Here is a 72,089-nt window from a genome sequence, read left to right on the forward strand (position 1 = left end):
CAGTGCTCGGTCAAACTCTTCACGCAGTATCGTATCTCAAACTTCATCTTCATCTACGTCCTATACCATTTCCGTAATATTGTCCTCAAGTACACCGCCCTTGTATAGATCTTCTATACACCCCTTCTACCATTCTGCCTTTTTTTCTTTGCTTAGAACTGACTTTCCATCCTCTTAATATTCATACAGGTAGTTCTCTTTTTTTCCAAGGGTCTCTTTTATTTTCCTGTAGGCTGTATCTGTCTTACCTCTAGTGATATACGCCTCTACATTCTTACATTTTGACCTCTAGCCATCCTTGCTTAGCCATGTTGCACTTCCTGTCGATGTCATTTTTGAGACGTTTGTATTCCCTTTTGCCTGCTTCGGTTACTGCTTTTTCATATTTTCTCCTTTCATCAAATAAATTCAATATCTCTTCTGTTACCCAAGGACTTCTATTAGCCCTCGTCTTTTCACCTACCTGATCGTCTGCTGCCTTCACTATTTCGTATTTCAAAGCTACACATTCTTCTTCCACTGCATTTATTTCTCATGCTCTTTGCAATAGTTCCCGAATGCTCTCAATGCAACTCTCTACAACCTCTGGTTTTTTCAGTTTATCCGGGTCTCCTTAAATTCCTGCCTTTTTGCAATTTCTTCAGTTTTAATCTACATTTCATAACCAATAGATTGTAGTCAGAGTCCACGTCTGCCCCTGGAAATGTCTTAAAATTTAAAACCTGGTTCCTAAATATCTGTCTTTCCATTGTGTAATCTATCTGAAAGCTTCCAGTGTCTCCAGGCCTCTTTCACGTATACAACCTTCTTTCATGATTCTTAAACCAAGTGTTAGCTATGTTTAAATTATACTCTGTGCCAAATTCTACCAGACGGCTTCTTCTTTCATTCCTTACTCCCATTCCATATTCACCTACTGCCTGTCCTTCTCTTCATTTTCCTACAACTGGATTCTAGTCTCCCACGACTATTCAATTTTCGTCTGCCTTCACTATCTGAATAATTTATTTTAACTCCTCGTACGTTCCTTCAATTTCTTCTTCATCTGCGGAGCTAGTTCACATGTATTCTTGTACTACTGTAGTAGATGTGGGCTTAGTTTCTATCTTGGCAACAATAACGTGTTCACTACGCTGTTCGCAGTACCTTACCCGCGCTTCTATTTTTTTAAATTGATTATTAAAGCTACTCCTGCATTACTCCTATTTCATTTTGTAATTATAACACTGTATTCACCTAACCAGATGTCTTCTTCGTCCTCACAACGATCTTCACTAATTCCCACTATATCTAACTTTAATGCATCCACTTCCCTTTTTAAGTTTTCTAACCTACCTGCCCGATTAAGGGATCTGACATTCCACACTCCGATGCGCAGAACGCCAGTTTTTTTTTTCTCCTGATGACGACGTCCTCTTGAGTAGTCCACACCCGGAGATCCGAATTAGGGACTATTTTGCCCTTGGGAAAAATTACGGCTGTAGTTACCCCTTGCTTTCAGCTGTTCGCAGTTCCAGCACAGCATGGCCGTTTTGGTTAATGTTACAATACCAGGTCAGTCAATCATCCAGACTGTTGCTCCTGCAACTACTGAAAAGACTACTGCCCTTCTTCATGAACCACAAGTTTTGTCTGGCCTCTCAACAACTCCCCCTCCGCTGTGGTTGCACCTACGGTACTGCTATCTGTATCGCTGAGGCACACAAGCCTCCCCACCACCGTCAAGATCCATGGTTCTTGGGTTTCATACTATCCAGAGTTTTTCTGAACTTTGGAATAAGTCTGTGAATTTCAACAATAATTTCGCCAAAATGTTTGTGAAACTCGTTGTTACTGAAATGCGTATGTTCCTTTACGAATAAAAGAGGCAAGAAAATGTGAAAAAGAGAGTACTCGAGCCATCGCTTGCTGACTAATGGTTTGAGATACAGTAAATAAACTTATCTTTTAATAAACACCTGTTCTTTCATTTGAAATTATCGTATTAGTTCTCAATATGTTTTCGTACACCTATTGTTAACGGTTTTAAAGATAAAGTCTTTGGATCAACTGGCAGCAGTTGTGAAGTCTCCCAGTCGATTGCCAGAATTTGTATTTTTGGTACGTTCGCCATTATTATCCGACAAATTACAAATTTCTTTTCTCTGTACTAGGGAAGCGCTATTTAAAAATTAATAACCACTGTAACCTGCACCACAAAGTTTTACTTTCCTGTGGGTGCCTTTGGAACTCTTTCTTTGAGGTCTGTTCAAGATGCTAGGTAGCTTATTATATTCATAACGTATCTCTAGAGGGAAGTGTCATTAGTAATAATACAAGTAGTTAATATTTATTAAATTTACGTTAATATTTTCATTGCAACATCAAGCGAAAGCGTTAAAATCAGTGGAGATAACAATTACAACGAAATCTGTGCTCTCGAAGGAACTACCAGCGATCCGTCACGCCAAACGGTTTTCGCCGTTCTAGTGCCTGAGAGAATGGGTGGTCGGAAGCTGAATATCTTGATGCACCACGGCCCGTAGCGATTCGTAACAAAAGGTGTGGAACAGGATCCATTTTGATTGTCCCACCATCGAATAAGTGCTGTCAGCGTGGTTCCAGCAAGTGTGCTGGTGAAGCACCAACTGAACGTATGTCGACCCGTCTTTTGTGATCAAGGTTATTGTAAGTACTAGCTACTGTCGATAATTTGCTTCCTGTCATCCGCATGTAAGCACCGTGTTATGTAAGCACCTTTTCAATTCTAATGTGTAAGACATTCCTGAATAAAGTGCTGCAAACTGTAACATCTCAATTCTTGTTGCTCCCTTCGTTCACTGAAGCTACCTGGTGTAGAAGTATGAAACCGGAATTTGGTTGCAATAATAACACGTCTGTTGTTTGAAACTAATAAACAATATTTTATTCAAAATAATCTCCATTGCTGTTTACACATCTCCCCCACCTCTCCTTCAGGCTATGAATGAAACGCCCAAAATGAAAAAAAAAAAGTTCTTCTTTTGAAGCGAACCAGTCAGAGAGCCATATTCGTACATTTTCATACGAACTGAAGCGTTGTTCAGCGAGAGCTTATCCCAGCGATGCAAATAGTTAATAATCGGATGTCTGGAGAATAAGCGGCATTCCCTAGTATTTCCCAACTGAACGCCTCGATTGTTTTCGTGACCCGTTCTGCTGCGTGTGATCATGGAGCAATATGACTTTGTATTTCTCCATATTTCGGTCGTTTTTCACCTATCTCGATATGTCGGTTATTTGCTGTTGGTAACGAACAGTGTTAACAGCTTCACCAGGTTTTAGTAGCTTATAATAGATGACACCCCCTGATCCTACCAAACATGGAGGTCTTCTTTTCAAAGCGATCTGATCTTGCAGTGGACGTCGATGGATTGCCTGGATTCACCCATGATTTACGACGCCTGTGATTCTCAAAATATATTCATCATCTGTCACTATTCGATGGAGAAACGACTTTCTTTTCTATCTGGTGAACATTATTTCACAAGTGGTCTTTCGATTTGCTTGCTGTCTTTCATTCAGTTCATGCCGAACCCCATTTTTCCCACTTGCTGCACCTTTCCCACAGCTTGTGCGTCACATTCAATTGTTCCACGAGTTCTTGTTTTTGAACCACTTGGAACACTGTGCTTTCCCAAGAGCATGTTCCCCGAAACCTTCGACAAGCATTAGATGCAATTCTGCAGCAGTTTTCTTCAAATGATAACAGGAAACCAATGCTGTCCGAAAATCGTAATTGGTAGGCACAAAACTCGACATGTTTACGGGTTTGAAACAGATACCGATGTATGGAACTTGAGTTACTTTGTGTTGACATTCGTCGGCAGCCGTTTCAGTAAGCAGATGGCGCTGTAGATGCGGTCTCACTGGCCCTACGCTGACGGCTAGCGCCATCTATAGGGAAATTCCGATTTCATACTTTTGCACCTGATACGACAAAATGGATGGGGAAAAGAATGTGTCGGCGTGAAAATTTTAAAACATTAAGGGAAATAAACACAATGCAGCTTTTAAAATCAGTATTCCTCATGTCGCAGTAAGAAACGTGCATATTGTTGCTACTGGCTGTGACGCACGAAGATAACTGCTTTCTTCTTACGTCTAATTGACAAAGTTGGTAGCGTTGTGTCTCCTAGCCCGTTATGCTCTGAACCTGGCAGCAAAGCTTTGCAGTTAAGCGTAACGAATAGACAAGGGATCTCGCAAATTCTGTCTCCGACTGTACATCACATCTACCGATTTCCACCCTGTTCGGACAATTCCTGTGGGTAGCGACGCGTTTTTGGTCTTAGCGTGTGTTTTCCTAAAAAGCGTCATGTATAAATCTAATATGTACTATCTATTTAATAGTGCGCTTTGATCCTGTACTATTGATTTAATGATTTCGACTTTCCATGAATTCCGTCACGCTTGTTTCATCCTGTAAACAAGGTGAAGTCAGTGGCACTTCATCCAATGAGTAAGCAGCACGGATCTGCAGGAACAAAAGACGGTAATGGTTTCAAAGTGTTTACTAAGAAGACAGCCCTCACCAGAAGAGAACGCCGCTATTGCTACCAATAAGGCTGGCCGTCGTGGCCGAGAGGTTCTAGGCGCTTGAGTCTGGAACCGCGCTGCTGCAGCGGTCGCAGGTTCGAATCCTGCCTCGGGTGTTGATGTGTGTGATGTCCTTAAGTTAGTTAGGTTTAAGTAGGTCTAAGTCTAGGGGCTGATGACCTCAGATGTTAAGTCCCATGGTGCTCAGAGCCATTTGAACCATTTTTGAACTACCAGTAAACAAGACTAAGTCAGCTTTTGGAGAAACTTTATGTGAAAATGAAATGGTTAAGGCCAAAATAACGATTGTGTATGGACTGAACGTTTTTCCTCGATGCTTCTATCGCCTTCTAGGCTCGTCTGCAGAAGGATGACCAAGTAAATGGGCAGTCTCCTTTATTAAGAAACCCATCCAAAAATTCCCTTTAGCTACGGTGATGAATAGAAACCACTTGGATGTAATATGAATTGATTAACGGGGAACTGAAACCATGTCTGGCCGACTGTGAGTCCCGTGTTTCCTCAAAGCCCAAGCCATTTGCTTCGATGAGTGCAAATGGATATCACTGATTGAACTGATTGTCCGTATCCATGAAACAATAGTTTAATAGTCTACATTAATGTCAACTGTTGATCGTTTATTTGCCTTAATAATCACCTCAAGGAAACCCTGAAAGTTATTTCATTATGTGAATCTGTCGTAATTGCTTCTCTTCAAATCAGTCACATAAAAGACATTTTAAATTACAGGGCATGATGCTCTCTGTGTGTTGCCTCAATAATATATGAATATTCCACATCTTACGAATGTTGAACGTTTCTATCACCATAAAAGTGTATTGACATTTTTACGACAGGGTAAAACTTAAATAAATATGTTTTGAAAATAATTTTTCCTTGAGCAAACACAATTTTATTAATTTTTATCGAAGTCAGTTAACTTTATTTTCCTTATAGTAATAGGTAAAAAATGCATGATAACATATGAAATTAGCGGGATTATGACTATTATGTCCATGACATAATAAAGTATAGGCTCTTTTGGAAGAAATAGTAAATGTCTTAGGACATACTACTACAGACAATACGCATATAACATGTGTCTTACGTAATTACGATATTGCAGTGTCTGTGATATTCCGTTTACGATGAAAAGTTCCTTTGAACATGTAAACATGCATTGCAATATCGTATTTATGTGCCGATACCGTGCAAGATGTTAAGTCCCATAGTGCTTAGAGCCATTTGAACCATTTTTGATGCGGCCATTTAAATGATAAATATTACGTATTTGCAAATGTAATGTTATAACAAACTGTAAATTATGCGTTTATCAAAATATTTACCAGATGGTCATCCAGCACACCTCTTGGTGTATCAATATTACAATTTTTATCGCTTTTTGTGACTGTAACTAATTTCGATCTGGAACTAAGTGCATTTTAGATACATACATGTATTTTACACTGGTACAAGGTAACTGTATGTCTTATAATATGTGCTTTAGGTCTGTATTTTCCTTGCAAGCAATGACTCAGCCACTCAAACAAAGAACAACTGTATCTGGGCAAATCTAAGATATAACAAGCAGCTAATACACGTAAGATACATAAGTGTACTGCACTAGTTGCAGATGGTTACGTATGTCTTTTGGTGTGCGACGGACGGTACTTATTGATTCCACATGGTTTCTGTGGTTTCTACCTGGTGTTCTTCATGCCAGTGGGAATGCGTGATATCTTTGACTTATGGCGGAACGTGTATCGTCTCTTTGGTTACCAAGTAGCCATCCAACCGAACGTTTTGATACATTTACGTTTAGAAGGAAGTCCTACAGAGGACAACCCACATTTAAATGAGCCCTGTCTTTGGGTAGTGACTGGTTTTCTATTTTGTCGCTTTTTATAACGTATGTTTTTCGTCATAGCATAAAAATATTCTTTGGTCTTTCCTCAAGGACCAAACTCCTAATAACTATACGTCTAATAAATGTTTTTCGCACAATGTTATAAAGTGTCAATGCTATTGGTTGCCAATGGCGTTATGTCAGGGACAATGGGCGGGGCTTCCGCTATTTAACTACCGGCAGCAGAGTCGTATGTAGCAGTGTTTTCTGGCCTGCACTGTGGTACCTGGCCAACCCCAACGGCTCCCACTATCATGAAAGGTGTATCAGCTGCTCATTCTTGCTACATCATTTTATTTCAGTCTCTATTTCTGTTGGAAATGAAGCGTTACGTTTTATTCCTCTTCACAGAATCTAAAATCTGAAGACGATCTCTTAGAAGTTCGACATTGTTCATCTAAACACATAAATAAACAAGTTAAATACGGTCATGATTGTGTGTACTGAAAGAAACTCACAGAAGACGTTACAAAAGCAAAAGATGAAGTTCAAAGTTGATTACCGTCACTGCAACCTCCAACTTCAATTAACGCTTAGTTCGCTTGGTCACACCATGTGTAACACTTCTGACGTCGTATTCACAACCCGAACGAACAATTCGTCTGTTATGTTGACCTTTGCTTTATAAATTTTCCTATACAACCAACCATACTGACAAAAATATATGTATTTTAATATGATATCTGTGAATCTTGGTGGCTAATAAAAGTGACCATTTCTCCAATTTATCGTCCGGGAAATGTTATCTTTAGATGATGTTTCACTTCACAACTAGAATGCCTAGGGGCTCGCCATGTTGGAAGAGGAAACCTTTTGCTATAATTCTGAATGATCACTTTCAAGAACACGTAGTTAAGAAGTCCCTGTAAGTTGATGAGATAACGTATTGGTCTCTATATAACACTGCACATTTACAAAACTTATGTTTGTAAATGACTGTACATCTGTAACCTCTGAGCCTTTCGCTGTGACATGCTTCAAAAAACAGAGATGATTTTTTGGTATGTAAGTAACTGATAAAAATTTAACACATCTTATATGGAATGCTTTATTCGTATTAGCCCATCCTGCCACCTAGGGAATATTTATTAGTCCTCCTGAAACAATCTGTGATCATCATCGTCAGTCGCCAAAGGGAACGCCTTGTGATGTAGTCATTCTCTGTCTCCCTCGTCACCAGTACCATTTGGTGCAGTTACCAGCCTTCACTCCAGTTGAAACAATCTTCAGTCAGCCATTTTTCATGTAATAGTCATTTATAATACGTTTCCTACTGTGAATTAGTATAGGAGACTTGTCTTCTACTATTTTTTATTGTTGTATAATATATGTGTACTGGGAGAAGCGTTTCATAGGGTCTCACTTTTTTCCCGATTATTATACTTGCGTTTAACATTAGCAACCTGTTTCACCCTCTTTCCATAATTTCCACCACACACTAGAACTGGAATGTCTGCATGTAGAAAATTCGATATGCGCTCATGCCAGTAGCGATCAGAATAGTTGTTCTTCCTTGGCTTTGTAGAGTCTTGGGAACGTCCTGTTGAATCTTCTTTCTCACGTGGCTTGTAGCCTGATGTGGCTGGGGGCAATAGACGTCCTACCTTTATAGACGTCCTACCTTTTTCCAACATTTGCGATTGGTCCTGAAGAGTAAGCCCTAGAGGCGATGAAAATTTGCTATTGAACCCTGGTCTAAATTTTGTCCAGTAATCTCATGTAGGTCGAGAACAAAGGCCCTTTCGTAGCGCCCTAATGAGGGGTTCTAGAAGGTTTTCAGAAGGAACTGCCCGTGATCACGGTGCGGTGAGTGCATTATACTCTTCAAATTAAGCATACCATAATTAACATTTATGGTCAGGATTCTTTAAACATTTTGCTTTTTTATGCAGGAAGTTATAGTGTTATTCCTAAATCGAGAACCTACAGAGGTAATGCTCCCTGGGATTGTGTTCAGTGCATATTTATTTAGAATCCTTGTTTACTTATCGTGAACTGTGAGTGCGATTTCTGTGTCAAATTATCGTCCTTGTAATTAATGACTGCTGTTCTCCTGAGTGAAACGAATACCAGGATATATACACAAATTTGCGTATGCCAGATCTTGTTTAGTAAACTATAGAGGGACATTTTATTTAGGAATTTAAGAAATTGATACTGTTACTAATTATTGTTCCGATATGGATAGGTACACTCGTTTTCAATCAAAAAGTCGAATCAATATGTACCACTTGTACTCAAGTTTCGAAGCCAGTGGATGTACCATTTATTTCATGCCACATCTGGAGCCACAAACCGACAGTCGTCGCGTCAGCTGCCCTGAAGGGGCAGATATAGGCCGAGATTTATGACTTCGCGCCATTAGGTACAGAAACAAGTGAATCGACTTCTGCTGTGCCTGTGTTCGACCATACTAATTTTCCAACCCTAATGCTCCAACATTTTCAAACTCAGACTACAAAATTTGAAAAGGGGAACTATAGTTATCTCTAATCTAAGACAGATCATTGAAGCACAGGGTACTGATATGGGTGAAAATTATAGATAAGCAGAACGCCTAGTTACGTGTACTCATTGCAGAAAGCGAGGTTACTGTGGGTAAAAAACGACGAGAAACGGCTGAAATTAGGTCTTATCCGGAAATGGTGAACCAGTAGTGCAGAGGTGATAGAACTCCAATAGCAGAGGACATTGAAAACTGGATGATAGTTCCAGAAGTGGAACAAGCATTGTGAAGTAACGCTTTACCAGTTCATCTCACGCAGGTACAAGACGTGAACGATGAAGTTAAGAGTGAGCAAACAGAAATTCTATAGAATGAGTACCAACAATAGTGGGGCGAGCCGCTCTGAAGGAGTAGGTATAGGTCGAGGGTTACGACCTCAGTTCCTAAGGAACAATGCCAAGTGAATGCACTTGAGGTAGTTCAACGGCGAGGTGAGGAAATAGGAAAAGTTGCAGAGAAGTTAGAGGTGCTTGCAATTGGGGTTCAGCAACTTCCAGTTAGTAATATGAGGAATGTGATTCCATCTGTCCCACAGAAGTGACAGCAGTGCAAAAGTTCAGTTCTTGTTGCACTTCAAGCAGAATCAGGCCAAAGTAAACTGGAGTAACAAAGAGGCGTTTTCAGAGCTTCAACGGCTCATGAATCGTAACAGAACTGTACCGAAAAGTAACGCAAATGGCGAAATTAGCAGTGAGGTGTACTGAGTCGTAAGAAGTGCCTGAATTGTATTAATGATTTTGTAGCGGCCATGGCATACCTGCGTACCATAAACTGAATGGATAAATAATCTAAATGGAGATGCGAGCAGGTGATATTTTGTTTTGGTCCAAAAATACAAGCTTTTTTCTGAGCCTTCATCTATGTGGGTAGATCAGTTTGGTGTGGCGCTGCCCTTGTCATAAAGTCCACTAGTAAAGACGATTTTCGTTTGTAGACATTTGGTGGAAGAGGCAACCGCATGCTAATGCCCAATAGTAAAAAATATCCAAACTTCAAACGGATATATTTTCAGAGTTTGGGTCCAAGAGCACACAGGAGCGGGTAAAACTGAGAAGTTTGATGATGTAGGATTATAATGACTCAAACTTTACGATTCCATGTATGTCCTTTAAACAAATGATAAAAGGAAATCAGTACCTTCATGCACCATATGACGTGCCAGAGTTATGTCGAACTAAGCGAATGGGGAAGCGAGAAATCGTTACATCCGGCAGAAACATGAATAATGTCTTACCATGGCCACGATTGTGAAATTCGAGTACTGGTCGAATAAACAAGAAATAATACCCTCCAGATTTCTAATTAGAAAAATGGAGAGGGTAGCAGCAAAAGAAGGTATTGCCTGAATTACCAATTCAAAGCCGGCCGGGGTGGCCGAGCGGTTCTAGGCGCTACAGTCTGGAACCGCGTGACCGCTACGGTCACAGGTTCGAATCCTGCGTCGGGCATGGATGTGTGTGATGTCCGTAGGTTAGTTAGGTTTAAGTAGTTCTAAGTTCTAGGGGACTGATGACGTCAGAAGTTGAGTCCCATAGTGCTCAGAGGCATTTGAACCAATTCAAAAACAGGAATTTGCGGTGCAATGATGGAAAAGACAGTAGAAACGAAAAGGCAAACTGTGAGTGACTTTTTCTTTCTGTCAGTCACAGATGACTGAGCAAACAAAACTATCAGGACAAAGGCGCAAAGGAAATCACAAAGGCTTGCTTCGTGTCTTACACTGAAAAGAAGGTGACAAGATTTAGGTGAGGGCACTTGTCAACAAAGCAAAAATTCTTTTGTAATACATTTTTAACTTATGTGATGGTCATTTTCGGGTCTGTAGAATTACTCACACAAATGTAGTTGAAGTGGGTACACTTTGCACGAAAACATCTTTTGATGTACATCATGTGTCTCATCTTAAGGAGTTTCGACAGTAAACTGTTGAATGAAAATCTGGCGTTTAAGTATGTGGAGTATATCTTATATCTACAGCCAGCTGATGAGTCATTTTCTATCCATCGTTTGTTACTGAGTACATCTTAAGTTACTATTGTTCTACAAAATAATAGCAAATAATATGAATTTTCGTTGTCTTCATGACTGAGATACATTGTGGAGTATTTTATGTTTTTTATTTTGTGTTATAGATAGACTAAGCTCAGAAGAGAAACTTACGCTGAGGTGACAAAACGGATTCCGGGAATGAAATGTGTCTTACGAACTCGAAGAAAGGTTATTGTTGTTTTCGGGTGCCACTCACAAAGAAGTGCCTGACCGTGTGAAAGCAGAGGTGAGCGCCTGCTAAAGCAGAAGAGCAGAGCTGAATGGCTGTCACAGTAGATATAAGTCTCAGGGAAGGAGCAGTTTGAGAACTTGCGACTGTTTTTTATGCTTTTACGTACCCACAAAAATTAAGTAATCATGACTGAGCATGTCATACGACTCTTTCCTGAAAGTGATGTACGAAGATGAGAGATTTGTGTACGATGAATGGTGGTCAGAGGTTGATGGACTTACACCCACCCACATTGTAGGGGAGGATGTCGAGATCAAAACATGGTTTATGCATCAATAAAAGAGTACCCTTAAGATGAGTAAGTCATATCAACATCTCAAGTCACACGTCTGGATCCTAATGTGAGTGAAGTTCTGCATACGGTTACATCAGTATGGTCATGGATAATAAATTCCTATTTTATTAACATTTTTATGTTATGTATCATCAAATTTATAGTTACTGTGTTTAAAATTTCAAATTTACGAGAGTGTCAGGTACAATAGATCAATGGTTAAGAAGAAGTCTATGGGTCGTGTGGAGTGATTTTCAGTAGAGTGAATTTTTGTCTGTATTCAGTATTACAGTTTCTTTTGTTTCTGTTGTGCTTTGTCGTCTGTGAAGCAGTGTAGATCAGCTATGTAGGTATTTGTATACGCAGTAGAGTCAAAAAGATATCGGGTAATTAGCAGCAAACAAGTAACATCTTGGGTTGTCGGGTGTTCTGCCGGATATCAGCGTCGTACTTGCACGATATTTCGGTCACGTGGCTCGTAACCTTCATCAGGTGCGACCTGATGAAGGTTACGAGCCACGTGACCGAAATATCGTGCAAGTACGACGCTGATATCCGGCAGAACACCCGACAACCCAAGATGTCATTAGATCGCCGGGAAAGCCTGAAGAGTTACAGCAAACAAGTAGTTTGCGCACTTGGTAGTGAAATGTATAATAATATCTAGATGTGGTACTTGTGGGAAAAAGACGACCTGATAGTGCGTCGGTGGGGACCATGCCGAATGAAGCAATAAAAATACTTCAGTTGGCTTTTCTTTGCGTTTTTTATGAGTTGCATGAAAGTTGTGCCGTGGTGATGATGTAATAAGATTCTATGGCCTTTACTTGTCCTACGTGAGCGTTCACCAGGACAAATGTAAGATGTTTTCCATGCACAACTAGTGACTAAAAACATCACTGAGAAGTTTCTCTGAAACTATAAGTTCACAATGGGACGATATGGGTTTGCCTTGGTTATGTCGTACCATGAGAGAAAAAAGGAAAAGGATTTTGTATATAGGTTACTGTTAATGTATTTGTCATATGGACATTCTATTCGAATACTTTTTCTTGTATACACGAAGGAATATATGTTGTGTTGTGAGGCATTTTGCCGTGAAGTGGGGAAATGGTACTCAGTCTCTGGTCAGACGGTGGCTGAGAATCCTGGATGGCTTTTGGTATTCACCATTGGAATGACACACGGCCAACAATGTCAGACGACAAGGGAGGCACCCTTGCTTTCCTCCACTGCGACCTCTTTCACTCTCGAGGCACCATGAGGACAGCACTACCTGTCTGCAATAATTACAAATGACGCATCAACTAGCGTGAGTGTGGTAACTGCTACTGTTATATGTCGATATGTCTCATATTATTGTGTAAAAATTTGTTTTTAATGATCAGATCAGTGTACTTCACGTTATGTGCGATGTCCAGTCCATATGTGGACTTAATTTCTACACATGACTTTATTTCTATACATGTACAATTAGCACTGTGGTCTTGTGATCCACATTGCTATTTCCTTACGGAGGCTTTCATGAGTAATGGTCTTTGTAAACTTCCTTTATTCCGTAATAATGGTGGAGCACTACATATCGCTCCAGTATTTGTGCTGCTACGCTGACGTGTGGTAACAATGGGTAGACACAAAGATGTTAATATATGATTTATAATGTAGCCTTTGGAGCATAATGATTGACATACCGTTTAATATGTTTATCCAGTAATAATTTGAAGTAACACATGGGATGGAGCCCTCTCATCTGCTACCATTATAATATTACATGGAATAACAAACAAAATATTTATCTCTGTTGCCATATCATAACAGCAGTTCAGTAGCATTCTCTCTTCTCAGCGTTTATGTAATGAAATCGGGCTGCTTCGTTAGCTGTCATCTGTAATACGTAGCTTATTCTGGGTTAGTCCAGCATATCAGTTGTACTGCTATTTCCTTGTTATCATAGTGTTTTGTTAATGTGACTCAATTTTGTAATTACTGATATAACACCACATACTCTACCAGTCCATGAGCTTTCATGTTTTTTCTTCCTGCGCTTTGAAGTTCTCACTTTGGTTGTAAGACTGTGTATACTGTAATGTAAACTAACCATGTTCTCTGATCCTTGTCATTACAAGTGTATCTTCATGTATACTGCGATATGTATTATAATTCAGATTCCATGGAATGAACGAGGCAAACGTCGTGGTAAGGACTGAGTTACTAACGTTCATTTGTTCTGATAAATGCTGAAATCGAAATACATTTTACATACTTGCAGTTCTTCGTTTCAAAAATGCTCTCGAAATAAGTCATTTTCTGCATGCATTCACAGGTAAGCATGTCCATGCCAGTGCATGTTAATAGTGGGCCAGTACTTATGATGCAACTGTGCATTCACTGACATTAAATGTATTCCACTACGAGTTTTCTGCATTTAAATTTAAATGCCAACAATAGATGGCAAACACAAAGTTGTAAAATATGCAACCGATGCTAGCGTCGAGCAATAAAAAATATAAAATTGTGGAAGGAAGGGAATTTAAGCGAATATGTGGAAGAAATGATATTAAATATGTTCTTTAATATGTATCGTGAAGCAAACTACTGTAGTTCAGTACTTTTCATGACTAGAACAAGATTTGTATTTTATTAGTGCTGTGTGGGGCATTTTCTTGTTTTACCCATGGAATTCATGCTGTGGCGTTCCTGCTGAAATATGGCAGCGTGTTGGGAGGAGCTGAGTAGTCATACAGCCACTGGGGCCCCCGTATGGTGGGGTGCTCCGGGTCCGCTTCGTCCCTCCAGTAGCCGCTGGGCAGGTAGATGTCGCGACTGACTGCGCCCTCCTCCAACACCGGCGCTACCAGAACGTCCTCGCCAAGCAGGAACTCTGTGAAGAGCACAGTCAGTGTGTTACGTGGTATGGAGTGACAGCTACATCTAGCAGAATGTGTGCACAAACCACCACATATGTCATAACATTTAATACTTATCAGTGGAACAAACGTGAATCAGCTTCATTTAGCAGATAACGTTGTACTTTGTGACTCTAACAAAAAAATTTAAACAACAGAGCAAAGAGCTTATTGCAGCAGATTTGATAGCAGATTTGAAAATAGATTACAGTGAGATTAACACAATATTTCAGTTCCAATAGAGTCTTTACAACCACCATAAATCTTTTGTGTGGGGGTGTTCTGCTACAATGCCTATCCTTTACTGGATTAAAATATCCTTCCATTTTCAATTATTCTTTTTTATGCTACCAGGACGTGACAGGTGGTTAACATTCACTAAATTAATACATGTAATTAGCATATCCTGCCCTTATGTCTGAGAACAGAAGAATTTGCAGAAAGTGAATCTTAGCGCTCTGGTCCCACATCAGTAAAATATTTACTTTTAATACAAAAACATTCAGAGCCGAGAGTTCTGAAGTGAGATACAGGACGATACATATACTAAACTACTGCAAGGCACAGGGAAAGGAACGAAAGGACCACGGAGCAGAGTACTGTAGAACTACTGATGACTGAACTGAAAATGGAATTGAGCGTTACGGGACATGCAGCAAGGAGAGCGTATGGTGGACTTAGAAACGATTCTTTGCTAGACTGGAAGAAGTGAGGTAAGAACAAACTGACAACCTAATTAAACAGAGAAGGAGTAAGAGGCGACTTGAAAGTGTGCTATATCTGAAGGCTGTAATGTGAGCAAGAGTCTAGGAGACTGCTTTATTCAGTAGTAAATGTCGACTGGCTGGGGATGATGATAATGATGATGGTGATGATGGGGATTGTATGATTTAAAAGAAGACAAAAGTTGGTGACTCTGGCACACATAATGGCAATACATCATAACAGACCAGATATGCTTAACAGAATATGTAACACCTTCTGGTTTGTATTTAATGCCTATAAATCAGTAGTTACACACGTATTTATCACAATGGTGACACCATGAATGGTACCAGCAGATAACATGCAATTAACAAATTAGGAAGGGACAGCAGTGTAAACAGTTAAACTCCTGTTATAAACCTTGCAGTATCAGTTACAGGAATAAGTAAAATATCAACTTATTGGTAGCATCTGGTTGTCATGCAGAGCTCAAAAGGCCGTATTGAAAGTCCTATATTTAATGGCCTTTCGTATCATCACAATCATCCACTGACATTTGATATTACGGTTGCGACACAATTGTATTCAGTTATCCACTCTCTTCAGAACTTAAACATAGATTACAATCACTCTATCTTCTGAAGCTATTGCTTCAAAAGTGAAGCCCTTTCTTCATCATAATCTATATTTTCGTGCACTACAAGTTGATTTTTGTATAACATTATAGACACTTATGGAAACTTCATCAAACCGGTCAAATTATCTGCAACCTCCAATAACGCTCTATTTACTTGTTTATGCTTTATTGCACTTTTCGTTTGTTTGAAGTTACTATTTTAGATTCTATTTTAGAAATTGTCTCCAGTTTTATTACCACTTCTTATTCGCAGTCATGCAGTAACTTTAGCAGGATATAGATTCCTTGATCTAATCCTGCACAGCCTGCTTCAAGATTATTGCTCAACTTACTTGCCAACATTTTCTATGATACGCATTTTGAAGTTACCGATGTCTCACAGTCTCTGCACAAGGTCGAATACGTTGATACACATAATTTGATTTACGTAAACAACAATTTTATACTTTAAGTTAATTAATCACACACACGTTTTTCCAGATGCAAATTACAAAATGTTTGAAGCAAATGTCCTTTAGTCATCAGTGGGACATCAGCCAGCATGATTGTCCCCGTTGTAGCTTTGTTTTTTACAAAGATATGAACAGTTGTATGACTTTTTAAAGTGGCACCCTGTTTTTTTATTCGTTAATTAATTTCGTCTCCTAAAGACATATTCAAAAACGTATCACAGTGTACCATTCACTGAAACACAACGTTATTAATTACATAACACAACATTGACTTTGAGCCTGGGATCACATACTCTTCCACTTTCTGGAGTTGTCAGAAAACAAATGAAAACCAAGTAAAAACATAACACAAAATTGACTTTGAGTCTACTGTACCATTGACCACGAGTAGAACATTCAAATGTGATCAAAGTGGTGACCCTGGGCACCGAAACACTAGCGCATTCGTCGAATGAAAGAATTATTTACTGCTTCCAGTGTTGCCTGCTGAAGAGAATTATAAGCAAGCACGATACGTTCCTGCATGAGATCTGCAGTTCTTGGAATACTCGATAGACGTCCTCAATGCATCCCCGAAGAGGATTTAAATCAGGCGACCTAGCAGGCCAGGTAACTCTCCTCCTCGACCAATCCATCTGGCAGTATACCTTCGCTTCAGAACACGACGTGCACGCAAGGCGCTATGTGCTGGACATCCATCGTGTTGATAACACATAAGCACTCTGGTTCCTAGCAGCACGTCGCCCAGAAGAGGAGGAAGAATTCCTCTGAAGAACTTGGCATACGCTGGGCCGTTTAGACTTCCATTGATGAAATAAGGGCCAATAATTATTGTACCAAGCATCCCACACCAGACGTTAACTCTCCATTGACGCTGATGTTCCACCTGTCTAAGCCATCGTGAGTTGTCCCTGTACCAATAATGCTGTTCCTTGCATTTACCTGTCCTTTGTTTGAGAAGGAACATTCATCGGTAAATAGAACATTTTAAAAGAAGTTCGGGTTGGCGAGGATTTGCTGCTGTGCCCACTGACAAAACTGTACACGATTATGGAAATCATTCTCATGCAGTTCTTGATGTAGGTGTACATAATAAGGATGGAACCAGTGACGTCTAAGAATACGATGTACACCGGTTTTTGGAATGCCAATCCCGTATTCAAGCTGTCGTGTGCGCACATGTGGATTCATAGCAACGAAAAAGAGAACAGTAACTTCGGCAGCTTCGTCTGTACGCTTGCTACAACAATTGCGTTGTCGAGGGTTGAAACTTCCCATTTCCTGAAGCGTCGCAACAAGACGAGAAAACATTCGTCGATAAGGTGGGTTCTTGTCAGAATATCTCTCTGAACAGTACCGCTGCCTGCGTAGCATTTCGCCTACCTTCAACAAAAACAACAACAATAAAGGAAACGTTATGTCGATGCTGTTTGTAGGAAGGATAGCCTTTATGTATGCCTAGTCTACATAATAGTATTTAAAAGGACCAAACTACTGTACTAAATGTTACCTTACATAAGAAAATAGTATTGCAATTACTGTTCTGCTAACTTACATTCCCCATAGATGAGTAGCATTTCTACCTTCTCTTAGTTGGAGTACATTCTACTCACACAACTCTGCTTCTAACGATCGTTGACGGAATGACGGGTGGGCATTTTACTTATGTTTACATTTATCCTCTGTCAACGTCAGCACGTGGATGTGTTCCATTGCTCTGAGTACCTGCAGTAATCGCTGGGAGTGTCACCGTCAATGCTGTGTTACGTAATTCATAACGTTTTGTTTCAGGGAATGGTACCCTGTGATACATTTTTGAATAGGTCATTAAGAGAGGAAATGAATTACCGAATAAAAAATACAAGGTGACATTTAAGAAAGTCATACCGCTGTTCATATCTTTGTAAAAAACAAAGCTACAACGAAGGCAATCATGCTGATTAATGACCACCTCACGGCTAAAGAACATTTGCTTGAAACATTTTATGGTTTGCGTTTGGACTAACAGTTATTTGGGGTGGTCAAGATAAATGGGACACCCCGTATATAACATAAAGTTGTCAGCATGCACCCTTAGAGAAACAAACGACCACAATATAAGAATATGCATCAGATAAATGATTTTGAGAGTATGTTAAAGGAGGTTGCATTTTATGAACTAGAATGATTATATGTATCACAGTGCATAATAGAATTAATAATTTTGGAAAACAAAGGGATGATAAATGGAAGCAGGATTAGGGGATTCAGAACGTATATGCGATATGCTGACAGGAAAGTTGTACAAAATATAACAGTTGTGATGGTAAAATACTACAATGTGTTCTGCAACAGAGTCTTTGCTTCTTTTAAAAATGTTACTCTAACTTATTTAGCTATTTAATTAGAGAAAATGCTTCTAAGCTCTGTGTTACAAATGTCATTATTAAATCATGTAAAAATAGATGAAGAACAAGAGGCACTGATGAAGACATGGTTAAACTATAATACCAATTGTGTGACTCCATGCAAAACTATGAAAGCATGTATTTTCAGCAAACTAATACCACATCCAGCAACACAACAGGAACTTCCTAAAATGTAGGTAATATAAAATTGTAGAACTCCTATAATAGGCATATAAGGGGATGCTTGAAACATAAATATATATTTAAAACGAAGAAATTATAACATATTTGTGACGTTTTTCATTTAGATTTTTAATTTTTATTTATGTTTTGTTTAGCCTGACTACATTAGGGCTTTAAGAATGTCTATTAAATCAGTCTAGGAACACAAAAACCTTCTGAATTTCAATGCTGCTCTATCATTCAGTTGTATACATCTTATAAACTATTAGGAGAATAGTTATGTCCACTGACACCAATAATAACAGAAAATAATGATGGTAATTTTCATTATTATTATTATTATTATTATCATTATTATCATTAAGAGTATTAAGAATATCAGCAATAATGATTAATTCAACTTGTATGAAGCTGTGTTTAGTATCACGCAAACTGATATGATAATGAAATGGAAGGAGACAAAACGATGGTGATGATAGTTGCTAAGAAATAATAAAAGCTGAATAGTGAGTTTTTTGAGAAAAGGATGGAAAAATGTGGCAGGAGAGCGGGTATTGGCGAGAGTTAGCTGCAGAAAAATATGTAAAAGAGATAGCTGTTGTGACAAAGGTAGACCGTTAACTGACAGCTGAAGTTAATCGGTATACTTTGTGGAAAATCATTCTGTAGTCATGTTTATTATACAGAAAATTATTCTGAGAAGATTACAGTATTATGTAGTGAAATAGAGACGATTTTACTTTGTTGAGAACGAAAATATCTGCAGTGCTGTTGAAATAAGAGCGTTAGAGTTGTAAATAAAGAAGAGGAGAACCATGATTAAGAAGACGATAGAGTAAATACCGGTTATTAAAGTGACTACATTTATTCCTTCCTAGGCAGTAGTGATATTCTTGAAAAAACGAATGTCACAAACGTATTGCACACAATAATTCAACACTGCATGAAGCCATCTTGTGCTAGAAGAAAGAAGCCTTTAATAAACGTAAACGTGGTCCGTAGTAGGCTGTAATGTGATTTATATATAATTGTGCGATTAGCTAATTTCTACAATATGTAATTGTCAAAGACAGCACAAATTTTGGAGTGCTTGACAATGACAAATAGTCAAAATCAGGTAATTACATGATGAAATAAAAATCCCATTGCAGCCTACTACAGACCTTGGTTACATTTATTAAACGTCTGGAGGCTGTGGATCCCCACAAATACAAAATTTTAAGAAAGAGGTCTGGTGTGACATTTGATCGATGGTCTAACAAACGCCGTGACGTACAAACACTGAAAAACTGCAGATGAGTTCAAAGGCAGCATGTAGATGGGAAAAATCAGAGGAAATAACACTGTAGTGGGGACCGAGATTGAAAGAGAGGCTACTTTCATGTAAAAAGGGGTAAAGGGAAGCATTAATCGATACCTGAGTCGACGGTCTGCGCCGTGTCGTCGTTGGGGGAGATCCACCAGATGGGCAGGTTGACCGGCGTGCCGTCCTCCACCGCCTTCTGCATCAACTCCACGATGCGCGGCGCGTACTGCGCGCGCAGCGACAACAGGTCGCGGCAGATCTCCAGCGTCTGCAATCACAGCTCTCATAAGTCACCAGCCCTGCTAAAGGCTGCTCATTGGCAGAATCGACTCTCTTACTTCTCTACGTGGAAAACAATGTGAATGCGATGGAACTATCACTCTAAACTATAGTTTCCACAACTGAAATTGGGCAACGTTTCCTTGATTACTGTGTCACAGCTAATTTCGATTCACAGCGATAGCGCACAGGAAACAGCGACGAAGACCAAAGGCAAGTTTTTCTTCCCAGTTACAATCCCTAAATAGGCCACTACCCAGAAAGAGCTGAAGCAATGAGTCCAAGGCATGGTTGAGTTTGTGGTCACGGAGCAGATTACTTTGAATAGCCGGCCGTACCTAAGGTTGCCTCGTACTGGAGCTAACCGTATTCGAATGAGACTTACGGTCTGAGAGTCATATCCAGAACACTGTATGTCAACAGTCCCATTTCTATTTTATTGTCTTATATGTATTGGAAAATAATGTCTAGCTGACATAATCTGCAGCACCACTTCAAGAAATACTGTCTCCTCATTCCCAGCTGGTGAACAGAGAACCGAGCATTGTGAACTGTCACAATAGGAAAAAGATGTACCTGAAATGTTAGACAACGATATTTACATGTCATACCGTTGACACGATGTTAACATCAACCTACCCTGGTGCTGGGAGACTTAAGTCTACGCGAAACTCACCTAAAGATGTGACCGTAAATTAAGGTTGAGTTATCTCCCATGACCTGTTCAGCTCTTTGTGAGCTTTTTCACCAAAATTACCACTAATCCTTTATTGCGCACAAAGGTTCATTAATTAATGATATTTGCTAAATGTTCATCAGCATGTACTGTCAAATGTGTATTGACAGATTACCAGAAATAGTGTTCGTTAGATACGTTGGCTGATGATTTCTTACTCAGAACCATCACTCTGGCAACCAACATGAAACGTCCTTGATTTTCATAGTTTACACCATTGCTCTTCGTGGGAAGTGTATCACATACAATGTAAGGAGATGTTTAGTTTCACACTTCACCCACGCTATTACAGATCGGTCAACTCGGGTTGCAGTAGATGTTTTCTCATGACAGTAAAATAGGTAAAGTTTTATGTTTCTCTTCGTGAAATATTTTCAATTTTCGTAATATCCTGTCAAGAACAAAAATTAACGCTATATATATTACAAGTTAGTCATACCTTTATTACTAAGCTTTATCTGTTGTTCTCTTATGTTGCCAAAATCATTATTATATTTCTGTTACCATGTTTCAAATAATCATGCTCATCAACCGTTATATTGGCCTCGAATGCCCCACAAATATGGATAGTGCTAGCCAGTGAAAAGGAAACCCACAACGACACTCCTTCTGGAACCTGTCCCTCATTGTGTGCTCAGTGTCCCTTTTCATCATTTCCCTTATTCTTTTAACTCGTATTCATGGAATAATTACTTTTGGAGATATAATCCTGGCTTCCTCATTTTGTAGTAAGGTTTATCAAATTAGAACACTATTTTCTGTAACATGGGACAACTGCGTCTCCTTTCTTGTTGTAAACTTTTTTTTGAAGCAGCCTTTTCATGCCAGACAAAAATGTACTTTCTTATGATACCCGTGAATCATTTCATTCTATACTGGTGGTCCAGCTTTCAACGGAAGTGACTGTTAATGATGACAAGGTATTTCTTGTATGCATGCATTAAACTTCGATTGACACTCGAATTTACATTACACTTACTGATACAACGTTTTAAAAAAACGTGTGTGAAATCTTATTGGACTTAACTGCTAAGGTCATCAGTCCCTAAGCTTACACAATCCTTAATCTAAATTATCCTAAGGAGAAACACACACAACCGTGCCCGAGGGAGGACTCGAACCTCCGCCGAGGTCAGCCGCACAGTCCATGACTACAGCGCCTGAGACCGCTCGGCTAATCCCGCGTGGCCAACGTTTGTCATGATATGATTTTGTAATGTCTCCTTCAAGTAACCAATATTCAAAACACAAGACAACTCCATATATGATGCATTGCAATAACGAACTCACAGTTGATAACCCGTTATCATCAGTATTCCCGTTATCATATGATGGTCAATTAAGCAAATTATCCCAACTTGGTTTTGGTTTCTTAATTATTGACTTTTCTTTGAAACATTTTAATTTTATTATGTTTTAGATAAAATGTATTTAATAATGTGCGTTTGCTTACATTACTCGTAATTTCAGCTACCTGAAAATGTTTCAGAACAATGTTTAGCCACGAATAGTCATAAAAGTTTCATAATTTGGTATTCTATCATCGCATGTTTCCTCAGTTAACGGAACTAACTGCTTACAGTCCCTGTCTCATTACGGTGTGGCCTATACCGACATTGTAAACCCGTGCCGCCGGCCGGAGTGGCCGAGCGGTTCTAGGCGCTACAGTCTGGAACCGCGCGACCGCTACGGTCGCAGGTTCGAATCCTGCCTCGGGTATGGATGTGTGTGCCGTCCTTAGGTTAGTTAGGTTTAAGTAGTTCTAAGGGGACTGATGACCTCAGAAGTTAAGTCCCATAGTGCTCAGAGCCATTTGAAACATTTAAACCCGTGCCTTCCAGTAGCTGCGACTGTAGTAGAGGTGTAGTTAGAAGAGTCTCTAGAATCAGTTATGTCACTATAGAACATCGTCATGCCCCTGAGGGGATCACATCAAAGAACCTCCGCAACAGAGTTAATACCTGTGTCCACAGTTCTACTCCGAATGTATGGAGCTCACCTCTACCCATGTTTCTCCGATTTTCGATCAGGCAAGAGCCTCCACCTGACTCTCAATGTACAATATCCCATACTCAAATTCATTGTAAATGCACTGGATTTTCTTTTGTGTCGGCAATAGTGTCAGTAGTCCATACTGTGTGGTATTCTGGAACACTCAGCCTAGTACTTCTTTTAGTTTAGCTAACCTACACAGCCTAATAACAAAAGTGAGGCACCTAGAAGTCGTGGTCGGATGTCAGCGCAGTTCTACAGGTGCTCACCACCGGCTGTTATGTAAATGGTCATAATTTCAGTATCTGCGCTTAGCCGACAGAGTCCGTTAGTGTTGTTCGTGTTTCGTTGGTTACTTGATTTGGCAAAGTATATAAGTGGCGTAAATAGCGTCAGACGTTTAGTAATCACTACGAAGCACACGGAGATGCAGCGCACTAGTATGAGACAGTGTTACCAACGAATGATAAATTCTGGAAGGAGCGACATTATGGGTCTCTATTTGGCCGGCTGGCTCCTCCAAACACAGCAGAAACATCACAGGTGAACTGTATTCGTAGTCCACGAAAAACATTCAGACCACCCATTAGTTGCTGCTTATTAAATTGTCCAACCAAGTCAATGTCTATTGTTCTCAATGACTTGTACACCTGAGCACTGCCGGCCGAAGTGGCCGTGCGGTTAAAGGCGCTGCAGTCCGGAACCGTAAGACCGCTATGGTCGCAGGTTCGAATCCTGCCTCGGGCATGGATGTTTGTGATGTCCTTAGGTTAGTTAGGTTTAACTAGTTCTAAGTTCTAGGGGACTAATGACCTCAGCAGTTGAGTCCCATAGTGCTCAGAGCCATTTGAACCATTTTTTGAACACCTGAGCACTGCGCCGCCAACGGCGACGGTACCCACGTCGCAAAGGCATTGCAGAGGCTCGTTAATAAACATGCCTTTGCGACGTGGGTATGTCGCCGTTGGAGGCGCAGTGCTCATGTGTATAAGTCATTGATAGCTGAGAGTACAAAACTGCTTGTTAAGGTTCCTTATTGGACTTTGGATCCAGACAAGCAGTTCACTTTGTCTACCAGAAGAAAGAAGAAGCTGAATGCAGACGAGTAGCTGTTCATATAGGCCAAATTAACCACACGCTAAAAGCGTATATAAAAGAATTAAAAAGAAAAAAAAGAACATGGGAGATATATAAGGCGAGGAGATACGGGATTTATGGGGCATTCGAATGTGACTGGAGCCAGAAGAAGGACAGAAAGCGAACGTGAGGGCAGCCATGGTCGTCGTGAAGGTACCAGACAACCACGTCTAATCCACCTGGAGGGACGATCGTCTTATTGTTCACTAAGCACAACGTAACCCCTGGACATTTGCGCCTGCCATCGGAAGGCCAATTATTAACTTCCTGCGATACGCTGTGTCATTGCGCCCTGTTACTTGGAGTCTAGCAGCACACTGAACTACGAAACTACCACCATGTGCGTGGACTGTCACTAACAGCACTGCAGACAGCTGCGTTTGGAGTGGTGTAGCGACTGGGAAGAGTGGAATGCTGACGAATAGCGCCGCGTTGTGTTCAGCCATGGATCACGATTCTGCAGTACCGTAGATGACCATTGCCCGCCGGTATGGGCCAGTGTGGTCCCATTCTTCGAGTGTTTGGAAAGACACAACGGTGTTACTCCCGGCGTGATGCTGTAGAGGCCATCGGATGTAACTTCGGCTCACGGTTTGTAGTAAGTGAGGGAACTCTAACTGCACAGCACTATGTCATGGACACCCTTCGCACTCCAGTGAAATTTCCGATATGACAGTATCATGGGGCCATTTTTTTTCTATACAACACTCGTCCACACATGGAACGTGTCTATATGAATTACGTGCGTGATGTTGAGGTACTCCTGTGATCAACGAGTTACGATATATGATGAATGAGACCAGATCAGGCGTCAATTCCGTCCCAGTATCAGTACACAGGTTACAAAGGACCATTTACACTACTGGCCATTAAAATTGCTACACCACGAAGATGACGTGCTACAGACGCGAAATGTAACTGACAGGAGGCAGATGCTGTGATATGCAAATGATTAGCTTTTCAGAGCATTCACACAAGGTTGGCGACGGTGGCGACACCTACAACGTGCTGACATGAGGAAAGTTTCCAACCGATTTCTCATACACAAACAGCAGTTGACCGGCGTTGCCTGGTGAAACGTTGTTGTGATGCCACGTCTAAGGAGGAGAAATGCGTACTATCACGTTTTCGACTTTGAGAAAGGTCAGGATTGTAGCCTGTCGCGATTGCTGTTTATCCTATCGCGACATTGCTGCCGGCGTTCGTCGAGATCCAATGACTGTTAGCAGAATATGGAATCGGTGGGTTCAGGAGGGTAATACGGAACGCCGTACTGGATCCCATCGGCCTCGTATCACTAGCGGTCAATATGACAGGCATCATATCCGTATGGCTGTAACGGATCGTGCAGCCACGTCTCGATCCCTGAGTCAACAGAGGGGGACGTTTGCAAGACAACAACAGTCTGGACGAACAGTTCGACGACGTTTGCAGCAGCAAGGACTATCAGCTGGGAGACCGTGGCTGCGGTTACCCTTGACGCTGCATCACAGACAGGAGCGCCTGCGATGGTGTACTCAACGACGAACCTGGGTGCACGAATGGCAAAGCGTCATTTTTTCCTATGAATCCAGGTTCTGTTTACAGCATCATGATGGTCGCATCCGTGTTTGCCGAAATCGCGGTGAACGCACATTGGAAGCGTGTATTCGTCATCGCCATACGGGCGTACCACACGACGTGATGGTATGGGGTGCCATTGGTTACGGGTCTCGGTCACATCTTGTTCGCATTGACGGCACTTTGAACAGTGGACGTTACATTTCAGATGTGTTACGAACTGTGGCTCTACCCTTCATTCGATCCCTGTCAAACCGTCCATTTCAGCAGGATAATGCACGACCGCATGTTGCAGGTCCTGTACGGGCCTTTCTGGATACAGAGAATGTTCTGCCCTAGCCAGCACATTCTCCAGATCTCTCACCAATTGAAAACGTCTGGTCAATGGCGGCCGAGCAAATGGCTCGTGACAATACGCCAGTCACTACTCTTGATGAACTGTGGTACCGTGCTGAAGCTGCATGGGCAGCTGTACCTGTACACGCCATCCAAGCTCTGTTTGACTCAATGCCCAGGCCTATCAAGGCCGTTATTACAGCCAGATGTGGTTGTTCTGGGTACTGATTTCTCAGGGTCTATGCGCCCAAATTGCGTGAAAATGTAATCACATGTCAGTTCTAGTATAATGTATTTGTCCAATGAATACCTGTTTAACGTCTGCATTTCTTCTTGGTGTAGTAATTTTAATGGCCAGTAGTGTACGTGCGTGAGGTTGAGCTACTCTTGTGATCAACAAGTCGGCTAAATCTCTCTACGATACATGATGAATGAGACCAGTTCAGGCGTCAATACCGTCCCAGTGCCAGTACCCAGGTTATAAAGGACCATTTACAACAGTTGTAGGTCGGATTGTCTGAGAAGGGGATACAACAGCACTGTGATAGTCTTCCTGTCTGAATCAGGGCATGCATCCAGGCCAGAGGTAGAGCAATTTCATACTGATAAGTGGGCTCATATTGCCAAAATCTGTGTGAAGGTGACTCCATTGACAATCACTTGCAATAATATATCATACGTTTCCTCCTCCCGTTTTGAGTGCTTCAGTTTGTCAGGCAGCGCATGGCTGATAGTAGTAAGACAAGTCTTGCTTCACATGGAGTGCTCTAACTGCATGTGTGCTTCATCCTGCTATGCTGAACACCTGGGTGAAATAGGTTACAGAAGCAGATCAATAAGTGTGGCGTCAGGAATGAACGCACCTCATTGTCGAAATCCCACGGCGTGTAGGAGAACTTGACGGCCGGCATGAAGATCGTGGCCTGCAGCCAGCGAATGTACATCTCTTTGGTCGGAAGAGCGTACGTCGCACCGCCCACCATCTCCGGCATCACGAAGGGGTGGCCCACGATGCTGAGCTCCAGCAGCTTCGGCAGCAGCGTCCCCACACCACCGGCCGTGCCCCACTTGCTGTCCACGACGTCCATCAGGAAGAAGTTGGGCAGGCGCTGGCTCTCCACTCCGCTCTGTATCTCGACCAGGGGACCGAACTGGGAGGCGGCTCTCGCGAACTCGTCGCTGTAGCGCACCGGGTTCCGTTCCACGGGTTGTATGTTGGGCAGCTGAGGCAAGTAATTTGTCTGACCAGCGTCGAATTCGAACGAATCGATTCCTGTCTCATTGCGGAGCGCCTGAAAACAATTCGGAGTTAAACAGTTAGTGTAAATGAAAGAAATGGTGAAACGAAACAGCTGTAGAACAAGTTCATCATCACAATGAATGAAGTAATACATATGATCGGATAAGAGTGGTCAAGTGTGACAGGCAAGTGTCATTAAAGGAAATATTCGACATCCTTACATTAGATCCTACATTAAATTATTGATCAATTCGTTTTGAGTTAGTATGTAATTCCAATTAAAATTATGTAATACGTAACATACCGTTGTGCAACAAATACTGAATAATATACCATGTATTTAAATTCCTGCAGAGGTATGCAGCACTATTAAAGAAAGTGCCGTAAACATCAGTGAGATAGTTGTTGCAAAACAAGCATTCAAGCATTCAAAAACAGATGACCAGGAGCGATTTGCAATAAAGAATCGTAGCAGTTGATTGATTATGCATTGCAGTGTTAAGTTTATCGCTGTAAAACTGTTGACAACTGAAATTATGATGTGTGGACTGGGTACTTAGAATTTAACGTTTCGGACTGCATCATCTGTGTTATTTTCTATGTCAGCTTCCATCAACCTACAATTGTTGAAGGAATTTTCAAGAAGAGGTTAGCCGTCTTCTTAAAATTAATACAAGCCCAGTTCAAGCTCATATACGTATAACTAGACAAACATATGTTTACTTTTGCTACTGCTGAATTCAGTTTATGTTGAAAATGAGAACTAAATTTTATAATATGTACATCAGCTGTCCTTCGCTGTACTGTAACTGGTGTGTCTCATTTCCATATTTCCCATCCTAAACCGCCTTGATGTGAGATTCCGTGTATAGCTAGAGAACTTGTCTAGCTGGAACTGATACTCATTTTACCTCAGAGTGTCGCACAAAAATTATAATTCACGTGCAGGCACGAAGGCACATACAAATAGACCAAAGCAAACGCAGGGATCCGAAACCAGGGGTGGATTTAATTACTATAGACAATGATGACCCCAGTGACTGGGCGCTTGTTCCGATTGGAGAAAAGACGATTGTTTTCTCGCAGAAACTCTGTTTTCTTTTTGAACTGGCATTCGAGAACTTATATGTACCCGATTCATCTGTATGTAATACCTGTGCATCATGCAGGTCATTGGTAACAAATCGAATCCAGTTCGGACAGGAAGACAAGCCGCTTGTTCACTTGACACCAGTTTCTCGCAGTAATTCGTGAACCTTTCACCGTCGGTTGGTTTCGTTAATTACAGGTCGACAATGTACCGCGAATCATCATTACGACAACGAAATTTGTGGAGAACTTGCGAGCGAAGTCATGAAGATACCCAGCCATCCAGTCCGGACTGTAATGTCATCCAATAGAGAGGTCTGCTCCATTGATTCTTCCGAACTGCTGTGGATAAGGGAATTACGTCAAGTGATTTCTAGGCTGCAATATACTTAGGAAAAACTATGAAATTCACAAACATAACAGAAAGAAATATTTCCATTGTCCACCTGTACAGCACTGTGAGCAATAGCTCTCATCAAATAGAATGTCCTTGAGGCCATGGAAGTTTTTCGGTCGTCACAAGTTCCTTCGGAAAGTGAAAAGGGCACATAAACATAAAACAATAACATTCCTGAATTCTACCAGCGGGCTGTGTTCCTGTTTATTGAGCCGACTTGCAGCCATGGTGTAGTTGGCAATTTGCCAGTATTTAGGAACCAAAAGCTCTTGCGTAGCGAGATCTTAACACTCATGTCTCACAGTATTAATAGGGACGACATAAACCATCAGAAGCCAAAGAAGCGGCTGCTTCTATAATATGAAAAATAATCACAATTCTCTAGTAAACAATAGAGTTGTCAGAGACAATAAAATGCTGAAATCGAAATAACAGGTCATGTTTCACATTGGAAAGAAGTTAACCTAATCCTCGATAACAATAGTTACTTGACAGATAGTGTGGGGGTCAAAAGGGCAGCTTTGACTCAGAATGTCCCAAAGATGAAATTTTATATTTGCTGAGCAGATGAACGCATCGATTGAGAGACACACGCCGCCTGGGTGAACTATGCCGTATGTAGAGTCCACAAATGACACAGAACTACACGTTCATCCCTGTGAATATAATTCGTCTCAAAATGTATATTGACTCACGTTATGATGCTGCCGCAGGCTCGCCAGGTCGATTACACGAGCACCCGCGCGCAACAAACTAAAAAGGCATAGGACCATGCTGGTTAAAATAATGTTCATACTCCTACGGAATATGGATCCCTTCTTTGTAGATAACATGTTGGCTTTCTTTCAATTTTGATGTTAAAATTATTTCAATACCGACATACATTTATACAAAGAAAAATCGGAGAGAATGGAATTAATGATACTCAGATTCCTTGCGTACTAAGAGCGGTATCCTGCAGTCTGGTCTCTGATACTGTCATTGAGAGAGAAGTTACTATTTTCATCAGAATATGTTAAAAATCTGAATGCCTCTTTCTTCTCAACGACATGCAAAATGCCCGCCGTTGCATCAGGCCAACTTCATCTTCGTACAGCAGCGGCAGTATTTCCATGGTGGGCACGAGACATTCGACTTCTGCTACTTGCCTCCTTGAGTCTCGTTGCAGTTCTGTTGATCAGTTATTTGGACAGGGGTGAGTGATAACGATCATGATGGAATCCAACAAGCTTAAGCTACGAGAGCTAATAGCGCTGGGGCTGCAAACCATCACCGGAGTCGCCATGTGGTGAGAACATGTCGCAGCCACGCCCTAATCCCCTTCGTCGTTCTCCCGTGGTGTCAGTGCTGCCTCTGATCTCCCTTATTTCGGTCGCAGTCATTCCCCTACAGTGTCACGGGTGAGGAAGTACACTACTGGCCATTAAAATTGCTGCACCACGAAGATGACGCGCTACAGACGCTAAATTTAATCGAGAGGGAGAAGATGATGTGATATGCAAATGATTAGCTTTTCAGAGCATTCACACAAGCTTGGCGCCGGTAGCGACACCTACAACGTGCTGAAGTGAGGAAAGCTTCCAACCGATTTCTCATTTTCTCATACACAAACAGCAGTTGACCGGAGTTGGCTGCTGAAACGCTGTCGTGATGCCTCGTGTAAGGAGGAGAAATGCGTACCATCACGTTTCCGACTTTGAGGAAGGTCGGATTGCAACCTATCACGATTGCGGTTTATCGTATCGCGACATTGCTGCTCGCATTGGTCGAGATCCAATGACTGTTAGCAGAATATGGAATCGGTGCTCAGGAAGGTAATTCGGAACGACGTGCTAGATGCCAATGGCCTCGTATCACTAGCAGTCGAGATGACAGGCATCATATTCTCATGGCTGTAACGGATCGTGCAGCCACGTCTCAATCCCTGAGTCAACAGATGGAGACGTTTGCAAGACAACAACCATCTGCACGAACAGTTCGACGACGTTTGCAGCAGCATGGACTATCTGCTCGAGAACATGGCTGCGGTTACCCTTGACGCTGCATCACAGACAGGAGCGCCTGCGATGGTGTACTCAACGACGAACCTGGGTGCACGAATGGCAAAACGTCATTTTTTCGGATGAATCCAGGTTCTGTTAACAGCATCATGATGGTCGCATCCGTGTTTGGCGACATCGCTGTGAACGTACATTGGAAGCGTGTATTCGTCATCGCCATACTGGCGTATCACCCGGCGTGATGTTATGGGGTGCCATTGGTTACACGTCTCGGTCACCTCTTGTTCGCATTGACGGCACTTTGAACAGTGGACGTTAAATTTCAAATGTGTTACGACCCGTGGCTCTACCCTTTTCGATCCCTGCGAAAACCTACATTTCATCAGGATAATATACGACCGCATGTTGCAGGTCCTGTACGGGCCTCTCTGGATACAGTAAATGTTCGACTGCTGCCCTGCCCAGCACATTCTCCAGATGTCTCATAAATTGAAAACTTCTGGTCAATGGTGGTCGAGCAACTGGCTCGTGACAATACGCCAGTCACTACTCTTGATGAACTGTGGTATCTTGTTGAAGCTGCATGGGCAGCTGTACCTGTACACGCCATCCAAGCTCTGTTTGACTCAATGCCCAGGCGTATCAAGGCCGTTATTACGGCCAGGTTCTAGGTACTGATTTCTCAGGATCTATGCACCCAAAATGCGTGAAAATGTAATCACATGTCAGTTCTAGTATAATATATTTGTCCAATGAATACCCGTTTATCAGCAGCATTTCTTCTTTGTGTAGCAATTTTAATGGCCAGTAGTGCAGAATTTAGTCCCTAGTGACACTGCACGTTGCCCGCCAGTCTCACTAGCTCATGTTTAGTAGCTTTTCAAATTCATGTTTACCTTTATCAGGGTATTTAAAGTCAATTTCTGAATTGACTTCTGTGCTATATCAGTAAGATGCGAAGGTTTTTCTCGGAGATGTGTTAAGTCCTGATTTTCATGGGTATGTGCGAGAGAATAGAAATCATTTTCATCCAGTGATTAAGACACAAAAGAGTTACAGACACCGGCTGCGAGCGGACATTACTCGGAATCAATGGAGAAAGTTGAATATTAATGTCGGACCGGAATTCGAACCTAGGTCTCCTGCCTACTAAGCAAATGCTCTGACCACTCTGCTATCCGGACGTAATGGTCATTGTAACTGCATGGACTGCCCTAGAATGCGTCCTGTCGGATCGAAATTCTGAACTTCATCCACGCGCTACTTCTATAGTACCAGCGCAGTTGCCATGACCAAATGGCTCAGAGGCTATTTGATCCAATAAAGTTCTCATAATAAAAAAATAAAATAAAAAGCGGTCAGAGCATGTGTCTAGCAAGCAGGAGGCCCAGGTTAGAATTCCGGTCCCGCAGAAATTTTCGACTTTCCCCGTTGATTTGAAGCAATGCATGCCCGCAGCCAGTGTTTGTAATTTCTCAGTGCCCTAATTGTTAATACATGAACTTTTAAAGTATATTTTTTTCATTATGTGTTTTAACATCTGTCCAGTCCCCCAGCCTCACAAATATTCAGTTTGCAACCGCTTGTAAGTAGAGACGAATTCCACAGTCTGAGCGATTAAGAGTAAGATCTAAATTACAGCCTGGCACTCCACTTAAACGGGAGGAGTACTACACCAGCAAATCGTAACCGGGCTTCACTGGATGTGATTATCACTCCGCCTGCATTGTAATGTGATGTTTTTACCACGCACACTACGTTGGCAAAACTCCAAAGATGTTTCAGTAAGAATTGAAATCCCACGACTGTATATCGTAATTAGCCTTGCCGGAATTCTAGACAGCGTGATTTGAACTATATAATCGAGCGACTGTTACAAGATTATCTGCTGCGATATAAATAATCGAGTTAGTACTAACATTGATAAATCGGAAGGATACGTAAGTATAACTGACTAACACCTTAACACCTTTCACTTCACACAAGAAATTGCACAAATCATGAAATTCTATACACTTAACGCAGATAAAAGATGATATTATTGAATATCAGTTGACTGATAGTATATGCCATTAATTCGTGTACAATACCACACCCAGGACACACAATAAAAATTATAGAAAAACAACCCATAATAATACCATATCTTGAATATTTTTTGTATACGCTGTTATGCATCCTCAAAATATTGTGCGAAATGCGCACAATTGTAATATTAATCCTCCAGAGCTGATCTACATTTCAAACTATACCATATGTATTCTGAAAGTACACTTTGGAGTACGGTTGGATGGATTTTCTCTGTGAAGCATTTCTTGCAGAAATATCTCCTATCTCGGTTTTAAGATAATACCCATTTTCGATTGAACAGTGACACAATTAGCAGCATATGACAACGAAATTCTTCATCGTGGCTACGCAAATTGGCTTCCAAGAGAACCGAAGACAGGAAAGCTTTCAAATGGTGTCAGAAGGAAAAGAGCTTTTAAAGTGGATCGAATAGAAACAAAAAGCAGATTTTTTTTACGACTATACTCACCCACAGTCGATCCGTCCACCAGGCGGCTGCTTCAGGGTTGGTGAAGTCGACAATGCCAGCGTTATTCTTCCACCACGTGTGAGTGCTTCCCTCGGTATTTGACACAAAGTATCCGGCAGCCAGCGCCTCGGAGTAATACGGCTCACACCCTTCGAGTATAAACGGATGCACCCAGAGTGTTACACGGAATCCCAGTGCATGGAGATCGTCAGTAAGGGCTTTCATGTCTGGAAACTTGTTCGGATCAAACGTAAGACTGCCGTAACATACCTCCCAGTACTCGTCTATTTCGATCTGGCTGTAGTTGAATCCATTGGCGATAATCTCGTTAGCAAGGGCCCTCAGATTCTGATCGCTAACATCAGCGTGGTAACGATTTATTGTTGACCAGATTGGTTCCGTGGCCATGCGTTCATCTGGGGTGGCTGTCGGCTTCCCCAGGTAGGCCTGTACGGCGTACTCATGGGCCTGCCTCGGACCGTCCAGCAAGCACAAGTCATAGTCCATAAGGATGTCTTGTCGATGTTCTGGATAGGGATCCGCATTCTGAGCAACGAAGCACAGTCTGTTCAGTGACTCTTCGGTATTCTGGTCGATGAAAAGGGGGACATCAGTTTGAACGTAGACGAATCTCCCGTCTGAGAAAAGCCAGTATCGCGCAGCAATACCGGCATGGAGGTCCTGGTCAGTAACGTAGGGGTACTGGTCGTATACGGTGTTCTCAATAGGCCACACCTGTCTGGCTGTCTCGATCCCACCGTAGATGTGGCTGGACAGGTGGTGCTGACAACTCCTCAGTACCGAAGTAGAGGCGTTCACCCACTGCCGAACTGTGAAACATCGGGCCGCTGTATCTTTGGGCTGGATCACCACTTTGGAGTGGCCGAAGTCGTAGTGTTCCCCATTGACAAGGCGCTCGTGCACTGGAGCACGCAACCGCTCGCCGCCCTCAGCTACGATATAACCCAATTCGACTTCACGGCCACCTGTAACATAAAGGAAACCGGTTCAGCTTGCAGATAACCATGTCCTCATGTAAAAATGTTCAAATGTGTGTGAAATCTTATGGGACTTAACTGCTAAGGTCATCAGTCCCTAAGCTGACACACTACTTAACCTAAATTATTCTAAGGACAAACACACACACCCATGCCCGAGGGAGGACTCCGCCGGGACCAGCCGCACAGTCCATGACTGCAACGCCTAAGACAGCTCGGCTAATTCCGCGCGGCTGTCCTCATGTACAGCATTGTAGTGAAATTATGATAGCTAGGAAAAATCGAAAGGGCACTTGTTTAGGGTTTATCGGTAAACATAAGCCACCAGTATTGTAATCCCTATGCGAACTAAGTTCCCCACGAACTAACAAACGTGCAACATTTTACTGCAGTGTGCAGAACTACACGCATTATTCGGATAAGTCTTTTAAACATAATTCCCGACGATTACTTAATCGTATCTGCTTCACAAGGTTATAATTCTTATTTTATTGATAACGTTCTCCAGAAAAATAAGAGACGAGAAATTGTTCCCTTTCCGTATGCGGACCATCATAAACTACTCACAACTGACAAAATTTGTATGTTACCCACATTTGAACGATGTTACCAGAAGAATTAAAAACCCACCGTTTCAGACCTGCATTTCATTATTAAAAAAAAGAAATAAAATACTATGCAACGTAACTCAGCGTAAATTGGCGCGACTGGGACGTTCTGAAGCACTGTCATACAGTCAGAGCCGTGGCATATCCATATAAAATGAGTGTGTTTGGATTCATAAGGAACCAACTGCTGAGGTCATCTGTCGCTAGACTTACACACTACTTAAACTAACTTATACTGAGAACAACACACACACCCATACCCGAGGGAGGACGCGAACCTCCAGTAGGAGGGACCGTGTAATCCTTGGCATGGTGCCTCTAACCGCGCGGCCACTCCGCGCGGCTCATCCTTACATTTTTTACAATGTGACATCGTTCTTTCAGGTAACAAAGATGCGGAGATGATACCACTGTGAGCTGCAGAAATGTATAAGCACACAACACACAATGCTAATTTCGTTTCTAATCAACACAATTTCCTTTCTACTTCCTTTTTAAATTTAGTATTATTTACTCATACGAAGGTTATACGTTTATTATGAACACTGGGCCGCCGAATGGAAACCACAGTGGATTCCTGATGAAACTTGCACAGATGTGTTGGACAGTGTCTAGTATTCCCGTCAATCTCGTCACGACGCTCTTTTCAAATCTGAGCCACAGTGAGCACCTAAAGAGGCCTAGATGTGTACAAAGAGATTTCGCCTGATTCCGTGCAGCCCACACAACGCAACTCTCATACATTTCCTTCTTCATGACGACTCTCCACCGCACAATGCAGGAGGAATGAAGGCAGTCTTGCTGCGTTTTCGATGGGGTGTCTTTGATCACCCACCATACAGCCTCGACTTGACATCCTCTGAGTTTCATCTCTGCTCAGATGAACCGCTTGCTACGAACATGGACAACAAACTGCAGACCATCGTATAGAATTTGCTGAAAGAACAGACGTCTGCCTCGTGTGACGGTGATACTGGAAAGTTGGTACAAGGCTACGACAGGACGTCTGAGTCGGAGCGGCGAATATGTAGAGAAGTAGCTAGAAGATGCACCTGACTGTTGCAAATAAAATGTTCTTTAGTTTCAGTGTGGTATCCATTTCGCAACCGATCGGACTTTGACAGCCGAATAGCCCTGACCTTACATGCCTCTTCCTCATATTGTTCGTGTGGTGTCACCAATTTAGGTTTTATGACGCCGACGTGATACTCTACAGACTCCACGCATTCACAAACCCAGATCTTTATTTATCTGCCCGAAAACAGCCCAGATCTTTGTAGGTGGTCGGAAGATTATTTCAACATAATGTCTTTTTAAGTATCTTCCTAATTTCTATGAAATAGCGCCTAAAAATGGAAGGAACACCCTGGATTAGGACAGCTTATTTCCTCCACTTGATCATGTGAGTGGCCATGTTTCTTCCTTCTTAAATCTGTGCTAATTTGATATGTAGAGTATCCATTATCAATGAAAATATATTTTAGATATTCCAGCTCCTTTGTAAGGTGGTCTCTGTCTGACACAAATTCTTCCCGATGTACTAAGTTCGGAGGACGTTCATACACTGAGAAGAGTAATGGCAGCTCGTGCATGAGCTCAAGTAAATCGAATGCCAAAATAAACCATCAACTTTCCGACTGACTAGGTCACTGAAATTTTAGACAACCACCTCTTTGTACTTGCATTATAAACAGGATATTTTTGCGGATTGAAATCATATTTTGTAATAATCGTGCCTGTCCTTCCTCGCCATGGGACCAACTTCATCCTCATATCTTCTTCGTTGATCCATTATGGATCGTGGGATGACGGCTGGCATGAACTTCTTGATGCAATAATTTACCCACAGCCGTATGTATTGTATAAATTTATTTTATTTTATGAACTTCTATGTGATACCAGTTTCGGCATTACATTGCTGCCATGTTCAGGCCCCACTCGTCATAGTCGTAAAATCGCTATACATGGAAGTGTCGCCTGGCCACCAAGAGCTGTTGCAGGACGATTTGATTCAGGGATCCATTTATATGCCTCCTCCCGTGTATAGCGATTTTACGACTATGACGAGTGGGGCCTGAAGATGGATGGCATCAATGTAATGCCGAAACTGGTAGCACACAGAAGTTCATAAAATAAAATAAATTTCTACAATACATACGGCTGTGGGTAAATTATTGCATCAAGAAGCTCATGCTCATATGGCGAACATTCTTTTGGGTTTTGTTCCGCCGAATCGAGTGCCCTTCTTCGAAATCTTCCAAAATGTAACGACAGGAGCCTAGGCAGAGGGGCTCGAAGCCTAAAGTGGGACAGTTACGCAACCAGCGGAAAAATAGTCCTATAAGGAGCACAAAAAAGGCGAATATGTTTCTGTTTATTAAAAGACTCTCACTGAAAATCGGGGTACCAGCTGCCTCATTGTACCTATCTCAGAACCTTTATAAGTGCTCCCAAATGTTTTGACATGGCGACATATTCGCACTCTTTCTGTCATGTAACTCAACTCTCACACCCACTAGCTCCCCAACCTGTAACTCGCTCATATCCACTGGTTCTTCGTCATAAGTCGCTCACTCCCATCCACTCTCACTAGTTAGGTCTCACCCACTCATTCAGACAGACTCATTGTCATTATCTCTTTGTGTCTTTTTGTCACTGTCCAATCTCTTCCCCTGTCTCACAGCCAGAGTCTACTTAGTTCTGTTCTACTAACAATCTCTCTCCTCACACTTCTTAGTCTCCCTATAGCTCTCTCTTACTACCTCATTCATTTCTTCAAACCTTAGCTGTATCTTCCTACAGTCACTATCTTTGTCTTCCTCCTTGTCACTGTCTCTCTTTATCACTGGCTGTCACCCACTTCCACTTTCTGATTCTCTCTATTCCTTTCTCATTGGCACTGTCTCTTTCACTCTTTTCTTACCAGTGTTCTCTCACTGCCAGCTATGTTTCAGTGCCACTGTGTCCCTATCATTCGCCCACACTGTCATTGTATCTTTCGCCCTTTCTATACCAAAACCACTGTCAGCAGTCTTTCAGTATTCATTACTATTCCGTCTCTTTCCCTCTGCCAGTACGTTTCTCTCATTGTGGAAGAGCTCGGATATGTGTCCAAGTTTCCGGGAAAATTTTTGAAGGTGCTTAGGAAGGTAGAATGAAGTAGCTGGTACCTCACTCTTCAGTCAAAGCCTTTTAATGAACAAGAGCATAGTCGCCACTTTCGTGCTCCTACAGATGCATTTTTTCTACTGATTGCTTTCTTTTCTTTGCTACAACGTGGCATGCCACTCAGTAATATTTTGATACTTTACTTATATGAAACTGAAATAACACAGTAATATATAATTTTACAACTCAGGCTGGATATTACGTGCACACATATTTTGCATATGCTTCACTACTGCAACAACATGGGAGTCCGAGAACCCTTTTGGTGATAAGGGAGACACTTGACAGTACATGTTTCCTTCCTATGTCAGTTTCTAAATCACGTCTTCGCCTCACACTGTCTTTTACTTGGGTATTTTACGTGTAGAAGTAGTGTACTTGCTTTACTTTTCATATCAGGAAACCATGTCACAATCTTTCTACCCAGTATGGGGCCACGTCCAAGACATCTTTCTTGTCCAGCCATAAATCGTCGGGGTTGCACCTATAAGGGCAGTTTGGGCAGGCGAGCAGATGCTCCATGTCCTGCACAGAGCCACGGTCACTCTTACCATCCGTGGTTACAAAACCCCACCAAAGGAGTGCAACTTTAAAGCTCTATATCCTTGAAACGGATAATGCTATCAAGAACATTTGCAAGACTGTTCTATATCGGAATCTTAAGAGTATAATATAAAAGTCAAAAACTATTTACTTTGTATAGCTGTCTTGGAATCTACGTCTCGGTTATAGTACTCAAAAATTATGTTTCTTCGGTGTTTTTCGATAATGAGAAAATGTTACTGAAATCGGGAAGGTGGCAAGATAAATACCTATAGAAAATATCGTTAAAGTTTGAGGAATTTGCAGCTGTGATTTATTTTTTAGCTTTCGCCTCAAACCGAAAGTTACATTACAAGTAAAGTAACTTTAACCTGTGTATCTCGGAAAGTGATAAATGTATCGGGAAAACTATCAAAGTTGTTCGAGATCGGAATCTTACGAATATATCTTACAAATTACAGCCATTTTCTATTCATAGCTGTTCTGAATTCCGCTGTACGGTTGTGCACCAAGAAACCATGTTTCACAAGTTTTATGAGTTGCTCGATTTGCCTAAGCCGGAGGAAGTGTGTAATATGGAAAAGTTGACCCTGTAAGACGGTCCATACGTGTGGTATACAAATTGGCCATTAGCTCAAAGCCTATCCCAAACACTTGACCCCCACCTTACAACCACCAAAATAGCCCGAGGTATGAGACCGGGAAGTATCCTGTTCTTATAAGTGACGTTTTGGAACATATTAGGTAGCACACGTGCATCAGTAACTCATGATTGCAAAATATCAACACGAATTCCTTAGAGAAGAATGGAAAAACTGTATATAAGATAGTCAGGTTGCGTGGGATAATCATGAGAGTGCTCCAGCTCTAATAAGAAATCACACCCCAACACTGACTCTATATGTGGGTCCAGTGTGCCTAGAAAGCAGACTGGTTGGCTGCATGCCCTAAACTGTCCTCTTTCTGACCAACACACGCTCAACACTGGTACACAGTCAGAACCAGCTTTCATCAGAAAACACATCTCCAGCCTGCCCTCCAATGAGCTCTCGCTAATGGTGTGAATTGGGGTTAGTGGAATGGACGCTACAGGGCGCCTGGACCTGAGCTGTTCTTGAAATTACCGATATGTAACTGTTTGTTGTGTCACTGTGGTGCCAACCGCTGTTCAGATTAATTCAGAACGATGCGTCAGAGCCATACGCCAAACACGACGGTCTTCCCTCTTGGAAGTAACACGTAGCAGTCCTGAGGCCAGTCTCCTCACGACAGTACCTTTTCGTGACCACTGCTGCCAGTAATTATGTACAGTGGCTACATTCCTCCCAAGTCTTCAAGCAGTATCGCAAAATGAACCTCCAGCTTCTCGTAGTCCTATTACGTGTTCAGACTCAGTGAGGTTTTGATAAGGACGTCTTTGTCGCCTTAAAGGCATTATTGAGTAACATCAACTCACCACGTCTCAAAAATAAATAACACTCACGGTCGTTACAGGGAGTATTTGAAGCAAACCTGATTTTTATCCTTACACTGGTGGTACTAGTGGTATTCTTATGCGACTGGCGCGAAATCTGAACAAACGTCATCTTTCAAGTGCAGGAACACACCTAGCAACTTCCATTTAGGTTAAAAAACTCCAGATGTTGTGATATTTTTCCCGTCAGTGATGTAGTATGTAATATAATATTTAATACGAAGACAATAATCGTAAGTCTCTCCCTGCACGAGAATCACAGCATTTGTACGAGTGCACGACGTAGACACATAGTGACATATGGAAGTTTGCTCACATGGCTCAGGCGATTAAGGCGACCGCTCGCGCAAAGCGGAAATCCGGTTCGAATACCGGATCGGCTTAAATTGTAGGTGTCACCAGTATATTCTGCAGCTAGTCTTATAACATTCGCATTTGAGGATACATTCCTCATCTTATTTTATCAGTTTTCAGTTATTTTTCTAAGGGGTTACTATTAACTATAGGAAATGTAATAAACACTATTTGTGTGGACTCTTGCTGATTATAGTTTCAGAGGCCAGCACCGATGGATTTTATTTTGTCCTGGGAAAGCGCTGCTAAGGAGATAGCGAGGTTGACAGCAGAGAGGAGCCATCACAGGAGCTCCTCTGAAGGCGAACACTCACCCCTGTGGGTCAGTATCAGGATGCGTCCGGTGGTCTCGTCGTAGCGGGTGTTGAGGCCGGTCGCAGCTGCGTCTGGCGCCACCAGCAAAACACACAGCAGTAGCAGCGTCGGGGTCGCCCACATTGCTGCAGCAGACGAGCGCGGAAAAATTAGCTTACAGCTGAAGGCTACGTGTAGTAACGGGCACATAACAGCTTGCACTGAATATGTCCCACACACTTGTCATTCAGTGATGGAGCACGTGAGGATACACGGCACTACTTCCGCGATAAATGTGCTGAGAGACATGAATTAATGCGTTTCGTATACTCGCAAAATAAATTCTTCTCTAATGTTAGGTTGTTGTTGTTGTGGTCTTCAGTCCAGAGACTGGTTTGACGCAGCTCTCCATGCTACTCTATCCTGTGCAAGGTTCTTTATCTCCCAGCACCTACTGCAACCTACATCCTTCTGAATCTGTTTAGTGTATCCATCTCTTGGTCTCCCTTTACAATTTTTACCCTCCACGCTGCCCTCCAATAATAAATTGGTGATCCCTTGATGCCTCAGAATATACCCTACCAAGCGATCCCATCTTCTAGTCAAGTTGTGCCACAAATTCCTCTTCTCCCCAATACCTCCTCATTAGTTATGTGATCTACCCATCTAATCTTCAGCATTCTTCTGTAGCACCACAATTCGAAAGATTCTATTCTCCTCTTGTCTGAACTATTTATCGTCCACATTTCACTTCCATTCATGGCTACACTCCATTCAAATACTTTCAGAAACGGCTTCCTGACACTTAAATCTATACTCGATGTTAACAAATTTCTCTTCTTCAGAAACGCTTTCCTTGCCATTGCCAGTCTACATTTTATATCCTCTCTGCTTCGACCATCATCAGTTATTTTGCTCCCCAAATAGGAAAACTCCTTTACTACTTTAAGTGTCTCATTTCCTAATCTAATTCCCTCAGCATCACCCGACTTAATTCGACTACATTCCATTATCCTCGTTTTGCTTTTATTGGTGTTCATGTTATATCCTCCTTTCAAGACACTGTCCATTCCGTTCAGCTGCTCTTCCAGGTCCTTTGCTGTCTCTGACAGAATTACAATGTCATCAGCGAACCTCAAAGTTTTTATTTCCTCTGCATGCATTTTAATTCCTACTCTGAATTTTGCTTTTGTTTCCTTCACTGCTTGCTCAATATACGGATTGAATAACATCGGGGAGAGGCTACAACCCTGTCTCACTCCCTTCTCAACCACTGCTTCCCTTCCATACCCCTCGACTCTTATAACTGCCATCTGGTTTCTGTACAAATTGTAAATAGCCTTTCGCTCCCTGTATTTTACCGGTGCCTCCTTCAGAATTTGAAAGAGAGTATTCCATTCGACGTTGCCAAAAGCTTTCTCTAAGTCTACAAATGCTAGAAACGTAGGTTTGCCTTCCCTTAATCTGTTCTCTAAGATAAGTCTTAGGGTCAGAATTGCCTCACGTGTTCCAATATTTCTACGGAGTCCAAACTGATGTTCCCCGAGTTCGGCTTCTACCAGGTTTTCCATTCGTCTGTAAAGAATTCATGTTAGTATTTTGCAGCTGTGACTTATTAAACTGATAGTTCGGTAATTTTCACGTCTGTCTACATCTCCTTTCTTTGGGATTGGAATTATTATATTCTTCTTGAAGTCTGATGGTATTTTGCCTGTCTCATACATCTTGCCCACTAGATGGTAGAGTGTTGTTAGGTCTGGCTTTCTCAAGACTGTCAGTAGCTCTAATGGAATGTTGTCTACTCCCGGGTCTTTGTTTCGACTTACGTCTTTTAGTGCTCTGTCAAACTCTTCTTGCAGTATCATATCTCCCATTTCATTTTCATCTACATTCTCTTACATTTCTATGATATTGTCGTCAAGAACATCGCCCCTGTATAGACCCTCTATATACTACTTCCACCTTTCTGCCTTTCTATCTTTGCTTAAAACTGGGTTTCCATCTGAGCTCTTCATATTCACGCATATTCATTCATGTAGACGCCCTAAATTCCTTCTCGTACCTTTATAACGGTCAGCAGGCAGTCTATCTTGAATATCGTTACGAATGTCATCTATATCTTTATATTCCGAGAAAATCGGTATCTGGGCAGTCTACCAACAACGGACGTTATCAAGAATGGGACTTCCACTGGTGGCGTATCGTCTGTACACAATCCTTCACCGAATGTTATCTCCGATACGGAAGCGGTGAGATACGGTTATATCGCATTGTACAAGAGCCAGCTGTCCGTAAAATTAACGTTATTAACGGTGCTCTCCTTACATCTGCATTCGTTTCTGTATATTATATTCACGCATAGCTCTATGTAAATTATAACATTAAAAAGCGTATTCTGTAGCAAATAAAATTTACTGAGATCGTAATGCACTCATGGTTCTATCAGAATTATCCAAAACAGCAAGTAATCGAAAAAACGTCCTGTTCATTAAATCCTTCATTATATGACTGTAAACATTGTACCGGTCGATCAGTTCCTAGACGATAGAAATTCGCTCCCTGGACATTCGAGGACCGTGATGTAACGGTTCTTATCCATGAAAGATATCGTTCCCTCGAGAGGTTCTTTGAGCGTACCATGAAGATGAAAGTTGTGCCTGGTGAAAGATGTGGACCTGCCGAACCGTGTATCCAAGTTTGTGCAGCCTCGATCGAAATTTTAGCGTCATTTCACCACGGCTGAACACGACAATGCATTTTGTTCAGCTGCCGCCAAAATTTCATGGTGAACCTGCATGCGGATTATAATTTTTGCCACCGAGAATCGTACTGTCTCACGTGTTTCAATTTCGGAGTACGTTTCTGTCCGCCGCGCCTTTTCAGTCGCGCACTGCATGATGCACCTGTTGTCCGTACCACCACTGAACGCTGGTCTCAGCGTGGGATGACGTGTCGAACTTACTGCTTGCAGACTACGTACACTGGAGCCTATAGTTTTTTTGTAGCTATCGATTATAGGCAGGATCGTGACCTATACGATTCTATATTCGACTGCGACCAATCTTTTGAGATTCGTATTCTGTGATTGGCTTGGTTACTACCCGAAAAATTTGCATCAGGTTAATAACCTCTTATGCAAGAGTGGAGCAACATTCTACCATTCAGTACCTGAATTTCGTTGACTACTCTCTGAAAAATTCGTAAGAAACCATTATGCAATAATGAAAGTAACCAAAGTAAGTCTTATACCGTCTTAATGTATTTGGCCATTAATAACTACGTGGCAGAAATATTTTCCTAGATGAGTCTTCTACAGGAAATTAGTGTTTAGTTATAAAATGAGTAATGTAGGCCATGTTCACTTTCTCTACACATTTTTAATGCAGCATCTGCTCATTAAGATGGAGATATCATGAGTAATGGACACCTTTTGTGTACACACAAAGCTATTTCAGAGTACATCTTCGTTTCAGTAGAACCTCCCTGCTTCTCATCGAGCGACGTCGTACGTTTTTGAACTTCTACTATTCCAGTGATACACAGATGTATTCTTCCATCTCACTGTTTGGGCAATGGAAGCAGAATGGTTTCACTGACGGGAAAAGCGGTTCTGGCGCGTAGAATATTTTTTAAATCTGGGAATTCATCGACGGCTACAAGACTTGTGTCGTCACCGTTGTATAGTGAGCTTTTCGGAGACGAGGATTCCAGTGCACAGATACGCGTCATTTGAGAAGTAATAAACTATTCTAGAACCGTCGAGACGGTATTTTGCGCAGTTTTCTACGTCCATAAACTGCTCTGACACATTTTCCGCCTGGATATCTGTCTACCACGGTGTCTACTAGCAGATCGTATCATAAGATTCTCACTTATAATTTCCGCAGATACACTAAATACACTACTGGCCATTAAAATTGCTACACCAACAAGAAATGCAGATGATAAACGGGTATTCATTCGACAAATACATTATACTAGAACTGACATGTGATTACATTTTCACGCAATTTGGATGCATAGATCCTGAGAAATCAGTACCCAGAACAACCACCTCTGGCCATAATAACGGCCTCGATCCGCCTGGGCATTGAGCCACACGGAGCTTGGATGGCATGTACAGGTACAGATGCCCATGCAGCTTCAACAAGATACCACAGTTCATCAAGAGTAGTGACTGGCGCATTCAGACGAGCCAATTGCTCAGCCACCATTGACCAGACGTTTTCAGTTGGTGAGAGATCTGGAGAATGTGCTGGCCAGGGCAGCAGTCGAACATTTCCTGTATCCAGAAAGGCCCGTACAGAACCTACAACATGCGGTCGTGCATTATCCTGCTGAAATGTAGGGCTTCACAGGGATCGAATGTAGAGCCATGGGTCGTAACACATGTGAAATGTAACGTCCACTGTTCAAAGTGCCGTTGATGCGAACAAGAGGTGACCGAGACGTGTAACCAATGGCACTCCATACCGTCACGCCGGATGATGCGCCAGTATGGCGATGACGAATACACGCTTCCAATGTGCGTTGACCACGATGTCGCCAAACACGTATGCGGCCATCGTGAAGTGATGCAGCGTCAAGGGTAACCGCAGTCATGGTCTCCGAGCTGATAGTCCATGCTGCTGCAAACGTCGTCGAACTGTTCGTGCAGATGGTTGTGGTCTTGACTCAGGGATCGAGACGTGGCTGCACGATCCGTTACAGACGGCCTGTCATCTCGACTGCTAGTGATACGAGGCTGTTGGGACCCAGCATGGCGTTCCGTATTACCCTCCTGAACCCACCGATTCCATATTCTGCTAACAGTCATTGGATCTCGACCAACGAGAGCAGCAATGTCGCAAAATGATAAACAGCAATCGCGATAGGCTACAATCCGACCTTTCTCAAAGTCGGAAACGGGATGGTACGCATTTCTCCTCCTTACACGAGGCATCATAACAGCGTTTCGATAGTGAACGCTGGTCAACTGCTGTTTGAGTATGAGAAATCGGTTGGAAACTTTCCTCATGTCAGCACGTTGTAGGTGTCGCCACCGGCGCCAACCTTGTGTGAATGCTCCGAAAAGCTAATCATTTGCATATCACAGCATCTTCTTCCTGTCGGTTAAATTTCGTATCTGAAGCACGTCATCTTCGTGGTGTAGCAATTTTAATGGCCAGAAGAGTATTTTGAATCGTGGGGAAACCGCACCATGCACTCGTTGCATTATAACTTTCATTCCAGACAAGTATCTGTCACAGGCCATTTCACTGTTTTCTGTAATGCAATGTAAGAATGTTTGATCTTGCTTCGTGAATATTTATCTCGGCAAGAGATACCTGGGTCTTTTGTTTCCGTTCGGTGATAAAATAGTGAAGGAACACCGCTGGGAGTCTCCAAAGTTTTCTCGCCGAACGAACAACAACCTTTCTGTCTGCCACAACTTTTAAGACTTCGTTAATCTGTTGACTTTCTCTGCCTCTCTGTACCTCGGCATCTTTAATACTCACTAGACCACCTTGATTGCATTTGCGTAAAATTGTTCAACGTCCACCGGCTGCCGACGTCACACAGGGGAGACGTTCAGTGTGCATTCGCCATTTCCATAACGTCGTTCTCAATTCTGGTTCTATAGTAATTTAAAGTATGAGGGAGAAACAGGAGTTTCGTCTAGCTATAACACCGCCTACCATTTCTGGGATTAATGCTTCGTTGTGGCTAGTTGAGGAAGTGATAGCCAGTGTTTATCATTATAATCCCACTCCCTTTCTTTATGGCTTTTCTTAAGAAACTATAAAAAAGTACCAGAGCAGTCTCATCGCCTTCACAGTTACTGGACACAACAGAAACCCAGTATCCCACAACAAACTAACGTACATAGTTATGAACTACACTAATTTGCGTATGTGTCACCAACAAAAGGCAACAGCTCACCTCCAAGCACTCTCGCAGTCGTTGTGAAACACGGAGCAGCTGCAGGTGTTCCTCTGCCTGTCCTGATGCCCTATTTGTCCTGTATATATATATAACTGTAACTAATCACTAAAGTTCTTTAATTACTACTGTAAAATACGTTTCGCTCGTCAACGATTAGATTATTATCTGTTAGAATTATGATGACTGGTTCACATCAACGTAATTATAGCTATCAAGATGATAAGTGATGTAGATCAATTGCTTTATCTCTTGCGACAAGAAAAGATTTCATGGTCCACGATAAACATCGGAAAATAATTTTCTTCGCGGCAAAGCAATTAGAGCTCATAATTAGTGACAAACCCGACTGATTTTCTGAGTCTCGTTATATCTAGCACAACGCCGTTTGTCTGCCTTTCTTCTTGCTACAGACATAGAATTCAAAATCCACGACAAACGTCAAAAAATAAATTTAGTCTCCTGAGCGAATTTCTGACTTTATTCCTTCTAAACAAATTGTGATATAACGGAGCACACCTTCCATAACGCTGTTCTATCCTTACAAGGTTCTTCAAACAGTATCTGCTGCTGAAGGATTTTCATTAGCTATTTTCCTAAGTTTTCAACAGTATGCAATTGAATCAAGTAATCCAATATCTAAGCTGTTGCGGCTCTGAACTGCCCACGATCATTCGTCATAGAGTTCGACGGTTCACTGAAACTCTAAATAAAATATTGAATTCTGATAGGTAAATTTATTTACATGGAAAGCTATGGACGTCTAAATACATTTGAGGCGATGTGTGAGCAATAAGTACATATGGAATTTTTTCTTGGGTAACAAATGCACAAAATACGAACACAATTTTCAAACTCCAGGAAAGAGCCATAAGAATACACTGCTGAGTGCGATTACCAGCGACCTCATCAGAAAACGGTTAGAAGAGAACAGCCTGGACTGCCTTCGTTACTCTCGTAACGTTGTGTAGGAGACACTAGGTTGGGCGCAACATCACCTAGCAGGAATATGCCTAAGCTGCAAAGACGCTGTAGCTTATTCGTTAAGCAAATGTAGCGGAACTGAAGACTAGCTAACAACTCGAGAAGAGCAGAAACGCTCCGGTTATTAAGAATGGCATCGTAGAGTGGGCCCTCACCTCGACTACACAAGTAGTCCACCTCCAGTAGCTCAGAGCGCTTAATCAGTAGGATTCACGGTGTCCATGTCGCTCACACCGGATTATCTGGTTATGGTATGGAAACATCTTGTATGACAGATTGGTTTAGTGCTGGTCGCACACTTGCTGCATCTAATGAAGTTCAGAAATCCTCAACTCATTGATTTGATTATTGAAAAATGGGGGTCACGTATCAGTAGACAGAATGTGAAGCTGCATTTCAAAATATGAGTGACATATTAATCTCAGATCATTTCTTTTCCTGATTTTACCACTAACAATGATCGACCATTTGACAGCAATAGCAGATCAGAAGTGAGCACTGTAACTCAAGTCATGGTTAACAATTGGTTACTTAATTGTCCTGTACCATAAACTATAGTCACAGATCAAGGAAATAACTTTGTGTGTGATGTGATGAAACAGCACTGTCATCTACTGAAAGTCAAGAATCTGTGTACTAGTCCGTTTCACAGACGAGCTAATGGTCGCACTGAACGAGTCCATCATACCATAGTGAAGATGTTAAAGTCACTATCTGAACAGTGAACATTTAGACTGGTACATGTATTTAGGCTTTGGGTGAATGCGTACAGTTCAGAAATGCACACAGGGACATGTATTCCACCATACAAAGTAGTTTATGGGTGAAAGATGCCAGCACCTTTTGATTAAGGGGAGTTAGAATGGAAAAAATTGGTTTTTCACATTTTAGGATTTTTATATCATTATAAAATTTGCAATTTTCCGAATAAAGTGATATATATACACATCATAAACTCACATGGCAAGTATTTCAGTTTATTTTTAAATATAATCTACGCCGGTTGAAAATGTTAAAATTTTTATGTGGATTATTTCAAGATCTAATAAAATCGGTAATCTCGTATATAGAAGGCTATGGATTGTTGTGTTACACAAGTCATGTGCAGAAGAGGATTGGCACCAGGTTGAGGAAGTTGAAACAAAGTTTGAGAGACAAGAAGCATTCTAATGGTAAAACCATAAGAGGCAGGCTGACAGGCAAAATGACTGATGAACTACAGCAGTATCCAGTATCGCACCTTTCCCCTCCCGGACCTGATTGATGGTGCAATTACCGCATTGCTCAGTACTCAAATAGTTCATACAGCCATAAACATTCCATCCCAACAGCAGTCACGGATATCATAAAACTTGTTTACAGAGACCTGAAAAATCCTTAGTTACTGAAGAAATGACTACATGGTCAGACTCAAAATCCCAATGAGTCGTTCAATAATCTTATATGGACTCGCTTATCAAAAAATGTTTTTGTTGGCATGAAGACACTAAACTGAGAGGTCAGTGGTGCTATTGTTGCTTTTAATGATGGCACCATTGATAGGGTGAAAGTGCTACAACATATGGGAATTAATACTTGAACAAACTGCATCAGAGAGCTTGAACGGATGGACAAGGTTCGCATTGATAAAACGGAGTATGCAGCGCAGTTGGCCGCTAAGAAGTCCAGAAAGAAGAAAAAAAGAAAAAGCTTGGAAAAAGATCAAGAGGATGATATACAGTATGGTGAAGGGTGCGTCTGAGTGACTAAAAATAAAAAATAAGCATATATTAAGTGAGCTACAGTCCTTTGAAACTTTGGAAGCCGTTCCTGAACATTCACATTTTCTGTGGCATTTTTCCCTAAATCTCAGAAACTACTTCGAGTAGAGTATTCAAATTTTCAGGGAGTAATCACATACATATCCTGAGTCTACCGAGCTAGAAGAAGAACGTAATGTTATGTATAATTAAAATTATTTAGGATAACATATAAGAAAGTACAGAAAATTTTAACCGTGTAATTAAAAAATTGTATTTGCGATAGCAGTGGCTGAAATGCAATTATTGTAGTTCAGTAGACACAGAACATACAGTTTAATGTACTGTAAAAGTTAATGCCAGTGGCTACAGTGGTTCCTGAAATACAGGGTAGCCCAGTCACTAAATTTGACACTGTCGGGATAGGGTGTTCCAACTTCCCTTACGTGCAGCCATAGAATGCAGCACGGCACAAACAAATGAAGCAATTCCTGAAAACATTAAAAGAAATTTGGTAACGACTGAAACATTCAAATACAAAGACATTAGAGCATCCAGAGGCTGGGTACAGATAATTTACCTCAGTAGCAGGTATAGCAGTAGGGTCTTCATAACAAATCCGTATACCCCCAAGGACAAAATCAAGAAATTCTTGAGAAAGTTTCAAGGAAAATACCAGGCAGTGGAGATGACATCACGATTCAGTGCCAAGTTGCATTTACATTGGTTGTCCCTGTTAGTCGAGTTAAAACTTTTAGGATACAGTTCATGCTTTACTGCAGAGACCTGCGCCATTACTGCAGAAAGAGAATTTACCATATGGAATAAGAGTAGCACACAGTGTACCTTATTAACCTCTGTGTACGCATAGATGGTAAAATAGCGATGTATTGTGTTTCATTTTGTCTAAGGTTACCGAGATTAATATTACTTTTTTTAGCTAGCTGTACTAGTTTTTCTCTGAGATACGCCATTTTCCTAAGGAGTGAGGGGATCCAGGGTAATTCCTCTCCGGTGGCTATTGTCATAGATAACGTTGCAGTATAATATCATGGCTATAACGTTGTTGTACGTATGCCAGCAGTTGGAAAATGGAATCTCGTTCTCACGAACCCAAAATATAAGTGTCACGATCCACAGTTGCTTTTGAAAACGCACGATTGACATTTGGAAGGTAATAAATGAAATTCGACGTTTACAGAATTTGTTCATAAACGTACGAGTATCTACGGAAGTGAAAAAAGGGGAAATTCTAATAGAGGTACAGAACGATTATCAGGGACTGAAGTTTTTCTGTTCAGAAATAATTAAAAACGATATTGGAAGCAGCATATAAAAAGAACATCGACAATTTAAATAGGGATTGTACAAGTAACGGTAATATACACAGAAACAACAGTTTGTTGGCTTTTGACAGGAGTTACAAAAATGGAAGGTGGTAAGTTAAACAACGAGAAATGCGCGCGAAAAACAGCTCGGTTGCACAGTAAACGAAACGAGCGACGGAAATATTGACACATGGACAGTGATGTACAACAAGGTTAAGGCCACAGCAGTTTCTGTTGGGATCGCTGTAGGCGGAAGGAGAATTATCAAAAGCGATACGGCACGCTGTAGCACTAATGAAAAGTAATACAGCACTCTTCTTCCGTATTTCTATAGTTAAAGATTATTCAGATCGAGCCAGGGCGTATACTAACGTACATTTTCCAGTTAGAAGTTGAAATTATCGTTACCATCATTTTACGATCCATCTGTTAGCTGTCAAAAGGAAAATTATCGGTAAGTGGGTACATGTACAAACTAATTAAATAATGCGTGTGTGTAAGAACAAAGAGATATATATGTTTTTATGCCAATAGGAGATTCTGGTACGGAGTTAGTCGCCATTTCTATACAGTTGGTGCTTCGAAGTGACAAATGATAATGTGAAATTCAGTTGTTTCCACAGAATATAGGAGCACTAGAGTGTAAAAAGTAGTACCGATGCTGCAGCCGCGTTTTCAGCTGACTGGCAGTCATTGGTTATATTGTATATTCTCGTCAGAGAGTGTAACTGTAAATTGCTACAATGATACAGGGTGTACATAAAGTCCGGAAACACGTTCAATTATTTATTGCACAAGAACCAAATGTTGTACAGATGTCATACATTTTGCATTTTGAAGAGAAACTCTGAAAGTATTTTTTTTTTTTTTACAAACATTCGATATGCGAACCATGAGTGACCCGGCAGACGACAATACGGTAATCGAATTCTTACCATACCCGTCCCAGCGTGACATCAACGACTGTGGCAGTCGCTTCCCGTATTCTCTCCCGGAGCTCTGCTACATCACGTGGTAGAGGCGGTACACACACCAGATCATCAATGTGTCCCCACAGAGAAAGTCACACGGAATGAGATCTGGCGATCGGGGAGGCCATTTCATGAAACAGCTGATCCCTTCTGTAGCACGGCCGGTCCATCTATGCGGCAGCTCCGTGTTCAGGTACCCACGAACTTCACGGTCAAAATGGGGCGGAGACCCATCCTGCTGAAGGATGGAGAGCTTGGTGACTTCTTACCCTACTAGTTTCTAAACAGCCGCTGAACAGCTGTAGCACACTTGTTTTCGTCGAACTCCAACACAAAACTCGCTCCGCACCGGTACTCGCCATTTTTGCGACTAGCGCTGACTATTGGCAAATTACCAAACCACGCTGTGGCGGTATACATGAAAAAAAAATTTCCGGGTTTCACTTCAAAATGACATATTTATGATCTTTGTACAATGTTTTTTTTCTTGTGGAATAAATAATTGAAAGTGTTCGCGGACTTTATGAACACCCGGTAAGGCATTGACAGGGATGACAATATTAGAGTTGAAGCAAAGTGGATTATTAGTAAGTGGAATCGAGAGTGATTCAGCTGAAACGATATTTCACCTTCCTGCTACGATTCCAGGTAGTACGATAAGTACGGGAACTCGGCCGGTTTTTTATTGGCCAGAGAAATCCTTTAGTGTTTTACCCATGCAAAACTTAACTTTCCTGAACATTACTTCAGATATAGCTTTACTAAGGGCAACAGACGAATTGTTGTTGTTGTTGTGGTCTTCAGTCCTGAGACTGGTTTGATGCAGCTCTCCATGCTACTCTATCCTGTGCAAGCTTCTCCATCTCCCAGTACCTACTGCAACCTACATCCTTCTGAATCTGCTTAGTGTATTTATCTCTTGGTCTCCCTCTACGATTTTTACCCTCCAATACTAAATTGGTGATTCCTTGATGCCTCAGAATATGTCCTACCAACCGATCCCTTCTCCTTGTCAAGTTGTGCCACAAACTCCTCTTCTCCCCAATTCTATTCAACACCTCCTCATTAGTTATGTGATCTACCCATCTAATCTTCAGCATTCTTCTGTAGCACCACATTTCGAAAGCTTTTATCTCTTCTTGTCTAAACTATTTATCGTCCACGTTTCACTTCCATACATGTCTACACTCCATACAAAAACTTTCAGAAATGACTTCCTGACACTTAAATCTGTACTCGATGTTAACAAATTTCTCTTCTTCAGAAACGCTTTCCTTGCCATTGCCAGTCTACATTTTATATCCTCTCTACTTCGACCATCATCAGTTATTTTGTTCCCCAAATAGCAAAACTCCTTTACTACTTTAAGTGTCTCATTTCCTAATCTAATACCCTCAACATCACCCGACTTAATTCGACTACATTCCATTATCCTCGTTTTGCTTTTGTTGATGTTCATCTTATATCCTCCCTTCAAGACACCATCCATTCCGTTCAACTGCTCTTCCAAGTCCTTCGCTGTCTCTGACAGAATTACAATGTCATCGGCAAACCTCAAAGTTTTTATTTCTTCTCCATGGATTTTAATACCTACTCCGAATTTTTCTTTTGTTTCCTTTACTGCTTGCTCAATATACAGATTGAATAACGTCGGGGAGAGGCTACAACCCTGTCTTACTCCCTTCCCAAGCACTGCTTCCCTTTCATGTCCCTCGACTCTTATAACTGCCATCTGGTTTCTGTACAAATTGTAAATAGCCTTTCGCTCCCCTCGACAGACGAATTAGTCAACGCAAAAAAGGAAAATTTTGGTCGATCAAATGTTACAGCATGTACGCAAGTATCAAGAGAAGCGTAAACAAAATATCTTTACAATCTGAATACTAACCTCTAGTATTGTGGTGATACTAGCTATTATTTGTACAGACCAGTTACATCTCAGAAAGAGAATAAATCGAGCAAAGGGGACAACTATCCATGAGATCCCTTTGTAACAGATTCGTAAGTCACACATTTTAGAGTAAAATGTAAAAATAGTCAAGCTAGAAAAATGATGTTGAGCAAGGATAAAATTTTCTTTGCGCCTAAACGAGCAAAAAGTTCAAATTAAGATTAAATATGTACTATAGTTCGCCAAATATATAGTAAGAGGGAAATTCGGGACAAATATTTTTAAAATGGAGGTGAATGTTACGTAACAACGAGAGAGTAAAATTGTCTAACAGCTAGTGTTACTCAGTCACGTGGATATATCAACAGGCGCCAGCGAGGAAGCGTAGAAATTTCAGCACGAATACTCGCCCTGGAAGACAGAAACCTCGACATTCTTGTATGTGACTGAGAAGAAGCTCAGCAGAAAATGGTTAGCAGAGCACAAGCCGAACTGTCTTCGTTGGTCATGTAATCTTATGTAAGAGACACAAAGTGGACGCAACATCGCCTAGCAGGGGTATGATCGGAACTAAAGTTCGTTAAGCAAATGTAGTGGAACTAAAGACCGCTGACAACTCGAGAAGACCAGAACAAATTCTCTCATTACAAATGATATCGTAGAGCGGAGCCTCTCCTCGCCGACACAAATACTCCACCCCAATAGCTTAGAGCATTCGGTCAATAGGATCGAGGGCGTTTACGTTGTTTCCACTCGATTCTGTGGTTGTGGTACGGAACCATTTTTTGTGTGAAATTGTTCCAGTGTACGCCTTACGCTTACTGCCTCGCGAGAAGGTCAGCGATATGTAGCCAGGGACAATAAATTCCATCAGCCGGTACTGAACAGCACTGACGGGTAGTCCGTGGGTCTACCAACACTGATCCTGTCCAGGGTAGAAGCTGCCCTAAAACTCCTGTGTGGCATGAATCTGAGCCGAAACCGTAACGGCAGTCCAGGTTGTGACATTTGTTGTTAGGCAGAATAAGCTTTGCTAAGTGAACTACGTTCGTCTATGCCTCTTGTCATGTTCACATCCAAACCACACTTTTAATTCACTATTGTAAAATTGCACAACCCACATGCAAGTGACTGCGCACACACTGACCTTGTTTGAGCAAAATGCGAAGTTAATTTACGAGATTTGGGCTATGACGCTGACGCCCATCCTTCACGTTTGCCGGCGGAAATCCACGTCCTAATATGGCGTTCTTGTTTCCTTCCCGCTCTCTGAGCCACTGTGACGTCACTTTACTCGCCCTTACTCGCTCTCTGGCACTGGAATTACGGAATTGTACTTTTATGTAATTTTTACCGCTGTTTCCTGATTTACCTAAACTGTTTAACGGCAGCACTACTTTGTCTTGGCTAGAGATCACGGTTAGGACCAGTCCACCTTTCTCAATGTGAAGCAGTGTTGGCCTGTACATACTGGTTTTAGTTTTTGTTCGCCCCTAACGTGATTGTGTTCCTTCGCTTCCTTGCCCTTGGATGTCACTGCGACACCAGCCCGACAGCCCACTTGGCTCACCCCACAAGCATTCGGCAGAGCCGGATATCAACTGAATTCTAATTCGAACCTCTTAATTAAACTCTATTCCGTTGCTCGTACAGCTACCGCGTCTGCTTGTACACTAATCGATTACCCGTATTTACAGGCACTACAGATTAAAAGTAGTGCTAAACTAGAGTGTGCGCATTCTTGCTCATCATATTGCTACGTTTCAGGATCAGCATTGAGCACGTTATCAGATCATTCGACATTGCTGCCACCTGAGGGGACAAAACAGGGTAGTGATTTGGGAGACATTAAGTACTTCTCGAAACCGTGTGTGCCTCATAAGCACGTTGTGGTCACCCCCATCTCTAAACAGGAATATCGGCGTGCCGTGCCTACCTCGCCATCTGGCGGCAAACCACCACACCAGAGGTTCTCATTGACTTCCTCTCCGAGCTGATGCAGCGTCCTCGACAGCCGTGAGTCCGCCGTATAGCACCCCAAATATAGAGCCCCTAATGACACCCTTTTTGACAGCAAAAGATATAAAAATTAGTTATCCTGACCTTGACGATAGCTACTGGCAACAAAATATTAACGCTTTTGAAAGTTTGACCAACAGAAATAATAGGGAATTAACAGCATCTACTCCACGGAAAGAACTAAATGAAATACTATCAGATGATCACTTAATCTACGAAGCATGAAACTATGAATATTCAAAATATGTGCCACACGTGATAAAGTGATCAGAGATAACATCTATCCAAGAAAAGAGTTGTAACCGCATCGAGCTGTAAATTCGCTGCAACTACAATGAAAAACTTCAATGAAGATCTTTATTCGCTCTCTTGTAGACGTCGCGGTAAAAGCACGCTTATTGACCGATACTACATTGTTTCAGAACCATCTGTAATTTTGAAGTTTTTCAAGTATCGTCTTGACGTATTAGTCAAAGTTCTGAAGAAAGGTGATAGAACAGTTACCGTTCAGCCGGACAATGGAACAGATATTATACGCGAGGGAAAAGTAACTCGTGTGATACTTAATCAATACTGGGACTTAGTCGTCGTGACCTGTGATTGTACGAACATTGAGGGCACAGCAAAGTATCAGACGCCGACATAAGCTCTACATATAGACTTGAGTGGGAAATATATACACGCAATCACGAAGAATTCACAGGTACGCCGTGTTGTCGGAAGCTGTAGTCAATGTCAGACTTGCAGATGTAAATCGTAGCTTCAATTCCCTGAATGACAAATCGGTGTGCTTTCCAGTGCAGTGGTTAGATAATTCAGAAGTTCAATAAACTAAGTTATAACTTTAATACTTCGTGTCGTCTACATCATTTAATCGAACTTTATTGTGTAATTGTGAATAATTATTTTCTTGGTAGAACGTCGAAGCTAAAGGTGATTGAGTGACTTTAATAACACTGAACAGTAATTTAACATGTTATTATGACGCTTTCTGTACGTTATTTAAAGAATACATTATCTCTGGATTTACGACGTAGCAGTTGTTGGATTAGCACCGTAGCGACGCATTAACGGCGCTATAATAATTCACAAATCAACATCCTCGCAAGATTATAATGTAGCATCGGCTTCAATGGTGGAAGTTATAATTCGAGATATCATATTATCTACGTTTGAAGATCCATTTGCAATCCGGGCATAAAAACTACTGTTATCAAGTTTCGCGTAAGCTTATAAGGCCGTCGCGAACACGTGAAGGATATTTGGTTTACTGTTTCAGATAAAAGAAGTTGTTGCGGTATCGAGTGGTGCAGTCGCTGTGTGTGGCAGTATAGAACACAGTCATCCTTCGAACACTATTGCTTCAATTACAAGCGAGGGCCGCTTATACATTCCGGCTTGCTGCTCCATCGATACGCGGATATCTGTTAAAGGGAGATAGTATCTGAAACTAATGAAACAAGGCGAGGAGTTTGTTTTACCAGTTACAGATCGGAGATGTCGCGATCGACGGACGCCGACTTGTGTCAAACCGACTTGAGCATCCATTTCCACCGGGCCGACACACACTCACTCGCCCCAGCGGCTGCATTCAGAAAATTCCTTTCCGGATTATATAGACAACAGCCGTCGCAGACGGCATGGCAACGACGTTGTATTCAGAGTAAGAAATGGAATAGTTATGAATATTGTGTCGTTGCGTCTAACGGCGCCACACAGGCCCTCGGACTTCATCCTGATCGAACAGTAGGGGTTTCCAGCCCGGTAGTGGACGATCCTTACAGTACATACAGAATTAGTGGATATGTAAATATTATAGAGGCAAAATATATACTTCCCGACTGTCTCACGGGACAGAATAGGAATATGAAAATAAAATGCCTTTAAGATGTTTAAAACAAATTAACGTAAATAGTCTCCACCAGACCTTGGCTTTCACAGCTAAAAAGGAAAAAGAGGACATAATAACCAAGAAAACTTTTAGCAAAATATTTTCAACATTAACTAAATAATTAATGACCGTAATCAGCGATTAACTTCACGCAGTAACAACACACTCGGTATGCGGACTGACATCCCCTTAAGAAAGAGGAAGTCAAGCAAGTCAGTTAAACACAGTAAAAGGATTCGACAACTGCAAAACTTTGGAGATAATCAAATAATAAATTTCTGGACAAGTCGACCGAAATCGCTCTAAGTCCTGAATCCACTCCTAAAAACTGGAAGAAAGCCTCGATGCACCCACTGCACAAATTAAAATATCACTCACAGTAGCGGTCAGCACCTGCCAACGGTCGCGACCCGTAAATGATTCACCAACACCTGCTTAATTAAACATACGACGTTTACTACTGCACAACCAAGATGAATGTCGGTCTGTCTCTTTATCTTTTGCATTAGTGTGTTTTCTACCGTATTGTATTCTCCTTGATTAGACACTGTCCTCCTGAAACTTTTTGCTCACAATCCTAGCCATCATCGCTATTCACATTGACCTCAGCAATACAGCTCGGTGGTCACCCTGTATTCGATGTTCTGAAGCAGAAAAAAGGAAAAAACGAAGTCTCAGTACACTACTTAAGTGCAATAACAAAGTAATGTACTATTTACAGTGTTGGGTCTGTTCAACTTCTGCTATTAAATTGCATTACAATCTTACTTTCAAATTGTGTCTGTCTCACAGGACACACAGCACGACAGACACGGTGCTTTCCGTAGTGGCTGACAAATAAACTTAAAGAAACTCTCACTTTCTACATTAATATGATCATGGTGCTCCCTGGAAATCGGCATTCTTTTCATCACACATCCCTTTGCATGGGAATCTATTTTCCTCATTTCCTCTGATTTATCAACATCGACACTTGGTATAACCAAAAATGTAGGACTTTCTGCAAGACATAACGCTGCATGAAAGGTTTCCATATCACCCAGTACACTAGAGCACAACACTTAAAGACGACCCACCTCGCTCTCTTCAGCACGAATTACTTCCAAATATTACTTAACAGTATTAAAAACATAAGAATCACAACCACCTATAATTTAACCAAGAAAGATTTGCCCAAAGACGACACTCAATATTAGAGGGAATCTGATTGGCTACTCCATCGACGTGGAGGTAATTAAACACACAAGAACTCGCACACATGATACTGAAATACAACACGGAGTTTCCATGATCTATGTCAATCATCCATTTATTCTACAATATGAACACTTTCATATTTGATACATGGGTCAGTTCTCTGCATTGCTTGGATCAGAGAGATCCTAATTCCACAACATTCTGAGCAACCATCATAAGTATACGAAATGGTGGATTAAGGATGAAAACAAACACAACTTTGGTGCAAAATTTTACAATGGTTATTATCTATTTCAGAAACCGGTTTTCGACAGTTACGCCATCGTCATGTACACATCTAAGTATGTGGTGCAGTGAAATTTTCTTGGCTACAACATTTTAAACTGCAACATCTACAAAGTTTCTCCAATCCAGAGATAAAAATATGTTGTTAGATTTAGAAATAAAACAATTGGGATTGTTTCAGCTTAAATGCGATGTAAGATTATTTAATTAAGGTAAAATATGTAACACCTTAACTAGTGGACTATATACAGATTATAGTATTTCTTCACAGAAAAAAATATATTGAACAATAAAGTTTGGTGACATGTTCCAAAGGTGTGGCTCAACAAAATAATATTTTCTTTAATAGGTATTAAATTACAAACAGATAAGATGTACTAGTGACACTGAGCTAGTAAGTGAAGCAGCTGTGATAGTACAAAGCAAAACTCTTTTAACAATACGAGAGAAATTATAGTGACTGAAAATGGTGTATGTGAGTAAGAGGGGTAATTTATAACATGTCGTGGCTGCGACTGTGAGTAGTGTCTGCACTTAGAAGTGGCGAGTAAGGGAACTGCGTCAGTCATTCAGTACTAAGCTTGTGCTGATCGACATACGTTTATTAATTTCCATTATTTCAAGATAATTCATATTCCTTCCATACGAATGCGATGTAATACTTCATGTTTCGCCTTGTAGCTATGACCTTCCTTAAGAAGGTGGTCTCTTTTTCTAAGTTTACAATTTCTGTAGTTTTCCTTCAAGTTGTGCAAACTGCACTGCCAGACTGACATATATAGAATTTGCCACAGGTACAAGTGATTTTACGTATTCCACTGTTTTCCATAGCTGATGTGCTCTCTTTACCACTGGGCAAAAAGTGTCCAACAGTGTTGTGCACATAAAATGATGTTTTTACATTCCTGGAATTAAGTATTCTAGTTACATCTAGTCACACTTTTCCTAAGTGTGGAATTGAGCACCATTTATTGCGTTCTTGAGATGGTGGGTCGAGACCAGTGTAAAGAAGGGAGTACACCTGTTGTTTCTGATTTCTGTGCAGTATATAATAGGCCAAGGAAGGAGGGTAACCATTGTCTGACGCTATTTGTTTGACTGTATTTAATTCCATCTGAAAGTTGTCTTCACTCAAGGGGCTGACATTAGGCGATGTATCATTGAATGAAATGCAGCACGTTTATGGGTCACTGGATGTTGAGAATTAGCAAGTATTACAATATCTATGGTGCTAGACCTCCTACAGATCTTGAAAGTATGAATATAGTCAATGATGTCTATGGCTAAATCTATATAATTTATGCAGGTAGCCCAAACTCCGTTGTGAATTTTATACTGTTGTGTTTAGAATTTAGTTGCTTGAAGAATTTCTGAAGATGTCTAGTAATACCTATCCATAAGCACAACACATCCTCAACACGCCTGAGCCAGTATGCAACCTCGGAAGAGAGTGGATTACTTTCCAAAAATTGTTTTTCAAGATTGTCAATGAAGATTTCTTCAAGGACTGGACTGAGGGGCCATCCCATGGCTGGATCATCGAAGTGTTTGCATATGTTGCCATTGAAATAGAAATAGCTTTGTGTTAGGCAAGGTTGTGTAGCTAACCTTATGTCATGTGTGACGACTGGGTTAATGCCTGATTTGTCTAGTAAGTCTGTGGGACCGTTTAGCCACTCTCGAACAGGTACATTAGTGAACAAGTTGCTAACTTCAAAAGAAACAACCTTGACACTAGGGAGAATTTCATGTCTTTTAATTTGTTCTCTAAGTCAGCTGGATTAAAAATATCATGCCTGGTTCTAAATTTGGTTTTGATTTTGATCAGGTGATTTAAGTCTCACGCAAATCTGAAACATGTACCTGAGAATGAAGACACAACAGAGAAGATATTATCTCTATGGAGTTTCGAGCAGACATAATGTTTTGGTACTACAGAATTCATGTTGGTGAGAAAGTAGGCATCAGAGTCTAATATTACACGATTACGCAGTTTAATAACTCTTTTAGTTTTATTGTCATAGGATTGCCTGAGGTCTTTCTGTAGCTGTTGGAAGTAGGCGGGGTTTAGGAAATCTCGCGCTATCTTAACGTAATACCTTTATGTTCGTGAAGACAACAGCATTGCCTTTCTCTGATCGGATTGCTATAACATTATTGCCATTCATTTTCTTATTGAAATTGTTTAATATTTGTTGTTCTTTAGCTGATGGAGAACTACAAACGAGATAAGATGTCTCAAGTTCTTCACTTAAAACTTCCGGGCTGATAGGCCGTGGTCGAAGTATAAAACTGTCTCCTAACGTTCGTGGGCTATGAAGTATTCTGTGGAGATATGATCACGTAATGATGCACATTCTAAGTATATTTTTTAATTTCCAGTTGTTTTTCGGAAACATTTGTGGTGGAGCATACCTGAAGCCTTTTCGCAGTACAGTGAGTGATTATTTTTAAGTCCGAAACATTCGTTAAACTATCTGAAAACTTTAATTTTTTAATTGCTTTTGAAAGTCATCTTCCATCGACTAGTTTACTAAATTTGGGCTTTTGTTTTTCGACAGGGAATGCCAGACGTCATTAACTTCTTACTACACAGCACTGTCTAATACATCGAATTTTGTATGTGCGTTATTTTTAGGTGTGTTCTCAAGTGAGCTCGAATTGTGTACCACCATATCATTTATTCTTTAATCCATGTTTTTGTACAACTTCTAATAACACTTGTAATAGTGGCAAATTCTTCATGGAACACCACAGAAATTGGAGACGTCGAAAAGGAGGTTCTACTTTTGCAGACCATCTGCTTAAAGAAGTCCATCGTTACGAGGTGAAATATGAAGTATTTCGTCACATTTATAAGGGAAGGATGATGAACTACATCGAAATAATGGAAACTAATAAACGTATGTCGATCAGCGCAAACTTAGTACTGAATGACCGACATTGTTCCCTTGCTCGCCACTTGTAACTGCAGACATTACTCATAGTCACATCCACGCCATTTTATAAATTACCCCTCTTACATATATCATTTTCCGTTAGTATAATTTCTCTTGTGTTAAAAATTTTTGCTTTGTATAATCTCAGCTGCTTCACTTACCTGCTCAGTCCCAATACTATATCTCATCTTTTTGTAATTTACGGCCTGTTGAAGACAAGTTAATTTTGTTCTGACACACCTTTGGAAAATGTCACCTGAGGTTATTGTTCAGATTATTTTCTTCTGTGAAGAAGTGTTATGATCTGTATGTAGTCGACCAGTTAAGGTATCACATATTTTATCTTAGTTAATGATCTTACTTCGCATTCCTAAATCTAAGATTAACATTTTTCATATCTGGAAATGGAGAAACTCTGCAGATGCACTAGTTTAAAATCTTTTATCCAACAAAATTTCACTGCAGGACGTACTTATCTTTGTACGAGGTGATAGCGTAAGGGTCGAAAACAAGTTTCTGAAATAAATAATAAATACTGGTGATTTATACGCTAGTTTTGTGTGTACTTCATTCATAATGTATAAAATATTCTACCAAGAACCTACGGAACGCTGAGACAGTGAAATTGCAGATGATGAATAATGCTGTTTCTTTAACAGTCAGTGTATTTTTAATAAAAACTGTTGTCCAATTCGTAGATCGTTTTCTCCTTTTATTATTTTTTCTGTCACTCTGTGGATATTTTTAATTTCAAATTGGTTGTTGTCCTCGTTCTTTTTTTTTTCAGTTTTCCTTCGTAGCAGTTTGACCACTTCCTGGCTTGTATCAGGAGGTGACTTATTTTTCAAAATGAAAAGGGAATTAATTCTGTAGATTCATGAGGTAACTCGTTCATAATATTCTGGAAGTGCTTCATGAAGTGCTGTTTCTTTAACAGTCAGTGTACTTGTAATAAAACCTGTTGTCCAATTCGTAGTTCATTTTGCCCTAGTCTTCTTTTTTTCTGCATCTCTGTGGATATTTTTAATCGCATATTGGCTGTTGTCCTTGTTTAGTCCAGCTCTACTGGGTGGAAAGTCGACCACTTCCCATCTTCTATCACGAGGTGACTGATTTTTCAGAACTAAAAGGGAATTCATCCCGCAGATTCATGAGGTAGCTCGTTCATAATATTCTGAAAGTGATTTAGGAAAGCATCCCAGGTCGTGCGCTGTTTAATGCAATAAGTCCGTCATAATTTACCTAACCTCTACACGATTCTTTTATAATTTACGTAACTTTTTTATAACTCTATCAGAATAGTTGGAAGCCGGTTGGTAATGTGAGACATAAACCAGATTAAATTTCCCTCGTTGTAAGTGCCACTTGCCACCGTCTGGTGCGGAATTGCGGATCTCTGTCAACATTTTCTGCATGTCCTTTCTCACGCAGGAAGTCACTGTGGAAGGCGCTCACTACTTGTGAGGGCGGTAGCGTTTCACAACGAAATGCCTGTAAAAACTTCGATGCTTCCTTAATGGCTATGGATACATATGAGAAGCCTTTCAGTCGGGGAACAGATGGTGCATATTACGTTGGCGAACTTTCATTACGGTATGGAATTATGGGAAGCAAAGCAGATAGATGACCGAAAATGGTTGGTCCTGCAGGCTGCCTGGACTTTACCTATATGCCTTTCCATGCTGCTTAAATATAGGGTTTCCCTGAGTTTAGTAAACATTTATTTGCGTGGCAACATGCATTACTAAGCAACGTGTACTAAATCAGTTTGTTTATGCGTTCCTCTGGAGCACAGAGAACGCAGTGCGGATCTCCAAGGTTCCTAAAATAAAATTGGTCTATCACGACTTCTCCGTGGTTCCTCCACTTGGTCTTCACGGGTTACCACACAAGATTTTTGTCCTGTTCTTGGGCAATAATTACAAATGTGGTGCTTATACAGCTTTCAAAAGAGACATATTGTAGCTACATTAAACGGAAATTGTTTTCTGTCGGATCCATTGAACTAAACCAATGGGATACCAAGACAGTGCTTCCGCTGCCACATTTTGCGAACCTGGTAGATAGATGATTCTAAATGTAAATTGCTGAAGGTAGGACGACCATGAGTCTTAACGTGCGTGGATTATGTTAGCCATCATCAAAAACTGATTTGCTTTATGACCGCTAGAGGCCTTTCAAATGGTTCAAATGGCTCTGAGCACTATGGGACTCAACTGCTGTGGTCATAAGTCCCCTAGAACTTAGAACTACTTAAACCTAACTAACCTAAGGACAGCACACAACACCCAGCCATCACGAGGCAGAGAAAATCCCTGACCCCGCCGGGAATCGAACCCGGGAACCCGGGCGTGGGAAGCGAGAACGCTACCGCACGACCACGAGATGCGGGCACCTTTCTTTTCTAGTCTCAATACAAAGTACCTGAACTTGAGGAAACCCCATACTATAGAAAGTGGCTCTAGCTTCATTATCGCTTATTCTTTTCGGATTTACTCAGTACACAGCTCGCAAATGCTGTGGAAAGTGGAACCGCTACTCCCTCTTCGTTCCACTCTTGCAACAAATTCACGTCAATCCCAGCCCTTCAGTCGTCCAATAAGAAATATAATTCTCTTCTCAAGTCTGGATGTACCACTATCTGCGCCACAATCAATGCTTCTTTATTTCTCAAACTCAGGCGGAGCTTCCTCGTTGCAGTCCCAGGTTGCTCATTTACCTGCTGAGCTACAAAGACAGGGTGTAGTGACAAATTTACTAACACAAGAAATACGGTCAATTTTCGCTTATTAAGTGATACAGGAAAACATCTTATGGATCACAGATTTTCTGGATCAGGCTGTATTTCTCGGTAGAGCTCAAATGTTCCAGGAAGTTCAAATCCTTCTCACAGAATTCTGACTTGGAAAGATGTACAGTGACGCCCATGTCTTCGAATGCATGCTACAAGGTATCCAAGGTCTCATTACGTATCACCCACGACTGTTCGACAGGGATCAACATATCGTCTACATGCAGGGTAGCGCGTTTTTTCGATTCTTCTGGGATTACGTTGCTTTATTCCCATATGAATGCTGAGGACAACACGTTCAAGCTGAATGGAAGCTGCAGGAATTGGCAGCACCTGCTGAATGTACAAATAACAACAGTGTGTCGTCTGTTCGCTATAACAATGCATTCGTAATTTCTGTTGAAATCTCTTGGTTCTTGACTGGATATTTAACTTCGAACATTGTTGCATGTTAACAGATTCTAAGTTTGACAAAGCATATAAACTTTTATGGCAAAGACTAAGTTAAAAAGCAGATTATCTTTCAATAAACGGTTTTACATGTGAAATGTGGTGTAAACCTTTACTCTTCCTAGTATGCAGAGTTTCAGCTTCAGTGGAATTTTCATGTGGTATATGGTACATCGGTAAAGAATGCTAAAATTTTTCTCAAGGTTAGCGTCTATGTAATTTTTCCCTGAGCCAGCTGGCGCACGTGGCTGCCTGCGGTGCGAGTCATTGTCTGTCTCTTTGTTGGCGTGCGTCGTTATTGCGATTAGGAGACCTAACTTCTACAAATTCACCTTGTCGAGAGTGCCCTGCTCTGTTTGAATCCCGCCAGTTCTGATGGAATTCAGGTCTGTCGTTTTGTCGGTAGTTTACTTAGTTTCTTGTTTGTCGGTCATGTGGTGGAGAATTTCTCCCTGAATTATCACTGCACGGTGTACCGTTGCGTCTGAAGTTATTCTGTCTCCCGTGATAATAATAGTTCTGGTTGCCATATTGTCTGTTTCTGTGGTTATCTCTGTCATATTCATTACTACGGAAATGTGATCTTTCTCTGTAACTATTATTCTGCCAACGGTTGTCATACGGCTGGTGTTTGCTTTGGTCACGATTTGTGTTGTGATAATAGCCTTGTCATGTCCAGTTATTATTGCGACGCATGTGACCTGTAATTGTTGTGTTCCTGTTTTCGCGTTCCGCGATTGTCAGTGTCAATTCCTAATTCTTGTAAAAATCCCTGAAAAGCTTCAATGTCGTCTTTGCAACGTCCTGCCAAAATAATATGTCGTAAATGTTCAGGTAATTTGATTAAGCAAATGCGGATGAGTTCTGAGGGGCTGTATGGGTTTGTCAGGTACTGATTCTTGTGCAACATGTCTTCAAAATATTTCACAAGACTGGAAAATTCAGATTGTTCGAAATGTTTCATCATTATGATGCTATGTTTTACTCGGTATTGTGTGGCTTGAGACCAATATGCTGAGAGGAAGGCATGGTAAAATTTTCCTTCACTGTGGCAATCGTGAATGACCGATCGCATTCTTACAGCTGGTTCATTCTCTAAGTAGCCACACATAAATTCTAATCTGTGTTCTAGTGACCAGTTGGTAGGAAAACAATGAGAGAATTGATGGAGCCATGCATGTGGATGAATGTCGTTGCCAGAATTCTTAAATGTTTTGAATTTACGTGTAGTAATGAACAGCTTATAGTCAAAATCATCATGTCGGCGAGTCGCATGTCGGTTATTGTTACGTCGTTTCGGCGGTTCCATCTCAAAATTCAGTGTACCTTGCCAATTTCTTTCATAATTTCCGAAGTGCCCTGTGTTATTATTTTGTGGCTGTTCCGTATTTCTATGTCCCTCTTCCCGTATTGGAGCGCGAGTGTCCTCTAAAATATGTAATTCCTGTATTACCTGTGTCAACTGATCTTATACTTCCCGGATTTCTCTTTGGTGTTGCGTATTAATTTGATTCTGATTTTGTTTGAATTTCCTAATTTGTTCGCACTCTTCTGTGTCATTAAAGACTACCGGTTTTGTGTCATTCAGAGCCGGCCGAAGTGGCCGTGCGGTTAAAGGCGCTGCAGTCTGGAACCGCAAGACCGCTACGGTCGCAGGTTCGAATCCTGCCTCGGGCATGGATGTTTGTGATGTCCTTAGGTTAGTTAGGTTTAACTAGTTCTAAGTTCTAGGGGACTAATGACCTCAGCAGTTGAGTCCCATAGTGCTCAGAGCCATTTGAACCATTTTTTTGTCATTCAGATTATCATCTACCTTCGTAGATAAATTATTTAGCTGATCCGAAAGTTCAACTAATTTCTCTGATAATGAACTAATTTCCTCCATGTGTCTTTCTGAATCAATTTTCAGAGTATCTACTGCGTCCTTTAAGTTTTCCTGAGTTTTTGCAAGTTGCGTAACCGAATCGGTAGATGTAACTGAGTCAATTTTAGCTTGCAAGGTGTCGTGATTTTCATGAACTATAGTTTGCAGTTCCTTTATGGCTGCTTCGTGATTCTGTAATGCATTTTCATGACGCGAAAAAATAGGTTGGAAATGCTCACAAATTTGTGTTTTTACGTCATTACAGACTTTTTGACATTTCGATTCGATTTTATGTAACTCAGTAGTTAAATCTTCACGTGTTTGTTCAAGTGGGGTGTCTAACTTTTGAAGATTTTGTTCCATTGTGTCTAACTTTTGAAGATTTTGTTCCATTGTGTCTAACGTTTGAAGATTTTGTCCCATTTGTTTCTGATTTTGTTCAAGCGTTGTGTCTAACTTTCGTAGCCTTTGTCCCATTTGTTGCAGTAACTGTAATAACAAGGCACTGGTGTGAAACATATTCCTCAGTGCTTTTCGGCAGTGAAGTTGCCCCGGCAACATTCACATTTTGACAAGCAGAAAATGTGTCTTGACTTATTTGAGAAAACGGTGAGGACCCAAAACCTGAATCTACCGTATTTGCCAAATTGTGTCCTGTCATTTCGGATTCCTGAGGCGGACTGTTGCTGACCGATCGATCGATAATGCTTCCCTGTTCAGTAATTGTTTCACTGTCTACACCATTATTTTCCGCCCGCTCCGTTTCCCTATGCACAATTACCAAATTACTACTTTGAACATTAGTTAATTCATTACTCGGTGGCGCTAACACACTGCTTTCGTCTTCACTGTCATTTCTCAGTTTACTTTGGAGCCTAGTATTACGTTTTTCACACGCCATTATTGTCACAATAACACAGAAAAGCATAATTGGAAGAGTAAAATAAGAAAACACATTAACATAGCACTGAAAATAATATCTAGTTAATTGCAAGCGCAGCTGCGAAATACTTGGTGCAAACCTACATGCATGCCACAACTGTTTTACTGTACAAGAATGAAAGACTGCAACTACAAAGAAGATTCTCTCTACAATTACGCGCTAGCAATAAACAAAATCTACACTAATTATACAAACTACAAGAAAAAATCAGAAGATTCCAGTGAGGTATCCTCAGCTAAGGGTCGACATATGAAACGTCCCCTTAGAACAATTATATAAGACTGTGCTTAAACTGGCACACAATATTTTTAGCGCAACGGAATCTGACTTTCAATAATCCCTACAAAAGAATGGCCCTGACTAACATTAACCTATACCTTTCACAAATCACTTACCTCACAAAAATTTTCGTTACTCGAACTACTGCAATTCAGCGAGCGCCACTACTGTCAGCTAAATAAAACATTCAAACTACGGAAGGCACTAACTACTGATAGGCATAGTTAGCAAATGAAAGATTTTAATAGAGAACAAACAATGTATTTACCTTAATAGTCATAATATATATAGCAGTTCATGACATCCAGTCTTACAAATTTCAAAACTCTGCCATTTCTCTCCCCACATCCACCACTGCTGGCGGCTCACCTCCAACTGCGCAGCGCTACGCGCTGTTCACATCCAGCTGCCCAACACTACAATGGCAGACAACAATGCAAACTAGCCACAGACTGCAGACAGCACAGCCAGTGATTTTCATACGGAGCGCTACCTAACGTTGCCAATAAGAAAACATAAACAGCCTACTTACACTGCCAAAGCAGAGAAAGTCTGCGTACTTGCGTTTGAGGAATGGCGTTCGACCTGCCAATAACTAATGTTACTGGCCTGCCAGTAACTGATGATAACATCCTGACTCCTTGTAATTTTTGCAGTAACTCGTCTAACGATTCAGGGCGGGCAGTTTCCAGTTATGATATTAAGCCATATCTTGTCTAGCACCAGAAGACTGATTCATTCTTCTCTGAAAAACAGAGGAGAAAATAGTTGTAGAACTGACCGTGGCTTCAATGACCCCTTAGTCTATTACGGCTCACGATCTCTTTCCCTCGATATGTCCATGGTATGCGTAAGGTCTTGCAATAAAGTCTTTGTATTATTCAGCCTGGAAGTCGTGCACAAAGTCACGGCCCCAGATAGCGCAGTGATTAGCACATTGGACTCGAATTCGAGAGGACGACGGGTCAAAAACTGCGTCAGGCCATGCTGATTCAGGTTTTCCATGATTTCCCTGAATCGCTTAAGACAAATGCCGGGATGGTTCCTTCGAAAGGGCGCTACGACTTACCTTCCCCATCCTTCCCTAATATGAACTTGTGGTCCGTCACTAAAGACCTCCTAGTGGACGGTACGTTAAACACCAACCACCACACCATCTCGTACACAAAATCCCTCATCGTGCCCAGCCCTTTTTAGAAGACATATTTGTATCATTCCAGAGTCCACCAAAGTTCCTTTCTTTCTTTTACAGCCAGGACGTGGTTTAAATTTCTGCACTTTACGTCATCCAGGTTTTTCTTCTCGGATACCAAGGAGTGCGAGATTGATTCAGCCATATTGCAATTTACACAAACTTCTCATTCTAGCTGTGTGCCGGAGTAGATTAGCAGTCCTAGAGACATTCCTCTGGCTATTGCTGTTTAGACAGTCATCGAAACCAAGATTAATTTTTGACCATCCGCACGCAACGACATTGACTTTTCTCGCGGATCAATGACATTCTTGCACTGATCCAGGAAATCCACACCTAGTATCCCTTGTATTGCGAAAACAGGTGTCATGAGAAAGTTTACGCTTAATACATGAGATTGACACGAAAACTAAAACTGCCTCTGAGTTTTAGTGTCTACGCTTTCCCTTGATAGTTCTCCAGTTACCTTAATTTAACGGAACGGTAATAACAGCTAAGCATTTTTTTCCTGACTCCTAAGACATAACCTTTCTCTCATCACAGTGGTGTGGCATGTTAGGAATATAATACATTGGCCTATTACAGCTTCAGTATTTACATTTATAAGAGGATACATAGCAGTATTTCCTTCAAGGATTTGTTCGAGTACAAAGTAGTCATTTCTCTCACAGACAGCTCGATATTAGCCTCGAGACTTCCCACCTCTTTTGCTAGTCACTGTTATATTCGTTCTCCCCTGAATTATGTTCGTTACTGCGTGGATCTCGTCCATAAATTTCCGACACACGCGGTGGTGCATCCTCATTCAAAGAATGAGAGTCCTCTCCAGACTGCCTACAGTCACTGTCACTCTAACATGAGATAGTATCCATTATGACTGCAGGTCCATCCTCACCTAAGTTATGTTGGTTATGTGGACAGCACCGTTTCTGATGATCCCTTTCATAATTATATCCTCATTGTGGAGGTAGCTGTCCTCATTTGGTCCCCACGTCCAGCCAAGTTCCTGGAAGAGGAATTAATATTTAGTATATGTTGATCCACAATGGTAATCTCCCAGTGCAAGTTAATTGGCATTTTCGGTACGCATATAAATATAAACTCTGGCAGATCATGTGGAGTATCCCAGTATTGGCTCCTTTTGACCATGGATCTAAAGAATAAGATGGGATGAAGGTAGTCAGGCTCATAATAATTTGACATTATTTATATTCTAAGTTTGGTCTGTTCTTATATACCTCTGGGCCTAAACGCGGTGAAAGTGTGCCTGCTGAACTTTTCATAGGAAGTAGAATTACGCGTGATGAATACGATTTTTGCATCTGCCTCGACAAGTAAAAGGCTTCAAACAAACTGAATTTCTTTTGTAAATAAAAGCATGCGTTTCGCCTTTTTCATTTTAAGCCGTCATCACTGGGACCTAGACTGTTACAGTTTTGTTTTGATATGTGTTATTTGTTGATTATAAAACATTTCAAGTATAGTTTTTATGTAAACAAGTGCCGGCCGGTGTGGCCGAGCGGTTCTAGGCGCTTCAGTCTGCAACCACGCGAGCGCTACGGTCGCAGGTTCGAATCCTGCCTCGGGCATGGGTGTGTGTGATGTACTTAGGTTAGTTAGGTTTAAGTAGCTCTAAGTTCTAGGGCACTGATGACGTCAGATGTTAAGTCTCATAGTATTCAGAGCCGTTTGAACCATTTGTAAACAAGTGATTACTTACAGTTCTTCACATTTTTGGTTTACATTTGTTATCTGTTCATCTGGTAACATGCTGGAGGTCGCAGTACAGCTCTATTTACGAAACATAAACAATATTTATGTTATGAACTCTTTTCTTCCGACTTTTCATCTTCCTTTCCCTTATTAAATGTTTTTTAATCCAGTCTTTGATCATAATATGAATTCTTTAAACGATGACCGGTTTCAGTCCGTGATGACCATCCTCAGGTCTTTTTTACATCATGCCCTAAAATGTCCCTAATTGTTGCGATGGTCTATCAGTCTTCTCTCACTAATCATAGATATTTGTTTGAAAACTCTGATTTGAAGACGTAACTACTGTGAGTTCTTTATGTCTCTCATCCTTTTTGATTCGTTTACGTAGATGTTGTGAACATAATGAAGTATATATGTGTGTGTGTGTGTGTGTGTGTGTGTGTGTGTGTGTGTGTGTGTGTGTGTGACAGAGAGAGAGAGAGAGAGAGAGAGAGAGAGAGATAGAGAGACTAGAAATGTATGTTTTTTTGTGGGGTGGGGGCGTTTTTGGTTATTTAGTGCGATATGTAGAATGTTAAGTATGAATGTAATAGCTATCAGAGAATGGTGAAAGTTTTGGTGTTCAATGATTTGAGTTTTGGTTTAAATGTTTTGTGGAGAGCTTCATGGACAAGCGGAAAGGGGTTGGGTGGTATTATTATTATTATTATATTATACACCGCTGTTGTCGTGTTACTCTATTATTTTATCTATTACTGTAAACAATGAGTTATTTGGTACGTGTACTTGCTCATTCAGCAGTTTTAATTTTGGCTTTGGTTTCCTGTAGGTGGTAATTTGCTTG

At 41.2% G+C, this 72,089-nt stretch overlaps 1 protein-coding gene across 1 annotated transcript; it reads right to left on the bottom strand.

Annotated features, from left to right (window-relative positions):
- Positions 1 to 14,076: 14,076 nt before the first annotated feature.
- LOC126198846 (myogenesis-regulating glycosidase-like) lies at positions 14,077 to 46,862 on the bottom strand. The gene is made up of 6 exons (XM_049935432.1): positions 46,767 to 46,862; positions 40,865 to 40,990; positions 33,406 to 34,391; positions 27,004 to 27,432; positions 20,212 to 20,368; positions 14,077 to 14,405 (listed from the first exon to the last, which is right to left on the bottom strand). Exons 2-6 carry the CDS (start codon positions 40,986 to 40,988, stop codon positions 14,206 to 14,208), a joined length of 1,896 nt encoding a protein of 631 aa, XP_049791389.1. The 5' UTR covers positions 40,989 to 40,990; positions 46,767 to 46,862; the 3' UTR covers positions 14,077 to 14,205.
- Between the last annotated feature and the right edge of the window lie 25,227 nt (positions 46,863 to 72,089).

This window comes from Schistocerca nitens, chromosome 8, assembly GCF_023898315.1.
Source record: "Schistocerca nitens isolate TAMUIC-IGC-003100 chromosome 8, iqSchNite1.1, whole genome shotgun sequence".
NCBI classification, from domain to species: domain Eukaryota; kingdom Metazoa; phylum Arthropoda; class Insecta; order Orthoptera; family Acrididae; genus Schistocerca; species Schistocerca nitens.

What these genes read in the sequence shown, in the direction of transcription:
- LOC126198846 (XM_049935432.1), bottom strand. Translation starts at nt 40,988, where the DNA reads ATGTGGGCGACCCCGACGCTGCTACTGCTGTGTGTTTTGCTGGTGGCG. An exon ending in CCTGATACTGACCCACAGGG is followed by an intron (nt 34,392 to 40,864) that starts GTGAGTGTTCGC and finishes TTTATGTTACAG; the next exon opens with GTGGCCGTGAAGTCGAATTG. An exon ending in CGTGGGATTTCGACAATGAG is followed by an intron (nt 20,369 to 27,003) that starts GTGCGTTCATTC and finishes CTGTGATTGCAG; the next exon opens with ACGCTGGAGATCTGCCGCGA.